General features: G+C 39.5%; 1 long non-coding RNA gene across 2 annotated transcripts; it reads left to right on the top strand.

Annotated features, from left to right (window-relative positions):
- The first annotated feature begins 12,919 nt into the window (after positions 1 to 12,919).
- LOC131922657 (uncharacterized) lies at positions 12,920 to 60,615 on the top strand. Of its 2 annotated transcripts, none has more exons than XR_009382353.1 (5): positions 12,920 to 12,986; positions 13,911 to 13,970; positions 19,421 to 19,600; positions 56,021 to 56,240; positions 60,389 to 60,615. It is a non-coding gene; the product is annotated as an uncharacterized LOC131922657 (long non-coding RNA). The 2 variants fall into 2 exon arrangements; XR_009382354.1 differs by lacking the exon at positions 60,389 to 60,615 and adding an exon at positions 58,838 to 58,950.
- The last annotated feature ends 11,474 nt before the right edge of the window (positions 60,616 to 72,089 follow it).

The raw sequence follows: 72,089 nt of genomic DNA, 5'->3' as shown, positions 1-72,089 counted from the left end.
GAGCCTGCTATTGGGGTGAGTGCTGAAAGATGAGAGAAACAGAACAAGCCACATCCAACCCTCACTTTGCCAATTCCTCAGCTGATCTTGTTTCCTCAGACTGAAAGCTTCTGAGTCCTCATTCGAATGGATCTCAGTTGAACTGCTGCTAAAAGCTAAAAGCTTAAAAAGGCTCTAGTTCCTGGTCCTCATGCCTTATATACCTTTCTGCTTCCTGCCATCATTTCCTGGGATTAAAAGCTTTTGTCATCATGCCTGACTGTTTCCAGTGTAGCTTTGAACTCATAGACATCCAGATGGATCTCTGCCTCCAGAATGCTAAGATTAAAGGCGTGTACTACCACTGCCTAAACCTATGTTTAATATAGTGGCTGTTCTGTTCTCTGACACCCAGATAAGTTTATTGGGGTGCACAATATATCAATCACACATTATTAAGAGAATTAATCTAAAAGGTGACAGACTTGGATAAATACTCATAAAATACACAGCTGGTAAAAGCTTTGTATCCAAAATATAGATTCTAATTGTAATACATAACAATAAGGAAAGAACGAAAATTCACAAAAGACTTGACCAATATTTCTTCAGTGATGATCAAGAGACAGAAAATATGCATATGAAAAGAGGCTCAACATCATGTATCACTTGAGAATTATAAATTTAAACAATAAAGAGGAACCCTTATTTACTTATTTGAATAAAACCCAAACACAACACCATGGTAGCAAGGATGTAGAGAAAGAAACATGAATCATTGCTGAAGGGAAAATAAGTGGTCCAGCCTCTTTGGTAGTTTTTTAAGAGTTTTGTAATTTTGGTAAGTTACTCTTACCATAAGACCCAGCAATTACATCCTTACATATTTACCTAACTGATCTGAAAACTTATATTCACATAGGTGTATATATCAACTTTATTCCTAAGTTCCAAAGAACAGGAGTAAGCAAGGTGTCTTTCAAGTGATGAATTAACAAAAAAGAAAACAACGATACAGTTATACAATGGAATATTATGTAGCAATAAAAACAAGCAATATACAACGATACCGAAATATCTGCATGAACCTTAAATGCATATGACTAACTGAAGACAGGCAGTTTGAGAATGTTGCATACTTCACAATTCTACACATATCATTGTGGGAAAGGCAAAAATAATACGCAGGAGAAACATTGTTGACTAATAGACGTTTGGGCAAAGGGGAAAAGATTGACTGGGTAAAGCAAAGACATTTACAGAAATTAAATTATCCTATATAACAAACACTATGTGTTTTCTGAAAACCCATGTAACTTTACAAAATAGAGTGATTATTTTGAAAAGTTTAAAACTATTCAGAAAAATTGTAGTCTCCCATAAAGGAAGGCTGACTATGACAGGAGCACTTATCTGCAAAATAAGTGTGTAAGGACCTACTAAAGGGCTGAGGAGAGAGCAGCGTACAGAAGCAGAGATAGAGATCATGTACGGTACATTTGAAAAAGCAAGAAGAAAGGGTTTTGAAAGATTTTACCATAAAGGCAAGGTGAATGTTTACAGAGACAGTTGAGTTTAATCTGGTCAAAACATGACACAATGTATACATGTATTGAAACATCATGTTATCCTATTAATATATGAATTTTTTTATATATCAGTGAAAATAGTTTAAAAAATATTTTTAAAAAGTTCTAAAGGAATTAAAAGGTAATTGATGTGACGCCTTCTTGACTAAAGGCAAAAGGAACTACACAGAAGTCCTGTTTTCACAGGTATCTCGATTAACAATTCAGAAAACATTGTATATATAGCAGATGGCAGTTGGTAGGAACCAGGTGTTTTACTATTGGAGTGTGAATTTACAGATGCACAGAAGGAGGAAGCAAGAATGATTCACATAGTAATAAATCAGAATCACAGACATTGGTATGAACTCTGTGCAGCTTAATAAAGACATAGATCTTCACAGTATAGAAACATTTATTGATATGTGCATACTTGTGAGTACATATATATGTACTTCTTTGCTATGTCAGTGAACAGAGACTAGAAACAACAGCATCCTGGTAGCAATGAGTAACAGTACTCACATAGACCTTAGTACCATTTCTATTAAGAAACACAAGGGCTATTTGGAGAAAAGGTTGTCTTGTCCTGAGGCACAAAATATACAACATAAGTCTTAGATTATCTTACAGTATTAAGAAAGTGTATTAAAAGATTAAGGAAGTGACTTTTTAAAAAAATCCGTTAAAACCAATTAAATAAAATAATTCTTCTATCAATAAGTTGTTTCAAAAAAGATTCGGTAACCAAGTCAAAGGTCAACATCCAAAGGCAGAGCAATCTGAGGACAAAATCAAGGTTGTTTGAAACGTAACACAAAATATCAAGCAAATACCTGTAATTCTATACTTAGGACAACATTTGAATAAAAGATAAATGACATCAAATAAGCTAACATTTGCAGAAGAATTCCTAGTTATTTATGTTGCTCCTATGTCCCCAAGGAGGGGAACTACTAATCCTTGCTATCTAGGCATGAGTCCTGGTGACATCATCACAAATAGCACAGGCTGACAGGAAGCAGGGGAGGGACTTGATGACAGACAAACCTGGAAACACTCCTCTGGGTAAGGTGAGGATCAGCCATGATTGATCTCTTTTCTATAGATACCTTTGATATGATGTGATCAAAATGGGATTCTTCGGGTTAGCATTTTCTCTTAAAGAAACTCTGTCTAACCAAGAAAACCCAAAATTCCAGTAGCGGAGAATCTTGTCGAACACTTGTTTGATTTTTCAGACCTGTCAAGGTGATCAGAAACAAGAGAGATTGTCACAGTCAGCGGGAGTCTAGGGAGTCATGAGGACTGATGTGATGTTATGGAGGAGATCATGGGATAGAAAAAGACATTTGGTAAAAATCTAAGGACAGATGAGTAAAGGTGGATTTCAGTGAATAGCCATATATCAATATCTGCTAGCTGATTTGACAAATGTGCATCATACTAATGACATGTAATGCTAATAGCAGAGACCAAGTGCAGGCTGTGTAGGAATTCACTGTTCTATCTTATTAATTCCTCTGTATAACTAAAGCTATTCTTTAAAGTCCATTTTCATAACCTGGCTTTGGAACTACATCTATTCCAACATGATGACATAAGTGAATTAAATTAGTTAAACACTTCTATGAGAAGGGAACTAACTGAGTTTTTACATAAAGGTATTTATTACTGCTAAGAAAATCTATTAGACAATAGAACAAGATGGTTCTGTATACAGAGGGTAGAAAACAGCCCAAAATACATGAAGCAGGGACACAATGATGTTTCCTTTTAGTTATCAGTTTAAGTGGATTAAAAAATGCCTAGAAGACAGACACAGCATCTTTGGGTGTTCCCAAAAGTGATAACTTACACCAGGAACTCCCAGATCTTCAGATCTCTGGTCTTGACCTGAGAGTGACATCATCAATTCTTCTTGTTCTGAGGCTCCAGCCTTGTACTGAGCCATGCTAATGTCATCCACAGCCTCCATGCAGCAGATGGAAACTTTGGGGTAATTCTTAGCTTCCATAATCATCCAAACCAACTTCTCTAATAAATCTTTCATTCATCTATGTCTGTTGGTTCTCCTCAGGAGAATCTGGACTAATACAAAAGGTTAATGATTAGCAGGAAAGAAGACATTTCAAATGGAAGAAAACACAGAAAATTGGACAAGAGACCAATTTGTCTGCTGCTGTGTGGTAGAAACAGAAATAGATTTGAGTGTCTACTTAAAAGTTTGGTAATTTATCAAAAATTGTTGCTTTTGTACTCCTCATAAACCTTTTAATATCAATAGTTTATAGAGTTTTTTTTTTTCAAGTAAGCTTGGAACAACCTATAAAAAATAATATTGAACAGAGAGTGTAATACTTTGATGTTGGTTATAAAGATTTTTTTCCACCTCCAAAGCTATGGGGAAAAGTGTTTGTTTTAAAAATAGAAATTTTCAGGATAATATTAAGTCAATATTTAATTTGTTTAGTCATGAATGCTTCCTATTTATCTCACTTCTTTTGTAAGATACCTTTTTAATTTGTATGTGTGTGGTGTACGCATATGTATTCATTTGTGTTTGTGCACATTTGTGGGAGGTGCATGGGCACGTATGCACTTGTGTGTGGAAGCCAGAGATTAGCATTAAGTATCTTATTCTATCATTCTCCATCTTATTATTTTAAAAAAACAGGGTCTCCAATCAAACCTGGAGCTCACCAGTTCGGCTAGACTGGTCAACCAGGGAGCTCTGGGGATCCTCTTGTCTCTTTCTCTGGAACTGGGACTACAGATGTGTGAAGCTGCACCCACCTTTTTATGTAAGTGTGAGATATCTGAACACAGATTGTCGAACGTCCATGTAAAGGACTTTGGTCCCCGAGCCATGTCCCTGGCCGCTGTAGTACCTTTTGAGTGAAAGATCAAATGTGGCCAGGTGTTATGCAGGTTTCTTTTACAGTAGCAAAATCAGAAGATGAAAGTGCAAACAACTTTGAGGTTCCATATATCTTTTTTAAAAAATCATAGACATGACTGCATGGTGACTCACATCTTCTAACCATTCAAGCCTACTAACTCAGATTTTTCAAAACTACACTTGGTTAAAGCACCAGCATAAACCACAGAAGACACAGGTTTTAAATCCCCCATTTGAGGCTATTACTTCACTTGCTTAAATATAATTTTTCTCTTCTCTAACTTGGCACAAACAGCTTTTCAGTTTTATTATAAAACTTAAGAGATAAACAATACTTTAATATATCTGAACTCCTGTACCATAGTAAGCCCTAAAAAATATCTGGTATTGTTATTTAAATAATAATTAGAAAGGTGCTTTCTTAGTGGTCTAAAACAGTATGCATCCTTTTGTAGCACGCCCTCTTATGTATGAGTATAAATAACCTTCTTATAGCAGGCCTTGTTAAAGACATGTCTAAACTTTATGTCTCTCTTGGCAAAGCTTACCTTCTATAATCTTTAAGTGGAATTCTTGGATGGTATTTTTTTTTTAAGTTGGCCACTAATGATTAAAGAACTCAATATTATTGTTCCATTTCATCCTGAAACAAATATGCTACCATTGCCTCTGCCTTATATTATACAGAGTGTTTTAACTAATGGAAGTGTTTACAAGCATATTGATTCCAAAAAATGTAAGGTGGTAATTCAAGTCCAAACTTGCTTTCAAAATACAGCACCTCAAAAAGAGTGGAACCATGAGTAGTGTGAATGAAAGAGCTATCATACCAGATGATGCCCACAGTCCTTGCCATTTTTATCTCCAATAAAAGCTTGGTTTCCAGAACCTATAAGCAGTATAAGATAATAAAAAAGATCATATGTAGGCCCAGAAGTTACCTTGGCCTCCTCATCCTATCTCTGCATTTGGAGAGTATTTGACATTCAGATCCTGTACCTCACGCACTCAGAAGAAGCTTCAACATTCAATAATGACAAAGTCTGTACATGCATTCCTAGAAGGAATTTTACATATGCAATTGCAGCCTAATGTCCATTTTACATGTTTATAATGGAATGGCTACGTTGGTAAGTACTGCAGAACAGAACAGAATAGGAGGAAGCTTACATACAGTGAAAGAATGGTTACTATGTTCACTAAAGGAGTGCTAGAGAAACAGGGAAAGAAATAGAAGTGCCAGTGAAAAAGATGTCATTAAAGAATTACAATCCAAATTAGAGTCTGAAGCAAAGTCTTGACAATATCTACGGGAGCATATTCACATGTACTTTTGCTTGGGTCATAAGATACCGGAGGAGAGGGAGAGAGAGAGAGAGAGGAAAGAGCATGCATGGAGGGAGGCTACATTTTTTAAATTGAAGCAATAAATTATACCTAGGATCTCCCCACAGACCTGTAAAGAGGAAAGTGAAAGCATTCCCTTCTATTTATTTTATAAGTACAATAAACTTTATCAGCTTTTAGTATTGGGAGCTTGTGCAATATTTATAGTCTGCTTACTTTTAATGTTATTCAGAAGATAGTATCAGGAGGCTAATGAAAAAGAAAATTGGGGTAGGGTTAGGGGTCTCTTTCCCTTCTGTCCAACGATCAGGACTCATCATAAAGATTTATCATGCTGCTTCCTGGACTTCCCACCAGAGCTAATATGAGTTGCCCTGTCTAGCCTGTGGTATAATTGCTTGGCCACAGGAGCACACTTCCTGCTTCTACAGAAGGTCATTACAGGCTGATTTCTTGCACAGTCATGGGAACAGCTATCTTCCAAACCCCCAAAGAGAAGGCATTAATAGAGGAAGGACTGAGCAGCTGCAGAGAGACTTGGGGTAGCTAGCTGTCACTCACTCCTGGCAGTGGGGAGACAAAGCAAAACAAACAAAACAGACACAGATACACAGACAGACAGACAGACACACACACACACATACACACACACACACATGCACACACACACACGAAAAAAAAAAAAAACCTCTTTGCAAAGCCCCATCCAACAGAAAGCTTTGCCTGTCGAGGGTAACAGCTGAGTGATGCTCTGGGCCTTGAGGGCAGGGAGAGTTTTGACTGAGGAGTGGTAATACTGTTAATCCATCTACAATTTAAATGTCTGCAGCAAGCATATTTCAAGTTGTGGATCAGGATAATGGTTATACTATACATAAAAATTTGGACATTCCCACCCTTTACAAATTCTTTCCAGTGTCCCCATAGTCCCAGTGTGTCAAAAATCTTCTTGCCAGGTAACTCTAATTTATGGGGTTATCATAGAGTCCCCCATGTCTTTAGAAGTTACTTGAGTCACGGCTGACCCACCCCTGCATCTTTGTAGACAGTTACGTAGATTCATCAGCTGTTAATCACTGGCTTTATCTTGTCATCACTATCCATGGAGCAAAATTGCTCACGATTTCATCTCAAGCTGTTTCTAATCTTTCTCAGTATGTCAGTTTTCATATTTACTGGAGATCAGTGCTATAGTAAATGTAAGATATTCAGAACAAAAGGAAACTTTTGCCTTAAAGTTTATGTAACTTTCAGGTGTTTCTAAGAGACAATTTTAAATCACTTTAAAATCTCAATCCTTTGACAATCTGCTCTGCTGAATATTAAAATCAAACAAAATTTTAAAGGAAATCTCTTCTATCAATATAAATAATGAAGATGGTCTACAAATTGAATTTAGAGTTATTGTTGGAGGACTCTAGACCAAAGCCCTACTCCATTTTTACATAGAAACACCTGGCAAGTCCCATTTACCAGAGGCCTTCAACCGATGGTCAGCTCTAGGGCAGAGACTGAACAAAGAAATTGTGCTAGGTCACAGTGATTCCTACTTAGATCTCTTTCTAGTTTTCCAAGTCTCACAGCCTGAGTAGAATTGGGCCATGCTAAGAGCCAAAATCAGTGGTTTCTAGAATCATAGATGGTAAAGACAAAAATCTTAGCAGGATCCTCGTATTATACTGAGAACTAACTAGAAAGAGAATGGTTGTTTTGCTCTTGGTTTTGCTGTTTTGTTGCTCTTTATCTTATGTGGGATGAGCAACCTCACAGCAAGATACACTCAACTGAAATTGCATGAGTAACAAAGAACAGGAAATTGTACTTCGTCCTCCACAATGAAGCCTCATCATAAGACAAGCTTCCCAACCTCTAGACAACCCCACACTCCAGGAAAACAAGTTCTAAACTGGAATTTGGATCAGCTGTTTTGTAGTTTATTGAACTTGGGTGAGAATCCTGAGTGGGCCCACTGCATGTTCCAGTCAGTTCTGGGAAGTCCATAAAAGCCAATTTCATTCGAATTCCTGCTGGAGTGGATGTTCAAGGAAGGCAGGGAACCCTAAACTTGGTTCAGCAGGGTATGCTCAGGGGCCCATGCTCAATAATGTTGGTTTAATAAATGAAAAAGCCCAAGAACTTTCTAGGAGATAACAATAAGATTAAATTACATTTCATGTGTCCTGGGAATCCTGAAATGTTCTCCAGGCCATGGACATGGTAGAGTTGGAAAGGAATTGTTGGCTAGTGTCCCATTATTTGATAGGATCAGCCACAGGTACTATTTTAAAAATTAATCACATTACACAACCCTGGTAGTAATAAACTTCTAATTTACAACACTATACAAATTTGACATATTTAATATATTTTGACTTTTGGCAAGGCTCCCAAACAAAAGTGTTAAATTAGCAGGTAGTAAGAATTACTGAATCATGAAAATGAGTTCAAGAATTTTTGTTTGGTTTTGTTTTGTTTTTAGAAGCTAGGTATTAGTAAGCACAAAAACTGGATAGCTTCATTGAAGTTATCTTTTATGTGCTTTCTCAAACTTCAATTGTAAAGTTTTTTTCTTAAGCCCCTGTTGGAGCTGGAGAGATAGCTCAGCTGTTAAGAGCACTAGCTGTTTTTTCCAGGGGACCTGGGTTTAACTTGCAGCACCCATATGGTAGCTCACCATCATCTGAAACTCCAGTTCCAGGAAATCCAATGCCTTCTTCTAGCCTATGTGGGCACCAGCCATAAAAACGGTACACAGACATACGTGAATGCAAAACATCCCCACACACACATACATAAAACTTTTAAAAACTGGAATAGTTTGAGTCAAATTCAAACAAAGTAAATTCAACCAAATGTCACTAACACAGACTGCACAGCTGTGTAACTGAACAGAGAAAATTGTTTGGGACTGATTTTTGCCAAATGCAACTATTGCTATAACTCCTTATCCATTGCATCCCTGTAATGGGCCGTTTCTATTGATGTGGAAGCTATTAACTGAACTCTTCTTGTTTACCTGATGGCTGTTCTCAACCTAAGAAGCTATCACACTTGTTTTTATTTGGGAATGATTGCACTATTCCACTGTGAATCCTCAATTACCCATAAACTGAACGAGAATATCAAAGCATCCAGGGAACATACCAGCCTATAGTCATCCAGCAGCATGAGGTTAAAGCATAAACAATCCCAAGTTTGGAGCACATCCTGTGTTGAAGACTGATCTTTCACATATTTGCTTTTTCTACTCTAATCTGTAGCTCATAAGTACTCCATAAACAGCTCACATCATAAAGTAAACACTTAGTAACACACAGGTAGCAAGTGTGTGCTCTTGATCCAACTTCAAATGTTGCACAGAAAGTCTATTATTGCCAGTATTCTAAATATTGTCTCACTATACCTACATTCACAAAGTTCTATGGCATTATTGCTGTATGTCTGTGGATCTAAGTTCTATTCACTTTACACAAATTCTGTCTATAAACTAGAAATAATAGAGTAAGATTATAACTTTAGCTTCCTAAATCAATATAGATTACCTCAAATCTGAATGTGATTTGATCTAATTTGTAAAATAAATTTTATCTATTTATAGTATTTATGTGTTCATTTATTTAGTCAAATTATGGGGGATACTGTACAGATGTAAGCATACATGGAGTTTAGATGATAAGTATAGTCAAATATCCAGAAATAGAAAAAAAATTCAAGGAAGAATTCCAGTGTAAACGATGCTTATTGGAATGAGGCTGGCTGAATAAAATGAATTAGAGAAAAAATTGAAAGTTAAATGATGTTTGAATGTTTGATGCCAAACATTCATTTAGAAACAAATGAGTATGTGTCTAACGTATTTTATAACTTAAATTTTATTTCTATAAATCTGAACACTTAGTTTTCTGAGTATGTATCTGTTGTAGCAGTCAACTTGTTGTTGCTGCAACAAATACCCGAGGTGAAGGATCTAGTTGGTTAAATTATGAGACTGAATAAATATAAGCATTATGGAGTTTAGATTGTAAGTACTCAGGTACCCAGAAAAAGGGAAAACATAGAAGGAAGAATTCTAGTGTAAATAAAAAGAGAAAAAGAGGACATTCTGGGGTCATGATATCCTCTTCAAGGACGTGTCCCCAATGTCCTAACTTATTTCCAGTAAGATTCCTGTAATCTCCCAAGAAGCAAGCCTTAGATGTAAGTCTGTGAGACCTATTTAAGCTTTAAATGTGGGGTCTAGAGATGTCACTCAGTGGTTAAGAGTGCTTGCTGCTCTTCCAGAGGACCAAGTTCAGTTCTTAGCTCCATGGTACACAGCTCACAACCACCAGTTACTCCAGCTCCAGAGAATTTGACAGCCTCTCCTGGCCCCATGGATACCCATACACATGGCATAAACACACACACACACACACACACACACACACACACACACACACACACACAAATTAAAATAAATCTTTCCCAAACAAGCTAAAGTGTATATTGTGCTATTATCTCAGAATCCAGTTATAGCCTTATATAATACTCTAATCAATAATGAAGAACTCATAGTGAATTAAAAATAACATCAAAGCCAATGCATATGATGATCAGAGTGTATGTTGAGCCTTGCTCAGACTATCTTGTGAGATCTTGGTGCAGTTCCTATTGTCAGAGTGCCAGGCCACAGGGGACTCAGCCATGAGCCCTGTAGTACTTTAGCATTTTCATTTCAGTATCAGAGAAATAAATTAGTTGAGCTTCTCATAGGAATTGGAAGTCTGATGCCATTTTTGGCTGAGAGAAATCACAAGTGTTTCTCCCTAGTCACATTCAGAGAGAGATCTGCCTCAGAGCCAACTGTGTATGACTCAGTCCATTTTATTAGCTGAATTATTATTAGATGAAAATTTCCTTTCATCCATATTTGATTGAATAAGGATCCGAACAGCTGCACTGTCCTTTAGCCTGCATAAAATGTTGTGTTTTTCTGTCTCTCCAGGCCCAGGAAATTGCATCGTCTAATTATTGATTCTATCCACTCTTAATCAACCTTTAAAAAAAAAAGTTGGTTAGAAACTGCCACACTAACTTTTTCAATTACTCTGACAAATACTCGCCATTTTTCTCCAGGAGGCAAAAATGAAAGGCATGTTTTAGAATCCAGTGGGTAGACTATGAACACTCAAGCAGTCACCACCAATTTGTATGTATTATTTGTGAAGTAGCAGGTACTTAGTGCAGAGACAGACCCAGAACAAGGCATAGATCTTAGTCAGGAAGCTAATGAACTATGCCAGACAGACAGAGCAATTTGGTTATAAAATACTCCTGCAAGAAAGGAGATTGTAAGCAAGGTTGGAATCATGCTTTAGGTTATTTTAAATTTGGAAAGGTAGCATAGGAAAAACTTTAATGATGAGGAGCCAATGAGGCTATTCACAAGGAAATGGGGAATAGAGTTATCCAGAGAGATCAGTAATGACTTTGTGTCCATGCTATTACTTGTTTCAAGGAACTGACAACATCTTGCCTGATGATATGATTGTTACACCATTTTTTCTGTTAATTTGGGGTATTGAATTATATGTTTGTTTCTCTTAAAATTAGACACCAATGGGCTATCCAGCTTCCAGTTTCTGGACATCCAGGTAGTGTCAGGCATGGGCACCTAGGGTAAAAGCAATGATTCCTAATGATACTCCGTTATTATGATCAGTACATTGCCCAATCGTCATCAGAGGGGCTTCCTCTGGCAACTGATGGGAGCAGATGCAGAGACCCACAAACAAACATTAGTTGGAGCTCCAGGAACCATGTGAAAGATGGGGAGAAAGAATTGTAGGAGCCAGAGGGTTTGAGGATACCAGGAGAACACAGCCCACAGAATCAACTAAGCAGAGCTCATAGGGGCTCACAGAGACTGAGGGGGCAATCTCCTAGCCTGCATAGATCTGCACTAGGTCCTCTGCATACATGCTGTGGTTGTTTAGTTTGAGGTTCTTGTGGGACTCCTGACAGTAGGAATGGGGGGGGGTGTCTCTGACTCCTTTGTCTTCTCTTAGGACCCCTTTCCTCCTACTGGGTTGCCTCATCCAGCCTTGATATGAGGGTTTGTGCCTAATCTTACTGCACTGAGGTATGCTGAGTTCAGGTGATACCCTGGGAAGCCTGCACTTTTCTGAAAAGAAATGAAGGAGAGATAGATATGGGGGAGAAGAGAGATGGGAGAGGACATTGGGAGGAATGGAGGAAGGGAAACCAGTTATCATTCCTAGCAGAGTATATGACACATAACATATGCTTAAAATATCTTGAGGGGCATGTAAGTGAATGAAAGCTTTATCTCAAGGTTAACATGTACTGAAAAACATTTGGGCCAACAGAGTTAGCCTGCAGAGGGAAGCTAGAAAACAGAGAGTATAAGGCATAGGGAATGTATATATTGCTGTAGGACCTAAAATGTAATTCTCCATGACATATTTTGAAAAGATTACAACAAAAGCAAAATAGCATTTTGCAGATTATGTTGACCCTGACTTTGAGTGTCTTATAGAGGTGGCATTGTGCATAAAAGATTCCTCTAATTTGCATCATACATATGCAAATTAATTTGCATTCTGCAATATTCCTTATTCTAAAGATTATATAGAGATACCTGCATAGTTACAGGAGTGCTTCTACATTTTCATAATTCAATAAAGACACAGCTGCATATGGTTTGCACTGGGCAGATTATGAGTAATAGAAGCCTGATTAGAGACAAATGGAATAAATATCAGACAGGATCACAGAAGGGACACAAAAAGAATATGGATGGGAATAAAAATTTTGTCCTCTTAGTGATTCTCTAGGCATGTAGAAATTGAGCATATGGAGTAAGGCATGTTTCTAAGTTATGTGGCTAGCTGCTTTGGGCTGTAGCTCAGCCAGTTCCTGAGGTTCTCATTGAATAGCAATCATTAGGTAGAGTTCATTTGTTTCCTGGGGTGAACTCACAAATTAGACTGGAGAAGTATATTCATCTGGAATTGTATTTCTGCTCCCAGAATAAAACAGGAAGAACAAGCAGCATACAGAATCTACAGAATGATTAGTTGTAACAATGAGGGCATGGTGACACTTAGAATGTCAGGGCCCCCTTAGTGGCAGGCAAAGAAAAATTGGATTGATTTCACTGGGACCATCACTGCCAAACAAACATATTGGTAACTCATTTTATTTATTTCCTGTGGTGCATTTTTTTTTTAGAACTCTGGAGTTGAACCTCAAAGATGTCTTCCAATCCATCTCCCCAACTAATTTACTGAATAAAGCTGGAAGCTGACTTGTGGAAATTCATTGGTATCTTTATAGGATGTCAAGGGAATCTTGACTTCCTGAGATACCAAATTCAGGTTTCTCCTCAACAGGATTCTGACTAGAAATAACATGGTAACCATAGAAACACCCGTTCAATGAATGGCCATGGGAGAAATGACAGCACAATTCCATTCAAGAAAGAAAAAAGCAGACAGAATTCCTTGCCAAATTTGATATAGAAAAGGATTTTTTTTCCCTCAACACAAAAGCATTGTATAACACTCAGAGGAGGGGTATGGAAGCTTTTTGTTGTTGTTGTTGTTGTTGTTGTTTGCTTGTTTTTTACTTTCACAGAAGTAGACACTATTTACCTTTCATCCATTCAACAAATATTTTTGAATTCCAATCGCATCTTAGGTAGTGTTTTAAGCACTGCAGCAAACAGCTCTCTGGTTGAATGGGTGAACACGATAGTAAGTAAATGCTTTCTGTACAAGGAAGCGATGGGGCAAAGGAGAAGAGAGCAGGGAAAGGAGACATGGCACAATGATAAATAAATAGCAAGAGGATGCTGATTAAGGAATGAGCAAAAAGACTCCAGTGAGAAGGTGATAACTGAACTGTGGCATGAAAGCAGTAGGGAAATGGAGTAAATTTTGTTTTTTCTCGAAAATTGTATTTACTTATTTACTTATTTTGGAGGGGTGTGTGTGTGTGTGTGTGTGTGTGTGTGTGTGTGTGTGTGTGTGTGTGTAGAGGGTGGGTGAGCTGTAGCATGTGCAGCATGGTCAGAAAAATGACTTGACGAATTTCACTCTTTTTTCCCACAGTGTAGATCCCAGAAATCAGTCTTGGAAGCAAGCACCTTTCCATGATGAGTCATCTCACCCGTAATTTCTTTTATTATTATTATTATTATTATTATTATTATTATTATTATTATTATTTTATTTTACAATATAATTTAGTTCTACATATCAGCCACGGATTCCCTTGTTCTCCCCGCTCCCGCCACCCTCCCCTTTCCTCCAGCCCACCCCCCATTCCCACTAATTTCTTTTTATATTAGACACACAGAGTAACTTATGCCAAAAACCCTGTAAGGAGTAGGCTTTGATAACGGAGCAAATGTGAGGAAGCCTCTGATACCAAAAGAGGGCAAAGGAGAATGGCAGGGGTGATGGACACAGCTCTGGTCATGGACAAATGCACAATTTATAGAAAAAGAACTTAGATTTTACCTTTATGAATAAGAAAACTCTTAATCGGATGAAGAATATGATCTCTCTTGAGTTGTAGAAAGATGGCAATAGCTGAAATGTGGAGACTGGCTTGTACTGGATACTGAAGGATACACACAGAGCAGTCAGTTAAGGGCTACTACAGTCGTTCACAAGACAAGATATGTATGTGCAGCAGGATAACAAAAGTAGAAAAACTAAGCAACAGCAGGCTCTCAGCACATTCTGAAGGCAAAATCGTAGTATTTACCAATGAAATGAATGCAAGTGGCTAGCACGGTGTGTGATTGGCATAAGAAAAAAATAAACATCCATCAAATTATAAAATTATCCAAATTCCATCTGCCTACTTCTCCCAGAGAAAACTGAAACTTAGAGAAATAAAATTAATTGCTATTGCTTTTCATAACTCCATTCTGGATTTGTATAGTAGCCCTCTTCCACGGTGCTTTGGTTGATCTTTCGATGTGTCAAATTGTCTAGGCCATAGTCCCTCATTATCCATTTTAACACTAACAGAACCTTGCTTATATGATTGAAACATATAAGTTTACTGCAGAAATATTATAATGGATATTTTCTTATACATTCAGGGTAGATGGAAGATCATAAGCTAGACCAAAGCACTGAGATAAAGCTTCTCTGATACAGACATTCTACCAGTGAACAACAACTTCTGTCTTGCTATGGTAAAATGGGTCTCCAGTGTCCCATGTACTAAAACCTTGGCATCAGCCATGGCACTACTTGATAATGATAGATGCTTTAGAGGTGGGACCTAGTAAGAGGGATTTAGGTCATTGGAATGTGCCTTGAAGTAGATGTTGAGACTCTATCCCCTCTGTATCTCTGCTTTCTGGCCACCATGAGGTGAGTAGCTCTGCTCCTCCACATATTCCTGCCATAATACAGGAGGGTTTTAGAGGTATAGAAAAGAAGGGAAAAATGATGTAATAACATTATAATCTCAAAAATTTTTTAATGTTTTTTAAAAAGAAAACATAAGTTTTATGTGGTGAGCTTATGTTTCATGTATTCTTCTGTTTGCTAAACATCTCATTCTGTTTACATAAAGAAGAGGACTATTTACTCTAATAACTAAGACATTGCCTGGGTCTTGGAGAGAGCAGCTTCATGGAACCTCTCTCCTGCTGCTGACTTTCTCATCTACTGTACAAATGAATCTCACACTGGACCACCGAACTGCCTTTCCTATTCAGTCTTCTTTCCAAACCACTTGCTTCACTTTAGTCTTACATATAATAGTCATTTTGTTATTTATCGTAGTGAATTTAAATCAGTCACAGCCCCTGCTCTCCCTGCCTAGGCTCAACTTGCTGGGTGACTGTGTAGTCTCAGACCCCTTCCAATAGTTAACTCTCCCTTTCTCATGTTTTCCAACTCACAGTCTCAAGAGAAGGAAAAGAACCTAGGTGTCCCAATATTCAACAGAGTTGTTTTAAATATATATAAAGTTAAAAGGCCACATACTCTTTCAAAAAGACAGTTGATGTGATAAAAGAAGAGAACTCCACAGTGAAACATATTACTACCCGAGATGCCTGGGCAGCTTGACATCCCCTCCTGCTTGAAGGAATAGTTTCTCATCTCTGGCCCATCTTTCTCTCTGTCTTTGCAATTCCTCCCTTTTTCATATGGCGCTTCTGTATTTATGTTCCACCATTTCCATCTTGGTTTCTAATCTTCCTTTAGAGTGATTCCTGGGGCTATCTCTATGAAGTCATATAGATACTAAGCACTGTCAGAAACAAACGTTTGTGCACATATTGAATTGTTTCGAGCGTATGGTATCAGTAGATGTTCTGTGAAACCTTCTGATGGTGGTGATGGATGAGACCCAGCAGCAAGGAAAAGGAAATTGATACAAGAATATGTGTTTTTCCCAGCCAAGGTAAATCACTACCATTTCTAGGATAAATAGGTTCCAAAATAATCAGCTTCCCTCTAGCTGGCTGTTTGGTGTCCTTGAAGGATGAAATTGTATCCAAGACTCAGTAATTATTTGTGGTGTTGTCAGATGGAAAGGTCTGTGTGTCTATAAGGCATTTCTAGAGGGGACAGATGTGTGGGATAGTGACAAGTCCTGGGGGATTGGGGGGAAACTGGACCCATCTGAATGTAGGTGGCATCAATAGCTGGTTAGTGAGGACCAATGCCATTGAGTCATCTTTGGCAAGGTTTTAATGTAATGTATCCATTACGCCAACACTGTGGTGACTGATGACAGAAGCTGGGTGACATCAGCTGGCTGAGTCATTTTGTCTACTTAGCTATTTAGTGTCCCTTCCTTGATGAACAATCTCCAGTGGGCATTATCATGAGCTACAAAGACATTTAAACCTCATCTGGACTGTAGGAAACTTCCTGTATTTCCTTTTTTCTTTTTTCCTTACCTCCAACAAGTCCTTGTTATTTTGCAAAGAGGAGAAACAGCTGTGGTCTCCTGACACTATTCATTCGGAGTGTATGGGACTAGAGAGTCATAACAGTGCTTTCTCGGCTTACAGCCATGTACAGAGACAACTCATGTATGAACCAGTCTTGTCCTCTGTCTTTTTTGTCATCTGATAAGAAGGTTCCTTATGTGGCCCTAAGAATGAGCTGAGGGAGAGGAGCCATGTAACATGACAGCTATCATGGAGGCCTGGAACAACTGCCACCCATGTGTGCCTTCCTGCTCTGCTCATCCACAAGCCCACATATAGCCCTTCCATTTCACCATGAATTGCTATTGGTTCAACCCAACCTTATAACTTGATGTATCAGATGACTCACATGGATCATTTTTTTAATGCATGGTCAATTGATCATGATATTTTTCTCTGTCAGTTCCCAGTAACACAGCCAGAATACTTACCAATAATATGTTGGACTCTAACTCTCTCCTACAGATGACACTGCCTTGCTTGAGAATCTTACGAGTTCACATTGTAATTTGCCTACTGAGGTTTTCCAAAACCTGCAGACATCTTTTTACATCATACATACATAACATTCATTCTTCAAGACCATATGCCCCAGACATACTGCAGAACCTTTTCTTATTCTGAGTTTTAATTAAAGTTAGTCATCTTCTCTGTTGCTTGGGGCATGGGTTGCAGCCTGTGCCAAGCATGAAATATGCTGTCCTCAGAAACCACGAAGGCCCTAAAAGTGGTAAATGTGAAATGCAATAATCTCTTCTTTTCTTCAGAAAGAATGTCCAGACATGTTCAAAATAACTATATTCTTTAGAACTACATGTCACAGCCCTGAATGATCATGACATTTATCTTCCATTCATTGAAGTATGTATATTTCACCAAGGCCCCCAAAGTACTTCTCATTTCTTCCTTATCCAGTTTAGTTAACCATCACAATCTTCTTCTTCAGAAGGAAAAAAAAAAACAAGAAAGAGATAGAGGTTGGAGGGGTCCCTCAGTGATAGAGTACTGCCTATCTTCTACAAGGCCCTGGTTTCACTTCCCCCATATGCAAAAAGGAAGAAAAATATTCTAAACAAGCGTCTATGCTCTTTGGGACTATATTGTGACAACGGGCAGGAAAGTTAAAAACAGTTCAAGGCAAGAACATGCTGCTCTATGTCTCAGAGTGTATTCACTGATACAGATACATCTTGAAAATGATGGGGGAAGATCTGAGTTTCCAGGTTAATGAATCTGGAGCTGTTAATCAGCTCTAACAGTGCTGGAGCAGCACAGCAGTTGTAAATAGGTTCGTTGCTTCACTGTCTGGAGCCGAGCACTACCACTTGTTCTAGAAGCCATGTTGGCGATAGAAGTGAATGATTCAGTGAACACCCCAGTGGATCCATCGGGTCTCTCTAAGGGACTGAGAGCAGTCTCATCATTCAGTCAGAAGAGGGACCTGCTGGTTCAGTGACTAGTGAGCAAATATAAGAGTCTACCAAGTACTAAATAGACTCACTCTGATTTTGTATCTGATGACTAGTAAAGGGTCACCTACTGACTCCATGAATGTGGGGAACCCCCTGTGAAAGGGAGTGGTTCCAGTTACTGATTGGCTCTCATAGATGTCCACTGCATGTCCCTAGGATTCATTGTCAATTTAGACTATTTGAACAGTAGTCAAAATGATTATGTATTCTCTCTTACCCATGTTATAATCACTAGTTACAGGTTCCTTGGGGAAGAACCAAGGGCCTGTACTTAATGAACACTTAACATGAAGTTATATGTTTCTTTTACTTGGATACCTAACTTAGCTAACAAGCAGTGAAATCTAAAATTAACAACTGACTCCACTTCTTGAAACTGGATAAGGGATTTTGACCTCAAGATAAACACTCTTAAAATTCTGATTATCTTATCTTTAACTGATTTGAATGGACTGATCAAGAATATCTTTGATGGTTCCCTTTAGATTCCCTCTTATTTCATCTCCATGGACCAGTGTGAGTCAGACCTTTCTGGCTATTACTCAGATTAGTCACTGTATTAGTTACTTTCCTGTTGCTGTGATAACATACCATGGCCAAAAGCAACTTAGAGGAGACAAGTGTTTATTTAGTTTACAGTCCCTCATATCAGAAACAGCATGGCAGCAGGAATGGAGGAGGCCAGCCACAGTCAGGAAACAGAGATCTGCTTACAGGATAAATGTCTGTATAGAGGAAGCAGAGGTCTGTACCAGGAAGCAGAGGTCTATATCAGGAAGCAGAAGTCTGTATATAGGAAGTAGAGGTCTGCATACAGGAAGTAGAGGTCTACATATAGGAAATAGAGGTCTGCATACAGGAAGCAGAGGTCTGCACACAGGAAGCTGAGGTCTGAATACAGGAAGCAAACAGAAAGAACAGTAAATGAGGCCAGGTTATAAAATCTCAAAGTTTGACCCCAGTAGCTCACTTCCTCCAGCAAGGCTCTACCTCCTGAAGGTTCTGTATCCATCCCAAAAAGTACAACCAGTTCACAGGCAGGCATTCCTGTTCAAAAGCCTATAGGGGACATTTCTCATTCAAACCAGCAGACCACTTATAATTGTGACCACTTTGCCTTCAATAGTAAAAAACTACCACTGGGTACTCATTGTTTTGGCTTCTTCTTTGTTTCCGTCAGGATTTGCTGTTCTGTAAGAGTGTCTTGCTGCTGTTCCTGGCCTACAGAGGACAGCCAACACTTACTTCCTCATGTATGCCCTTCCTCCTCGCATCAGTACCTTCTGTATCAGCCAGTAAATGAATACCTGTGGATCCTTGTGTGAAACGTGGCTAGGAGGAAAGTATTCTGCTTTACATGGTATGTCTCTTCCAGTATGAGTATTTCTGTGAACTTTTTGAGCCATTAATTTGGTCAGGGGGAAAGTGGAAATCAGAAGGGGGTGGAGAAAATAAAAGAAGAGAGGGTCCATATTATATCAGAATATTGTAATCCAAGGGGAAATGATAGCTTTCAGCAGGAAGGAACAGGGCCCTTCTGTGACTCAGAGGAAATCAAGGGTTCAAGATTTTCAAGTATTATAGCATAATGCCTATAATCCACTGCACTTTGGAAAGGTAAGCTTGGGCTACATAATAAGTTTCAAGATAACCTGGCCTAGTGTGTGATACTGCCTCAAAAAACATGTTTGTTTCCAAATGCATCAACCTAGATGAAGTACTCCAAGCACTAGAACCTCATGCTTTCCCAGTTAAAGCCAGATCTCAGTAAAGCAGATTTATTGGGGTTTGCATATCCATCACCTATGAAACTCTGCTACACTTAAAATTGTGTTCTAGGTTTAGTCCTGAGCCTCTCTATCCACAAGCTCTTTGGGTCTCACAGCTTGTCCTAAATGTTAGGTTAATTATTCTCACTCTCATTATTTTTCTCAAAGGACTTAACAGCAGACAGCCAAAGCCATCTGAACCCACAATCTTCATACCACCTACTTTTCTACAACCTCTCAACGGTTAGTACAATCCCTGTGCTCCTGATGAGAGATGTGACTTGTGCCATGCAGCAGTACACCCACTGGCCATAAAAATCTCATCTAGCACCTGTAAGCAAGTTCTGACTGCCAGGTAGCTAAGGAATGATTCCACATCACCTGCCAGAACTGCTTCCTAGGACAACTCTGGTGTTAATGCTCTTAGAACGGGCTTCTCAACAAAACAGACTGTGAGGTAAAGACTTGAATGTATATTTATGGAAAGGATTTTAAACTGAGTCATGGATATAAGAAAATACTTGTCAGAGTGTAAGGGAGCAGGAGAGGCAAAGGGAGAAGCTGAAGAGCAATGCACTTCTGACAGGTCATTAAGCCAACCAACCTACGAGAGAAGCTCTGAAGCCAGAGGTAACTAGGTCTGAATCATTGCAGTATTCAGCCATAGGATACAGGTAGCTTGTGGAGTAGAAGCGCATCTCTGTTGTGTGGTACCTCCCTTTGGTAAAAGGAAAAGCTTTCAAACAGTGAACAGTCCTTGCAATTGTGTATATGTGTATTGATCTCAAAGATTGAACTATGTGAGATACCGTGAGATCTGGCCCAGACCAGAAGGTTGTTCTTCAATGTCGGACTCCTGAAAAAGAAGAAGAAGAAGAAGAAGAAGAAGAAGAAGAAGAAGAAGAAGAAGAAGAAGAAGAAGAAGAAGAAGAAGAAGAAGAAGAAGAAGGGTTTGCACAAGCTATGTCTTATGCCAAACAAGTTTATTACGAATCTTATATATTATTTGCCAGAGAGAAAAATGGGACAGAGTAAGCAAAACATCATCATACGACAGGACAAAGTCAGCAGGAAGCTGATCAAACAGTGTTGCACAAGGGGAACATGGGATGTCACAAGCGTGTCATAGCAACTGAGTGCTTATCAGCCTTGGTGCTGATAACTCCGGTCTCTCCAGGAGGAAAAGCCAAGTTCACTGGGACTCAAACTTCAGCTCTTTTGAGGTCCTGGCCCAAGCTCCAGACCAGATTTTGCCAAGATTACCCCTGAGCAAGGATATAAAACTGGGTTCCCTTTGTTCTTTCATCAGGATCTCTGAGAAAGTCTTAGATCAACCTGGCTCTCAACAAATCCATTAAGCTTGGGTTTTTGCTTAGTTGTAGGAAGTTCAATACCCTCAAATGTAGAATGTAAGAGGGATATGAATGTAGAACCAGATGTCTGAGGAGTTATCAGATCAAAAAGGGGTTTTGATGATAAAGGTAACTAACCTCCAAAGGTAGCAATACCCAATAAGAACCATGATTTATAAATCTGGATTTCAGAGAAAAGATATTGATACAGAATTATTTAATGCATGAAATCAAGTTGAGAGTCACCAGGAAGTTGGATCATTTGAGTTTGAGTTGAGGGTGTTTGAGCTTCACATACAGTAGAGAAAAGGTCTTGGCCCAATTACTTAGTACTCTGAACCCAGATTTCTACATCTGGTATACCTTCCCATGACTGTTACAAGGAAGGAATATGAAGATTCATACAAAGTAGTTAAATAGAGCTTGTCACACTATAAGCTTTCAATAGATTCTACTTATTATTACCATTAGTATATGAATGGAAACTTAAAAGTGAATGGATAAAGGAGAATTTGAAGAAGAAAAGGGGAAAGATAATTGGATATTGCAGATGGCATGTGAGGGAATGAAAGTAGACTGGAAATCAGACTTCTGACTCATTGCATAAACTCTTTCCTGATTACACCCACCTAGATGCTGAATGGGCACCCCAGCTTCACTGACTATAAATTCAAATTCATTAGCTTTCCCTAAGTTTCCATTGCTTCCACAGCCTTCTATTTTAGTGAATGACATTTCACTTTCCTCCAAGGCACTATGGCCAGCTCCAAACTCCCATTTCAATGCTGATTTTCTAAAACTTGAGGATTAGCCTCATTATTCCCTTCTAAGAAAAATATCTTCTCAACACTAACATGCTACCCACCTCCAAAATGTCTCACAAATATTTTTCTGTGACCTGAGCATGGGGGTTTCCTTGCTCCCACCTTTATCTTGTATAGTCTTGTCAGTGTGTGTGTGTGTGTGTGTGTGTGTGTGTGTGTGTGTGTGTGTGTGACCATATAATGTTCATGATCTACAGTGGCTTTCTATAAAGTCCAAATTCCTCTGTAGCTAACAAAGTCCTTAGATATCTGTCACACATGAGCTTATGAAATATTACTCCTGTAATCACTTTACACTCTCTCAATTTTCTGGACATGTATAACTATCACATGTTCCCCAAACTAGCTCTACTCCACCACTGCCCCCAAGTATCTTGATCTGTTCTCCATAGGCTGGAAGAAACCATCTCTTAGATTTGCCACTCTTTTTATCTTGTGTCTTCTCATCAAAACATATTCATCTTTCAAGCTCTGCGTCAGCTAATTTCTAAACAGCTGTCCAAACAAATATTACCTCTCTTCCTACTACATACATGATGCACCTGTCATTTTGTTTGCCCTTTGCATCCCCAACAGATTTCTTGGCTTTTAATTTCTGTGTGTTTTTCTCACAAGAGAAAGAATGAAACCTCATCACAGAATATACAAAATCTCTATTGCAATATGGTAGAGAAGTCGTTGGGCATTTGAAGTTACTGAGCCCCTACAATGTACCTTGTGGGCTGCTACACAGAGCGCTTGCCTAGCATACCTGCACTGGGTTCATTTCTCCAGCATTACCAAGGTGGAGGCAGAAAAAACAAAGAATTGGGGAGAAGATGGCTCAGTGAATAAGAGAACTTGCTGGACAAGTATGAGGACATGACTTTAAATCCCCAGGATCCTCATAAAAAATAAGACATGGACGTATATGCCAATAACTTCAGTGTTGGCATGCAGAGACAGAAAACCCCTGGACCTTAATGGCCAGCCAGCTGAGCAAAATAGCAAGCTTCAAGTTCGATGAGTCTTAAGAGACTGGGGCAGAACATGATAGAGCAGAGCATTCAACATATTCCTGTGTTCATAGGCATGTATACCCACATGCACACCACACACACACATACACACACACACACACACACACACACACACACACAAAATGCAGCTTCTCTGAATTAAAAATATACTTACTTAAAAATGTGCACCTTAATTTAAAGGCCTAGTATTGAAATATAATGTAAATATCTCATTAACAAAAGTTATGTTGCTTATATGCTGCCCTAGTTAGCTTTGTTAAGTTGATACAGCCTAGAGATATCTAAGAGGAAAGCCTCCATTGAGGAATTGCCTTAATCAAATTGGCCTGTAGGCATGTTTGGGGGGCATCACATTATCAACTAAATGTAGGAGGGTGATATTCCTAGGCTAAAAGGTATCTAAACAGGAGCCCAATGAGAGAGCCTGAGAGCAGCATTCTTCCATGGCTTCTGCTTCACTTCCTTGTCTGTGAGTGAGCTCCTGTTGAGTTCCTGCCCTGACTTCCCTCAATGGTGGACTGCAGCCTGGATGTGTAAAATGAAATAAACCCTTTGTTCCTTCAAGGTGCCCTTGTGTTTTATCATGGCAACTGGATGAAATCAAAACATATGCCACGATAATGCATTGGATATATTGAGTCAAATAAAATATAGCAATTAATTTCTCCTTTTTACTTTACAAAATGTAACTTCTAGAAAAAGTTATCTAGCACCTACCTTGCATTCTATTCCTATTGGCCATCACTGATTGAGAGAAGAAACCTTTCCAAAATGAGGAAAATTGAATCTTATTTATAATTCTAATACTTAGTAGTAATTACTATTCATGTTGTGACATATTTATTTCCAGTGGATTTATAGCTGTTGTTATGCAGTATATTTTGTTTCATATTTCTTCATGCTGTATATCCTTAATATGTCTTTGTGCCATCAAAAAATATACCTTTAATGACACATAATTGTATGCTTAGTATTTAATTAATTACTAAAGTTTCTAAAAATATTTCCAGTTGGCCATATACTGAATATTTATCCCAATGTATGAAGCTCCTTTTCCCTTTCTAACCAAGCTACAAGCAGACAGAATCTAACTTGTTTACTTGTGTACTTGATGCATACTTCAGTAAATATACAATCAATGAATGAACCAACAAATCAATGACTATATTATAAAAACATCAAATGATTGTAGTTAGACCATACATAAAATGGACTATTTCAATTGTTGCCATAAAAAAGCTCCTCAACCCATTTTTCTTTAAAGAATATCATTGCTTCGCAAGGTATTGCTGTCATGTGAAAGTGTATGTATCACAACTGAGCCAATAGTTTTCTAACAAACAATGGCAACTTCTCAGAATATAAATTGAGAGATGCTGAGCTCCAAACAACATATATTTTCCTCAATTTGACTGAACAGTGGTATGAAATTAGGAGAAAAGCAATTCTGCTGTGAGTTGGGTTCCAAGGGAGTTGGAAACTTAAAAAATCCTAGGGAGTGCAAACAAAAAACCGATCAGTTCTGGGAGAGGTAGAGTAAAGTTTAAATAAGACGTCAAGAATCTCCACCTGGAATTTGTCGAGCACCATTTCCCAATGACTCAGTTTTGTGACACCTGTGTGTGCCTGAGAGCCTCAACTCAGGGAGTGATGTGTGAATATTCATTCCTGGGATGAGCAAAAATAGCACTCAAGGAACTCAAGTGTTATGTGATGGGGATGGATTCGGCCCTGCTCAGTGCAGAGCCAAGCACTTTGCTTGGTGCCTAATGCAAAATAGGCACTGCTGAATATAAATATTGGCATAAATGAACGAACAAATGAAACAAAGGAAGGAGAAAGAAAGAGAGAGGGAGAAGAGAGACAGGCAATCTTAGATTAATCTAGGACATCATGGATTAAAGTATAGATATGAATCTATATTTTAATTATTCATATTCTGTTTTGACCCTGGAGTTATCTCACACTGTGGTACAGCTCTTTGTACTCTAGAGACCTGAGTGAATGGGTATGCCAGCTGGTTCTACCTGGGAAAGATGGGTGGAGCAGCGTGGATAATATTAGACAATATCAAGCTTGTATAATCTGAAAACTAGTTGGGATAATCTTCATGTAAGATGATTAGCTTGTGACTGGATGTTTCCTTTTAAGACAGTCTTTGAGAAGTTTTGCGTTTACAACAAAATAGAAAGGAAGACATGGAGATACTCCATGCACCCCCTGCCCCAACATACATACCACGTCCCCATTGCCAACATGAATATTCTCTTACTAACTGCTTTACTTGGTGTGGTTAAGCCCATAATTCCCTGCATGCTAAGACTCTCTGGAGCACCACAGGAAACTCACATCAATATTGAAGGGCATTTTATACTTTCAATGATGTCATAAAGTCCAAAGCTGTCCAAAGCTGTGATGAAAAGCAAGCTTCCTATGACAATCAGTGTGAACAGGACGTGGGTTGTTAATATTGAACCTGAATCCCAGAATTACACAGTTGTACCACTGTCCACCATGACCACACATCTCATTGGTAAGTAACTACATCTGACTAAGGTTGAAATTTATAAAGTAGCAATTTAGGACTGGAGAGATGGCTCAGTGGTTAAAAACACTGGGTGTATTTGCAGAGGACCTAAGTTCAGTTTCTAGCATCCACATGGTGGCTCACAACCACCTGCAACTCCAGGCCCAGGGTATTCAGTGTCCTCTCCTAGCCTCCTTGGAAACAAGGCCAACACATGGTGCACATACATACATAGAGGGAAAACACTCATACACAAAAAAATAAGTAAATAGAATTTTAATTTGCAGTCTATATGTTTCACTTTCTAAAACAGCCACTAAAATCTTAGGTGATAAATGATTTTAAGTTGTTTGGATCTAGTAAACAGAATTATTTCGTATTATTTTGGCCAAGAGGCCTATGAAAAAATATACTGAAATGCTAGGAGAACTCTGTGCTTAAGAGTTATTTATTCATATTTTATTCAAAGCTGTCTTCAGCAATAAGGAGACAATTTGAAAGGGGTTAGTGGGGGAAATACCTTAATGATTTCTTTTTGTTTGTTTGTTTTTTATTCCCGTTTGTCTTTTTTATCTGCCTGTTTATTTTCTTAAGAGAGAAAAAGAAGGTATGGTGTTAGAAGGTGAGGAGGTGGGGAGGTGGGAGGTGGAGAGGTGGGAGGTGGAGAAGTAGAAGGTGAGAAGTTGGGGAGGTAGGGAGAATCTGGGAGCAGAAGAGGGAGGGAAAACCATGGTCAGAATATATTGTAGTACAAAAATAACTTTATTTATCAAAACAACTTCCTTACTGCTGTAGTGCTGGTGAAGATTTTGCTTCTCTGGCATTTTTAAAACAGCATGAGTGCTCTCTGGGCTACAGAGAATGAAAAGACCAGGTGTACCATCTAAGCTCTAGAACTCAAAAACCTTTATGTGGAATACTAAACAATCTCAGTATTGTTCCCAGGCAAACCAAAAAATTAGTTCAGAAATGACAACCCCAATATAGTTACTATCCTTTAAAAATACCCACAAAATAAGTGTTCATGTGTACTGAGAGGGAGTGTGCATTGGGTTGCTATTTGTCGTTCATGTCTGAAAAATTGAAGGGCGACCTATAAGATCATTGGCTAAGGTCCCACAGCAGGGTGAGCCAGGACATTCAATTCAGACCAGACCCGTAAACTCTTTACGTCATTGGGCTCTGTGAACATAAAACTCATTGCCTCCTGGGAAAAGAAAGGGACACTTGACATATAAGGATAATCTTGTAACAGATAAAAGGAACTCCAGGACTGTCTTTCTGAGATCATTGCTCAGGGACGAGCCCCAGGTGTGGAGAAAAAAGTTGACATTATAAGGTTTACAGTGGAGACTATGACAGATGCAGTCATGACAGAATGATGAGGTGCTGTAGGCCTGCACCTGGGCTCCGAGGTCAGCCTTGGGGTGAAGGAAGCCATGTGCTTGCCTGCCTCTGTGGAGGCAGTGGATTATTGTCGGTTTCATCTCCACACGAGCTAATGAGCTGTCAGTGTTAAACAGCAGCCTCCCTCTCCCGGGTTGGAACAGTCCCGTTTCCTGATTTCTTCCAGCCTATTCTATATAAATACCGTCAGAGGAAGGGCAGATGGAGAAGCAGCTCTGGAAATCCCAAATATACAATACATGTTCAAAATGAAGCTGCAGCTACAGCCTAGATTGGAAAGAGGACATATTTGATTTTGGAAAGAGGATATTTGATACTATTGGGTGGAGGGAGGGACCAAAAAGATGTTAGTTGGCCAAGGGAGAAGGGGAGAAAGAGAGGTATGAGCTTTGCAGCTATCAAACTGAAAGACTCATCTATTTGCTAAAACAAAGGTCCCATATTGAAAGCAAAGCTGACTAAATATAAACGTTACCTGCAAGCTTGAACAAAAGTAAAAATAATCCTTAATAAAAAGGAAGTCACCACACTGCCCCTTAGCACTCAGGTTTTTTTTATCCTACTTTCTCTGTTTGCAGTAGATCAGGACAAATTAGTAACATTGTAAGGTGAGATTCCCTCCATCTCAAAAGCCCAGCATTGAAGACAACATAACTGATCATAATTTTCTAGAAAGATTATTGAATGTTCAAATTTTGAGTTCATCTAAAAATATTCTAATCCAGTGGATCTGGGGAGGGACCCAAGAGGTGAATTTTTGGCTAAGCAATTCTTTATATCATGCTGATGTGAGGGGGCAAAAACTCAGGCTTTGAGAAACACCACACATGGGTACCGCTCCTCTCACCTTTAACGCAGCTCTCAGAGGGCATCAAGGATTGATAGACATGTGTTTACCTGGCTGACCCAAATGAGAAACTAGCAAGCAGAGTAAGAATAAACAATTCCCCACTCAAGAGTTTCCTCTAACTAGGAAGCCACAGAGGATGGTAAAGTCATGGGGAGTCACAAGAGACTACGAAGTTAACGAAACTGGCTGTTCACTTAAGTATAAATATCAATTGCAAGTGATACATGAAGGTCAGCTTCAATATAGTTCATACATTCACTGTCTCGGTCCGACCTAAGGATTCCTGAATCCTTCAAGAGAGGTGGCTAGAGTAATTTTCTCTCCAGTTCTTCTTATGGAATCATTTTTAATCTTACAAGTCCTGCCTCTGACTTTGTTGAACTCTGAGACAGTATGAGCAGGGAGCAAAGAATAAGGAGCCAGACCAGCACGATTTGAAATCCCACTTTCTCAGTTAGATGAACCTTTGTAAAAGATTCCTAATGTCCATCAAAACCTGTTTCTTCTGAAGATGGTAACATTTTTGTAGAGATAATCTGAAGTTAAATGTCTAGCCCAGCATGTAAGTACTCAGCAAGCTGTAGTTACTATTCTGACCCCTGTAGCAGAGCTGAGAGACTTTCTGCAGGGAGCTCACAGTCTGTCCAGGGAACAGTTTCTCAAAACTGAGTCTTTATTGCACACACTTATGCAAAGTGAAATAATCATTTGCATTGCATTTATTACTTCAATTTCTATTCTTCATTCCTATCACACAAATCCAAACAATATGGGGACTTCAGGAGACATCTTAACCATGGCCTCTTTCCTGTTGGTGTTGAGTACCCATTCAGAATCTTAGGGCCATCAGTCAATGGGCCCAGGTTACCACACTGAGACGTTTATCTCCTTTTTCTCTAGTATTCTCTGAAAGAGGTAGTTCCTATTTGTATAGCAGTAGACTAGAAGGACAATGAGGCCAAAATCATTTCAGTGATCAATATGGTGTGACTTCGATTTATTTCTCTAAGTATATTGACTAATAGCAACTATCATCGATTGCTATTACAGTTACATAAAATAAAGAACATGCTAGCATTAAGAAAGTGAAGAAGAGAGAGATCATAACACACACATACACATAGACACACACATACAAACATATACCTCATTACTGTCAATGGATGTTTGTTCCATGTTGAAGTAAAAGGGGTTTACTCTGAATCAAGTATTTTGTAGGTCAGATGTTTCCTAGACTGTGTATTCTTATCACTAGAAAGCTTTTTTTTTCCTGACTGGTCTTATCTTCAGGTTTCTCCACTGCAAAGGACATGCCGGTGTTAGTGATTGAAGGTAGACTACTGAAGACCATCTGCTCTAAGTTAATAACCACCTGGAGATCACACTCCCTTTCCCCATAGCCAGATTTATTCATATTCATTTTCATAACACTATATTGAGCATCTAGTATGTGAAAGGAGGCTACTGTTGCTGATGGAAGCAGATAAGAAGAGCATTAACACTAATGAGTGAACCGGTTTGAAGGTGAAGAGAAATAGAATGAATGTGGGCTGAAAAATGGAAGAATGGTATAAAGCCAGACTTCATCTAGTTTATTACAAAATGTATGCAGTGGCATCCTGGCTCTCCCGTATTCCCTCCAGTCCACTTTCCACTGCTCGGCCAATTGTCCTTCTAAAACCTAAGTTAGGTTATGTCACTTGGTAAAATAGCCCTCCCATCTTGATCAGGGAACACCTGCCAGAAGCCTTCATGATGCCCTAAGAGGCTGACCTGTCTTACAAGTCTGTACTTTTCTTGGTTTTTGTTTTTTTCAACTCTTTAAATTTTTTTCTTTATTTCTTGTTTTTAATGTGTATGAGTGTTTTTGCCTGCATGTATGTATATGTATATACCATATGTGTACAGTGCCCAAGGTGGGCAGAAGAGGGTGCAGGTCTCTTGGGAGTTAGATATAGTTGTGAGCTACCCTGAAGATGCTGAGACTCGAACTGAGCTGTCAGTACTCTTAACTGATCAGCCATTTTTCTATGCCACTTCTTTTCAACTCTTTGATATTCCTCAAACACAGGGCTATGGCTTAATGTATATGTCATTCCAAAATTCATAGGTTAGAACTTAGAATCCCACTATAAAGGCATAAAGAGGTAAGGCCTTTAGAAACTGAATAAACCATTACAGTGTAGAACCCTTATAAATGATGTTAATGAATTCATGAAAGGATCCAGGGGACACAGTCAAGCACTTTAGTTTCCATGTTTGGATGTGATATCTATCTTCTCTGGAGGACTCACCAGTATGGTGCCATCCGGGAAAAGAGAGGTTCCCCAGACATTGATGCTGCCAGTTCTTCAACTTAAGACTTTCAGGCTCAAAATTAGGAAAAATACATTTCTTTATCTTCAAAGCAAATGTAGTATTTTGTATAATCACAAACCAAGACATGAATGATAATGGCCTTATTTCAGGGTCACAGCAATTGTTCCTCCCTCACTCTACCTGGAATGTTTTCCATGAGAGAGTAACATGGCTGGATTTCTCATTTCCTCTAGATCTCTGGGTTAAGGTCATGTTTTAAAGGCCATTTACTCAAACTCTCTCACCCCATTCTACTTAATTTTTACAGTACTTAGCTTATGGAGCATGGGCTCTAAGAAATGAAATTATTTAATAGATTGAATGAGTGAATGAATGAATGAATGAATAATCAAAGAAGTAATGTGCATGTAAGGTGATGGCAATGGACTTTGCTAATTGTTTCTTAGGAGAATTCCACAAACAGTAGCTACTCAGAACCTTTTTTAAAACAAAAGATAACTTTCTTCTACTGCTTCCCTACCATATTTTTCCCTGAAGCGGAGCTGAGACCAGGTTGTAAGTCTTAATAAGACCTGGTGGAAAGCCTTGAAGATCCTAGGGAGGCCAGAACTTGTTGCATATACGATTGATGCTGGAGCCTAACACCTATACCCAGCACAGTGTGTCTCTACCCAACATCTGGTTAAATCTGTATGGCTGGGCCAGCTAACTGCCTCCCTAGAATTTTCATCTCGCCAGTTTATGGTCAAGTGATTCCTTAGAAATAGGAGAAAACTGGTTTCTCATGTAATTTCACAGCCTCCTTTCTACATCCTCACTCCAATTTTAGATTTGCTTTTTCCTTACGATGGCTGAAAAAAAGTGTATGTCCATTCTTTTTGGCAGGGGGTCAGGGGGATTATTCTTTTAATTTTAAGAATAAAATCCAACTCCATTTCCCAAAATAGAAAGTATCACCAATCTAACAATATGTTTCTTGTCTGGGATTTCGTCTTAGACAAAATCATAGAGGAAGCTGCAATAGAGTAGGCCATGCCTTATTGCAAAACACAATCTATATTGTCCATTTTTCAGATCATAAATACCTCTAGTCCTCCTGTTCTCCCAAGCAACTATTGAAGGGAAAGTACATGCAATCCTCTGAGAAAATCTAATAAGGTGTAGGCACGGAGAAGTCTAAAGTTGGATTTAGAAAAGCAACAGAAAGCATTTCTCCAAGGGAAATCATCCATAGAGTTCACTAAAGCATGCTCTACAGAATTCTTAACCACTTCAATCTGAGGCACGGCTCCAGTCAGATCTTCCCCTGACAAATAAAATGTTCACATTCTCCTAAACACCAGCCGCAGCAGCAAAACAAGTTAAACAATTCAAAAAAATTGATAATCTACCTCAAAGTTAATTCTCATTTCTACTGTATAGGGAAAAAAATCGCTCATAATCAATAAAATGTTTTATTCTTTTAGCCTTCAAAACTATTAAAACTTAGTCTATATCCTTTTACAAGTATTATATTTAGTCCTAGCCTGAGACCAATTTTTATCAGTTTTTTTAAAGTGCCTAAAGCGTCCAACTCCTTAATAAAAAGAAAGGTCAATTCTTTTTCTTCTAAAGTAATGGTAAATGAGAAGGGGAAATAGATGGACTGCTTCAGCAGGGCTATCTTGGTTTGGGTCATCCTTCTTTTCTGTTTTGTTTTTCTACTTGCAGCAGGATTAGAATAAATTTAATTTTGCCTTGTTTGTTTGTTTGTTGTTTTGAAATCACCCAGGGAAGCTTCCTCCTTTTAGTAGTCACTGAAGCTTGTACTGCATCAGCAGCTTTATAGAGACAACGCAACTGAGAGCTGAATTCTTTAGAACCAAATTTTGCCAGCGTTTGGCAGGAACTGACCAAAATGTCATGACTTACTTGACCACACTCTTGAGATTCAGATCTTAGGACTCGAACGTTGTTTGCAGACAGTCCCTAACTACTTTTGTGTACTCAAGCCCTTCAAGTCATTAGGAGAACCGTCATTAGAAGGCTCAGGCTAAGTCATTCCATTTCACATTCAGAACTGGTTGAGACACCTCCAATCCAACGCATCAAGAGGACTGGTTGAATCCCAACCCTCTTCCAAAAGCTGTATCATTTTTTTCTTCCTTCAGTAGAAAACCTTCTTGAAATACCTGCCTTTGTCTGCTTTTCCTCTGCGTTCACCCTTTTACTCTCCCCTCCGTCCAGCCTGCTCTCTCATCCACCTCTCTACAGACACTGTCCTTGCTGTAGTCACAGGTGCCTAACAGCACCCTAGACATCCAACTGACCCCCGAGCCACATTCAGTACAGCTTACTTTTCTCTCTTCTGACTGACAGAACAGTGACTAGTTTCTCCAGTCTATGGGTTTGCTTGACACTACACTTATATACACAAACACAACAATGGAAGAAAACAGTATCTCTCTTGCAAATGAAAATCAAGAATAAACACAAGAAGTTATCCATAGCCAAACTTACTGGTGTCCTACAAATGTGTGAGAGTTTTAGGTAGGGTTCAACCAGGATCTAGGAATTGAGACATATGATGGTTAAATGAGAAATGCTCCCCCCCTACACACACACACACACAGACACACACACACACACACACACACACACACATACACACACAGCTTACATATTTGAATACTTAGTCCCCAGTTGGAGGTGCTGTCTGAGGAGATTATAGAATTTTTAGCCTTGCTGGAAGGAGGATGTCACTGGGGCAAGTTTTGAGGGTTCACAATCTTTTCTCATTTCCAGTTGGCTCTCTGTTTCCCAGATATGGATGGAAATGTGATCTCTCAGCTTCCTGTTCTGGTCATCTGCTACTCTGCTTTCTCTGCTGTGTAATTGGCCCCCAGTGGCACTATTAGGAGGTGTGGCCTTGTTGGAGGAAGTATGTCACTGTGGGAGTGGGCTTTGAGGTTCCCTATACTACCCAGTGTCACAATCCACTTCCTATTGCCTTCTGATCAAGATGTAATGAGCATCATGTCTGCCTGCACACTGCTTTGCTCCCTGCCATGATGATAATGGACTGAACCTCTGAAACTATAAGAAGCCACCTCAATGAAATATTTTCCTTATGGGAGTTGCCATGGTCATTGTATCTCTTCACAACTAGAAATTCTAACTAAGATACCTATCATTGTGGACTCTCTCTGTAGAACCATAAAGCCAAAATAAACTGTTTTTTTCTATATGTCTGTTTTGGTCATGGTGTTTTATCATAGCAAAAATATAACTAATACAGGACAGATCATTTATTGCTAACATCCTATGGCTTTGGCTATACTGTTTGCTTTGTATAATCACCTAAAGAGACATAGTTTAATATTTTTATGCCTCTAATTTCTGTCAGGCACACACCTATTTTAGTTACTACCTTCATATACACTAAAAGACTGAATATGTTAAGTGATATAGTTGGAAAAGGGAGTCGATACATCATAGATAAATAAGATTTCATGGGGCTGGGGATTTAGCTCAGTGGTAGAGTGCTTGCCTAGCAAGCACAAGGCCCTGGGTTCAGTCCTCAGCTCTGGAAAATTAAAAAAAAAAAAGGTTTCAATCAATAATATAAGCAACATAAAAAACAAAACAAAACAAGGTAATATGGCAAAGGGTCTCTGGAATGCTCAAAGCCCTCCTGAACTAAGGTGGCTAAAGGAACCCTTTCAGAAGAAGTAATAAATGAGTGAGAATCTAAATGATGAGATTGTTCTAATCCTGTAAACAGACAGGTGGGGTTATGTGAAAACTTTGTTTTAGGTTTGATAATCCCACAAAAGGAATGAAGTTGAAATTCTAAAGAAAATTGGAAAACACCAATGTCACTGAAGCCAAAAAAGGGCAAGGTCTCTCATTTGAACTAGAACTCAGTGATTAAGATACTCTATCTAGCCAGTTTGCTCCAGAGACCTGCCACTTCTGCCCCGCATCATCTGGGATCTGAAGACCATCACATCCACCAGGCATTTACGTGGATGCTTGGGATCTGAACCCTTGCCCTCATGCTTATTCTTCAAGCACTTTGCCCAATAGATCATCTCCCCAGCCCAGCAGAAGAGATTTTCTTAGAAACAAACATTGGGCAAAATATCCAGAGTTCAGAAGCAGATATGTGGGTGAGAAATAATGGTGGACTAGAAGGAAGGCTCTCCCTCAGTCAAATCTCTAGCATTCAGGCCAAGTCTATACAGATGGAATCTACCAGAAGAAGCAAACATAGATGAGGTTTGATTGGTTGATTGGTTAGTTAGTTAGTTAGTTAGTTAGTTAGTTAGTTAGTTAATTTTTCGTAAACTTGGTAAGGAGAAACACAGAAGCAATTTCCAGGTAGAAAAAGGATAACTCATATTCTGTACCAGGAAAGGGGCATCTCCAAATATCTGTGTACCTGGGCCTCCAGTACAGTATGGAGTGTGGGTAATGAAGGTCCCTCTTGTCCTTAAATTTATTTGTCCCAAATTTTGTGACTTTGAAGGGTCTTGGGCATAGTCATTGGGAAAGAAAGTTAAGAGTTCTCCTTTCTCTGTTCTACTTCATTAGAATTAATTTATCCTTAGGCTGCCATGCTCATAAATGGCTACAAAAAGAAAAAACCAAACAAAAAAATTACTCACTCACATCCAATGGGAAGAAAGTGAGAAAATGAGAAATTTCTTGCCTGAAATTAGTTTTACCAGTTTGACTCTGTCCTACTTATCCTTGAATCCATCACTCTAGTGAAAAGAGAATGCTCTGATAATGAAACAAGCCTTTAGGGCTATGAGCTAGGCACCTGTTAACACTAGGGTTAGAAATAGTGAGGTAACTATGGTCCAGAAAGGTAGAGTAGGTTGTTTTGTTTTTCTCCCCACCCCCATCCATCCATCAACACTGAGTACCCACCATGCTCTCAGTGTTCTAGGTGCTAGAGAAACCATGGCAAACAAGCACACAAAATCTCATAAACTGTGGCAAGTTGTTTAGTATTCTCAAAACCACACCTTGCTTTAGAACTCTGTCTTGGGGAACACATTTTTTTTTCTGGAAATAGGGGGCATGCTCAGATTTATTCCCATCCACACCCCTGATGAGAGAGTATGTTCCACAGAGCTGCCAATTCTTATGATTTGTTAGTCTTGCATGGTATGACTCTCCTGCCAAACAAAAGCTACCATTGTCCAAAGCAATCATAACCTTTCTCCTGAACTCAGAGAATGTCAGCTGCTTAAACGATTCATCTTTACCCAATATCCAGGCATCTGCATGGATGGGGGAAAAAGAGTGTGAGGGCAGAAGTGTGGATGACAGGGTCATGACTTCTCCTAGACACCAGGGAAACTCCTCCTGTGCCCTTCTGACAGAGGAACAGTCGCAGAATTTTAATATAGTGCTAGTCTCTGCAGATATGCTATTTTCTGGCTATAGTGGAAAAAATGAGGCAAGAGAAGAAAGAGCACTGATGGGGATTGAGAGTTGATTAAAAATAAGGGAAAGAAAGCTAATGAACATTTCCTTTCCAAGGCAGTGTGAAGATACATTAAAGATAAGTAGCTTACTTGAGAAAACTCAAAATCAAAATGAAGTATGAATTATTAATTTTTAGTAAGCTAGAAATTAACAGTCTGCTTCTACTCCCACCCCCATGCTAACTAACTTTTACAACACAGCAGCCTTGTACCAGTAAGTCTGCCCTTCTTGGACCACTTATTGTTTCCACTTCACATTCCTTCCTTATTCTTTCAAGACTTCTGATTTCTTTGTTCATTCTCTCAACCCTCATTCTCTTTCTCTCAATCTTTTTTCCCTATTTTTTTTGTATGTTAGACTGTATCCTAGCAACAGCTGTTTCAATTAAAAGAAGGTGGGAAGGGCTACCAGTGTTGCCAAGGTTACCAGCATTTCCTGCTGCCACTGGAAGTAACTGGAGTTGATCACAATGGAGTCATATGCTAAGACAGGCACTTCCCTGGGATACCCTGACAGATGTTATCATCACATGAAGAGCTTCTCTACAGTCCAGATGTCAAGAGAAATGTTGAAGAACACACCAAACGGCAATGATAAGACTTAGATTTTTAAATCATTTCAGAAGGCTGCAACTGTATTTTATTCGATAGCTCGTAGGTTTCAAATAGCACTGGTTAACCATAAAGTCGCTGGCCAACAGAACCCACACTGTCACAGAGATTCAAATGTCATACATATTGGCTTTTTAAAAAATATAGTAGCCATAGTAATTTGTACCTAATATGTCATCATTTGGGTGCTATATCTAGTTTAAAGTACAAGAATATTTCTTAATTTCTCTATTATCTTTATCATACAAAATTAATAATTAGGATGATATTTTTTCTTCATCTGAAAAAACATAGCAAATAGTGTCTAGGAATTGGTTCAGAGTCTGACATTAGGATAGAAAATCAACCTAGACTCCAGAGGAACTAACACCAGTCTCCATATGTGACCTCAGTTCTGAATTCATTTCCCACACAATCAGATTTAACATGTTATAATGTCCCTAGGGCTCTTACCTTAGATTTGCATACCATGTCACAAATCCTACACTTTCTTATCTCTACTCTACCTCCTTAAGCATGTCCTTCCCACTCTTCATCAATGACCAAGATGAAAATCAGGTAGTGTGAGTGACAGGTATCTGAGGGCTGGTACCATGCTTCTGACTCCTGCTCACTCCTAGCACATCACAAAGCATGGTTCTCCCACCAGGCATGAAGTGGTGGTACATATGCATTGTTCTTTTCCCTCCCTTGTTTCTCTTATTCCTTAGTTTCATGAATTAAATCCTCAGAGTTTAGTTCTGATACTAAGAAAAACTATAGCTCCTATCGGGGTCCTCTCTTCATATAGCCCCTCTTGTCATTATTTCTTAATCCTCCAAGACCAAAACTGCTTCCCAGTTGCCTTAGTAGAATTCATGAGTCCTTTATCTCTGTGCACATTTACTTTGTAGATAGTTTCTCAACTAAATTCTTACAAGATAACTCAGCCACTTTCCTTTTTGTTTACATATGATGACTAGTAGTCATTTGCCCAATTTTAGCATGGCTTCTCTTCAATCTGTTATTCATATAGTGGGTAGGCTGATATTTAAAATGAATCAATGGCGTCAGATCACTCTTACTTAAAAATCTCAGTGGATCCTCACCATTCACAGATAAGTTCTACCTTCTTTATACTAACATGGAAGGTCTTGCTGGCTCCCACTGGTGTCTCTGTTCTCTGCTCTGATCACTTCCTAGGGGACAGTGCTGCAGCAACATCAAGTGAGAATAGCTCCTAGCTCACACCAGACTGACTTCACATCTGTGCCTTAGTTCAACTTACACTGCTTCCCGAGTGCACATACACTCTGCTCCCCCAAATATCACCAGTTAGGCTTCTGGCTCAAGAGAGCATATCTCTACAGGGAACCCATGAATTCCTGGAGGATGGGGGTTGTTCATTTTTATTGCCAGCATTCTCAGCTTTAACTTGACACAATACAGAGAATGTGTTGAATAGACAGCTTTGGAAAGAGTGGAAATAGTTACAGTATTGCTAAAACACTTTGACAAATCCTTTATTGAAAATATCTAAAATCATTAACTAATGATATTAATAACTGCTATCCATCTGTGCGTGACCCTGGGGGGGGTGTCAGATACTTAGAACTTAATATATGTTGTTAGGTAATCTTCATAATAAATATTAGGTATTAATATATAGTTTTAAAGATAAAAAATTAGATAGCAAAGATTAAAATGTTCCTAAGATACACAAGTAATAAGAAATTTGGATTTGAATTCTCTGTATCTATCTTTGCCCAAATGGTACTGCTGTCTTCCTGACAGAGGAGCAGTTGGTCCCTAACAGTTACTTATCACCTCATAAAAGCCAAAACCTTACTCAACTTAAATTCCATCTGGTCACTATAAACAGAGGGATAAAAATTGATTGGACATTGCATCCCAAAACTTCAGCTGCATAATTAATAGGTTATACTTCCATTTCCAGCTTTCTATAGTAAAGGGAATTCGGTTTGGGAGAACCTCATCTAAATAGACAGTAGAACTAAAAGACAGCTAGATATTTACACAAGAAAAATGTGTTCTTAATATATACCATATACATTAAAATACTCATGGAACATTGCTTCCCTGCAAGAGCTTGTACTACAGCCTGCCTTCTTGTGACTGTGTCTCACCATTTCTCTCTAGGACGCAGCAAGGCCCTGGTTGCATGCTGATCACACACATAGAGCCAGATTCAGACAATTAATGTCGTGATTTGTTTTTGCTACTATCAGAACTTGGTAACTCAATGAGAGCAGTAGTTAATGTGGCATTTTATAAGCAACAATGAATTACTCATGGTTAGTGATTAGCAATAAATTAGTATGGTTATCCTCACCATGAGAAAAAGGTCTACAACTGAGAGGCCCTGCCATAGCAAGGAAATGAGAAAATTTGAGCCAGGTCACACAAAACCACGGACTAGTCCACTAAGGAATGCAGATCTGCCTCCTCATCACTTCTGCTCAGACATGCAGATTGGCCTCAGGGTCTCTCAACGCCGCATGATGTGACCTGCATCACAGTGGTGTCACTCTTCTCTGTACCCTGCTCTCCAATTAAGGGACGACCTTGTCCTGGTTTTACCCAAGACTTTTCTGCTTTTCATACTGAAGGTCCTGCATTCCAGCCTTCCATTTATGCTGTTGTAGGCAGAGTAAATGCTGTCCAAGATGTCTGTATCCTAAGTCCAAGGTTTCGGAAATATGGTTCTTTAAATGGAGAAAAGAGACTTTGAAAAATCTACTAAGTTCAGGATCTATGGTCCTAACAATTGAAGAGCTCTCTTTGGCTATGATCAGAGGAGCTGTGACTACAGAATAGTCACTGAGATGTACTGTCACTAGCTTTAAGGGCTCTAGCTTTAAAGTGGGCTCTGCAAAATGTGAAAATCCAAGAAATAGATTCTCCCCAAGACCCTATAAAGAAACACATGCCTGCCTCCCTGCCTACTCTGATTTTAACTTAGTGACATCTGTATTGACCAATAGTTTACTTTTTATACAAGCAATATAAAAATATGGCAATAACCAATGCATTCTGGTTTGCTAATATTATCATATATTTAAAAATCTGTAGAGTTAATAAATTCTGGGAATCCCCTCAGTGCAGCAAGTGATAACAGATTACCATCAGTCATCCAATCTCTAATTCTTAAGAGTAGGGGGCTCTAATTCCCCAGGGGGATCTCCTTACCTTGCAGCTGAAACCACTTGGCTATGCAAATGTCCTAAAGCTGTGGCTCTGGGTCACAGAGTCAACTGGATGCATTGTCTACAAATTACTGAGCCTGCTTCAGATTTTCTAACTTGAAAGAACAGAAAGGGAGCATTTAAAAAAATGTCATATCTAGATGTTCTTGGGAGAAACTGATGTGCTGATCTATACATTTAAAAAACTAGTTTTGTTTAATCTTTGAGAGTTCCATACAATGTATTTTAAGCCTATTCATCCCCTCCACCAACCCCTGCCAGATCCTTCCAGACCCCACTACCCACTCATCTCCAAATTAGCTCTATAAAAACAAATGGATAAATAAATTAATTTAAAAAACATAATGTCCAGTTTGTGTTAGCTGACTATCCCTAGGCATTGGTTCTGCCCTGGAGTATAGTCAATATACCAAGCATCATTCCACTGAATAAAATTGACTTTCCTTTTACTGGCTCCAAACAAAAGCCTTCAGGTAGCTGTAGGACTTCATGTCTACCGACCCTACCCTCCATCATACAGGGATTTGGTATGGCTTGAGCTTGTGTGGGTTATGTGTATGCTGTCACGTCTGTGAATTCATATGTGCCTCTGCCCTATAGTGTCTACACTGTTTCCTAATAGTCATCTGTTTTAGTTAGGGAGTTTTATTGCTGTGAAGAGACATGCCCATGACCACGGCAACTCTTATAAATAAAAACATTTAATTGAGGTGGCTTGCTTGCAGTTTTTGAGATTCCATCCCTTATCATTAGGATGGGGAGCATGGTAGGGTGCAGGCAGATGTGGTGCTGGAGCTGAGAGTCCAACATCTTGACTCAGAGGTAACAGGAAATTGACTGACTGTCACACTGAATGAAGTTTGAGAAAAAGATCTCAGTGCCCGCCCCCACAGTGACACACTTCCAACAGAAGGTGTGGCCTAGATTAATGGTGTGCCCTCCAGCCTCAAGGTCTGGATTGAACGCTCATGTCATCCAGCCTCCTTCAACAAGGCCATTTCTCCCTATGAGCTTATGGGGGGTCAAATACATTCAAACCACCACATTATCCATCTTACATCCTTCTTTTATATTCTTTCTGTTCCCTCTTCTGCATAGATCTCTGAGCATTGAAGGGAGGGGTGTGATATAAACATCTCATTTATGAGCAAGCATTCTCAAGTCTCTTATTCTCTGTACATTGACTGGTTGTACGTTTCTGTGCTAATTGCCACCTATAGCAAAAAGAAGCTTTTCTGATGAGAGATGAGGGATGCACTGATCTGTGGATATAGCAATGTCATGAGGAGTCATTTTATCTCTTTGTTTATTTATCAGAATAGTGGTAGGTTTTCTCCTAGGGCTCATGATTCATCTAGTCTCAGGTTCTTGACCACATTGACAGTCTTGGGTATGGGTTCCATCTTATGGAATAGGCATTAAATCCAATCAAAAAATGATCAGTTACTTCATGCCATTATTGTGCTACTGATTATATCTTGCTAGTCGGGTCATTATCATAATTACCATAGTTCATAGCGGAATAAGATAGAAGATTACTTTTCTCCCTCAGTAATATGCATAGGATCTTCCAGCACAAGGAATGCTAACCAACAGCAATGAAGCTTCCATTTTAGTATCAGATAGATTTCTCCATGTTCTATGACTCAAGTATATGATAGCTTCAGTGACAGGGTCTTCCCATCAAGTTCTACAAGGAAATCAATGGTATTAATAATAGCCTGCAATGTTTGGATGGGGTGTATGGGACCCCACTGACCTAACAATTCCAAAATATTTAACCAATTACTAGTAATAGTGTTTTAATTTAGTAGCCTATGACATTTAGTGGGATAATTCTCTCCCCTTTATAAAGCAACTCTATTTAAGCTATCACTCATTCACTGACGTGTGTGTGTGTGTGTGTGTGTGTGTGTGTGTGTGTATGTAAGCTTCTATAGGAATAAGTTTCCATATGAACTTTTCAAAAGGTGCTAATGTTAGTTATTCTTCCTTGTATTCCCTACTCTACCTCCCCCTCCCCTCCCCTATTCTATCTAATCCGTACCTGACATTGTTAAAGTGACCAGGAACCTAAGACTAGATAGGTCATTCACTGACCTAAAGAAAAATATAATACTATTATTCTGCTAAAAGAACACATCAATAAAATTACTCCAGTGACATATTGCTATACCCATAGATTAGTATCTTGCTTCACCAACATCAGAAAAGCTGCTTCTTGCAGTAGACAGTAATTAACACAGGGACCTACTAGACAACATGTAGAGAATGAGAGACTTGGGAGTACTCAGTCCTACATAGGATTTATTCATCAAACCCCTCCTCTCAAGGCTCATGGATCTTTGCAGAAGAGAAGATAGAAAGATTGTAAAACTCAGAGGTGATGGATGACAGCAAGTAAACAGTATGTTCCAAACACAATAGGACCAATGCACACATGAACTCAAAAGACTGTGGTAGCACACAAAAGACCTGCACAGGTCCAAGCCAGACAGGATCCCAGCACTGAGAGTGGGAAGTTGATACCTGTTGCCAATGGGAAAATTAGTTTTCTCCAATGGAATATCACTGGTTATATCAACCACATTCCAGGGCAGGCCTCATGCCCAGGAATAGATGGACCAACACAAAATGAACTCAATAGTATTTTTTTTTTTTACTATTTATTTCATTCTGCTTTGCTTTGTTTTTTTGTCCTATTGGTCTTTTTTTTGTTTGTTTTGATTTTCATTTGTGTGGTTTGTGTGAGGGAGGTGGTTCTTGTTCATGTTGTTTTTATTTTGTTTCTTTTTTATGGATTTTTTTTTCTTTTGAGAGAGAACATAAAGTTGGGAAGGTAAGGAGGTAGGTGGGATCAGGGAGACATTGGAGAAGGGAAAGCATGACCAAAATGTATTATATGAAAATAACTTAAATTAAAACCAATAGCAAACAGATAAACAAACAAACAAAAATAACCATAGGAAGGATAGTTTATTTGGACAACAAGAAGCAATAGGAAGAACATACAGTTGAAGAATTCTTGGTTCTATAATTTCATAGATCTTGGGTTGGCTTGCCTTAGCTTTTGGCCCAGCAGGAAGTCATATAATAAAAAAAATAAATAAAATAAAACACCCTACTTGAAGGTACACTTTTCATGCATAGTATGTTTCTCATATCTGTTGTTCTGATGATCAATCATGTAGCTGGAAAGGTTTCTCTGGTCCTACCAGGCCCCCGCAGTCCTGTGGCCCATTTATAAAATAATCACTCAGAAGCTTATATTAATTATAACTGCTTAGACATTAGCTCAGGCTTATTACTAACTCTTATACTTAAATTAACTCATAATTCTTATTTATGTTTAGTCATGTGGCTTGGTACCTTTTCTCAGTTCTGCCTTGTCATCTTGCTTCCTCTGTGACTGGCTGGCATCTCCTGACTCTGCTCTTCCTCTTCCCAGAATTCTCCTCATCTGCTTGCCCACCTATACTTCCTGTCTGGCTACTGGCCAATCAGCTTTATTTATCAACCAATCAGAACAACATATATTCACAGCATACAGAAAGACATCCCACAGCACAATCCAGTTTCTGGTTTGTAATTATTGATGGTTCAACTTACATCTGTCCTTTTTCCCAGGAAAGGAAACAATTCTCTCCCTACCATTATTTGGTACATTGGGGTGATGTTCCAATCAATGCATTCTTGCACCAAGGTCAATAAAATACATAGAACATAAGGCTGGAGATGTAGCTCTATGGCAGGAGGTTTGCTGAGGTCATTCATTTGATCCCCAGGGCTATAACAAAAAAAAAATCAAAGAACAAAATATGAGCAAAATCAACCATAAGATTCTACCTGGGATGTTCAACTGAGATTTATGAAGAACTTTATGCTTTCTCTTACCAATGATAAAACTGTGAGATAGTTAATAGTCAAGAGATTAATGGGAAGAGTTGGTCTCATTAGAGGGCAAAGAGAGAGAGAACCCCAGAGCTAAATGGTGGGGAAAGCAAGGCAGATACCCTAAAGAAGTCTTCAGGTGTCCTTAGACCAAGACTGCTTAGATTATCTACGCTGCCCCCAAGATCTGGTTTCTGATTACCTGAGTTAGACTTCTGTCACATCACACACAAGGCACAGCTTCATCTTAAACCTTGGTGCTCCTCCACTCCTGTCTTTTTTCTTGGTTATTGTCCAGTCTCCTCAGACATCCAGCCTCGATCTCCATGTGGCTTCCTTAAAGCTCTTTCAGTCTTATGAAGAACAAAGGCAGAGCTGTTAAGGACATGAGCTTCAGAAAACAATCTGTGGCTGAACTCCAGCTCATTACAGTCTCACTACCCTGTCCAAGTCACATCTGAGTCCCAAATCCTCTAACTATAAGGAAACTTGAGTGATAAAGTGCTACCCAGAAGGAAGTACAACCTTTCTAGGTTGTGAAGGTATCAAATGAGAGTATAAGTTACCAAACAAATAGGTAAATAAAATCTGAGGGTCAGGCAATCAGCACCATGCCTGCACGGTCAGTCTTCATATAACTCAACATTCCAAAAGTCCCCAAATTTGCCTTTATGATTTTTTTCCTGCTGATCGAGTGGGATAAATATTGTTTCATTTTTTTCTTTCCCATTGCTGGCCCAGTGACTAGATTATCAATACATAGTCTGTAAATGAAAAGTTGGGGTGTGTGCTCAGAAAGATCTAAATAAAAATAAGGTGTGTGACTCCAGTGCTGGTACCATGTACTTTAGATGATCAACCTGAATTTCAATGCCTTGTGCCAATGAAGGCATGAGAGAGCATGTGGAACTGGCTGCACATGCTACAAGATGATGGGTTTTTATAATTCAAATATGAGGCTTTTCTGCTTTGGAGAGTGTTTACAAGGTAATATATGCAGGGCATTTGGTTTCCTTGGAAGACAGGTAGAAGCAAAATACAAAGTAGGATTAATTATTGATTATCTGTGGAAATGAGAAATGGGGAAGCCAAGATGCCTACTTCCCTTTTGGCACATTTTCCGCTGTGCTTTTTATCACAGTTATTTCCCCAAACAAGCTATAAGCTCCTCAAGAACAGAACTTGGCCTTCTGAGTTGTTGCATCTCTTGTAATTCCTGGCAAGTAGATGAATGTTGAATGGATAATTAGAATGGATGCTGAATGGGTAATTAGAATGCATGGTTAATAACAAAACAACATTGATCTGTGTATGGAATAAAAAGTGAGCCAAAAAAAAGGAGACAGTACAATTATATGAAACAAGAGATGTATCTTTGTAGAAAAGGAAGAACATTTCAGAAATCCACGACTGGTTAAAATGCAGTGAACAACTGACCATGTGGTGTCCTGCCCTAATGGCTAAATGTACAACTTAACCCATTCACCTAAAGCTCAGGGAACCTCATGGAAGAGAGGGTGGGAAAAGGTTAAGAGCCAGAGAACCAGGAAATCTGATATGAGATAGTATCTTCTATATATGACAGGAAAGCCACACAATAAGGTTGCCCAGACAAGTCTTGAACAAGGACAATTTCAATTAACACGTCAAGGTGGATGAGGACATATCTTACACAGCCCGCCCCTTGATGAAAAGCTGAAGGCAGACCATGGCTGCTGAGACAAAGAGAATCCATCTTCTGCAGGGATGAGCCCCCTGATAGAATCTCCAAAGTGGTCAGTCCTCCCTTAACACGTATATGTAAGAGCAATACTAAAGGGAATTGGCAGACTGTATCTATAAATGTGTGTGTGTGTGTGTGCGTGTGTGTGTGTGTGTGTGTGTGTGTATGTGTGGTGTGTATGTATGTGTGTGTTAACAATAATAATTAAAGCATAAGAAGTCATGAATTTGAGAGAACTGGGGTACATGGAAGGACTTGGAAGGAGAAGAGGAAAGAGAGAAACAATGTAAATACAGTATACTCATGTAAATATACATACTCATACATGAAATTCTCAAATAAATGAATGAATGAAATAACAGCCTAAAGAACAAAGGAGGAAATAGATGTACGCAGAGTACAGTCTTTGTGCCCTTGAAACCAAATTAGTACTTTATATTTTACGTCATTTTAGTCTTATTTTACTTCCTTCTTTAAGGTTAAATACATATTTTCTTGTGAGCCAGTTTTTAAGAAAAGAATAGGCTTTGAGCTCAAATATGAGCTTTCTCACTTGTAATATTTAGATCAACGCTCTATGTATTACACATATTTTTAATATAAATAAAGGAACCTCCATACACACTTGGTAATAGAGTGGCAAGAATTAAGTATAAAAATACCTCTAATTGCTCAGTAAATGAAAGTATAAATTGTTAGCAAAATCCTAATATTTCCAATTATGCTTTCACTGCTTCTATTTGCTTGTCTAGCGGACAATTTATGTCTCTGAGCTCCTTGATCAGATACTTTTTTACAAATGCCTTTTCCCCTTAATTACATGTGATGGACACTGTTTTTAAGCCATTGCCCCCCCTCATTAAAAATAGAATTAAATCAATGTCGTAATCCAAATAAGAATAATAAGAACAGCAACAAGAAAACTCCACACAGCTGTACTGCAGCTGGACATTGCTCCTGCTGTGTTCAGGGTTTCCAGGAGACCCTTGCATCCCTCTGAGTGTTTTTGGTGTTTCTTCTGAAACTGAGTTATCGTTTTTTAATTTTTTTAATCTCTTAATATTTGGGACATCAAAGATGAGGCAACACAGCAGGTGTTATAACTTCCTGTTTAGTTTCGTGCGTGGGTTAATTTATTTGCAGGTCCAATTCAAGCAGGAACTAGAGTTCCAGCACAAGAAATTCACCCATGAATTGTTCACTGGGACCCAAAACTGCAAAGAATCCTGATATGTTTACTTTGACTTACAGGAGGGATGAGGGACAGCAGGAATTTCTGTAGCCAGTCTCTAGGATGAATCCCACACACAGCCATTAAACCACAAGCATCTTTACTTAAGGTAATCTCTGAGAAGTTTGAATGGTCTTTAGTTGGAATCTTCACAGCTTTAGTAGGTGAATGGATGGGGACAGAGGGCTTCAAGCAATCAAGGTATGGTTACTAAAACACAACCATGTAGCCACAGAGGATCAACATTTCCAGTAAGATGGCTTTCTTCTACCTCATTATGGAAAGGGAAAAAAAGCCAGGGGGTGGTGGGAGCAACTCAAGGAAAGAAGGAGGATTCATATTAGCTCTTAGATTGAAAATACAGTGCATTATGCTGGGGAAGACACAACAGGGTAAGGGTCAGGGTGAAGCAAGTGTTCATACTGTGTCCACAGTTAGGAAGCAGCAAGAGATGAATGCCGGTGCTTTCTTCTTTCCTTAGTCCAGAGCCCTGGACCAGGATGATGACTCTGTTATTTAGGGTAATATCTCCTCAGTTACATCTCTCTGGAAACATACTCACAGGTGTGTCTCCTAGGTGACTCCATAGCCGGACATTTTTTACTCTCAAGATTAACCATCACAAGAGCAAACAAAACCCCAAACATTTCACTTTCTTCAATCTTGACTTGGGATGCAAAGGTTTGTAGCTAGAGTTTTCCTGCCTGGCTCACGGTCAGGGCAAATCTCTCTCACCCGCCAGTCCCACTGCCACTCAGACCCAAACAAGTAAACACGGAGACTTATATTACTTACAAACTGTATGGCCGTGGCAGGCTTCTTGCTAACTGTTGTTACAGCTTAAATTAATCCATTTCCATTAATCTATACCTTGCCACATGGATCGTGGCTTACCGGGATCTTCACATGCGGCTTGTCATGGTGGCAGCTGGCAGTGTCTCTCCCTCAGCCTTCCACTTCCCAGAATTCTTCTCCTTGTCCCGCCTATACTTCCTGCCTAGCCAATGGCCAATCAGTGATTTATCTACTGACCAATCAGCAACACACTTGACATACAGACCATCCCACAGCAAAGGTTTCCTGAGATAATCTTACGTCCCAGATGCTACATAGGTTTCAAAGAAGGAGGAAACCTAACTATTCTATAGATAAACATATAATAGTGGCTTGATCAGAATGAAACAGAAAAAGAGGGATTTGAAGCTGGCTCAATATTAAACCTACCAAAGTCAGTCTCCCACAAATGAACAACAGGCTAACAAACTAGAAGATCATACTTAGTCCTTTGTTTTGATTTTTGTCTTGACAACCTTATTTTATAAAATGGCCAACATCTCTCTAACCTAAGCCCCTTTTGCTGTAGCTTGAGGCATGAGACACACAGAAGTATTTAGATGCCTTCATGAAGTGCTGTAGGGACGAAGGTTCACTCCATAGGTGGGAGCTCTGAGACTTCAGCTGTAATAGTCCTCGGCACTAAGATCACAGGCATAACTGATCCAGTCTTAGTAAATGACATCTATTTCCACTGCAGTCTGTGGGTTTCATCACCCCCTTTCAGTGTGGTCACTGCTCATCAGGCTTCCCCAGCTACTTTGCTGCCTTCTGCCTACCTTTCTGCAAGTCTCTACCTAGACTGGACCTACCTGCTCCTCCTATCTCTTTCCCAAGTCCTCCTCTCCCAACTTCCTTTCTTCGTTTTCCAAGTCCTTGGACCCTAACTTTCCCATGCCAAAAACTGGTTAAGCTGATAAATCCAGGGCATTATCCTCTTAGGAGGGAAGCATCTAAACATTTTAGTAAGAAATTCATGGAGAAATAGCCTCCAAATGCTAAATTGATTAACAACCCCACATATTGTACATCCAACATATACAAGGCTGTAAGAAATACTTTAGATCCATAAATTTTGTTGTTCATTACAATCATATACATTGTGTAATATATTTGCATTTTAAAATATGAGGAAATTGAAATATATCCTAAGATCCTAGATCAGGTAACAGACAAAGTTAGTATATGATTATAGATTCATCTGGTTCACACTATTTTTAATTTAGGACCTTAGATCCCAATAATGACAAACAATAACCACAAGGCACCTTCAACTGCATATCTGGAAACCTATTTCTGTGTAAAATAGGCTCTAAACAGCCTTCACATAGCACTTTGCCATAAGCCCCCTCTCCACCAGTGTATCTAGGTGGATATGACCATTAGAAAAACCAGCATACTAATAATGTCACAGCCAGGCAATCTTCGGGTGCCTTATGATCTCAATTCTTAGCATATTCTAACCATAGAGCCTCTTTGTTTTCTCCGGTTAAGAAATGAGATTCTCAAAGGACAGTTTATAAAAGATGAGAGAGTTCTTTAGAAAGAATTTGAAAAAGAGAGTTCTAGTGAAACTAATAATAAAGCCTTCCAGGCCAATGGTACATCAGTTTATGACCATGGAAATGGCCAGAGAATCCCCTGAATTCAAGGTTAGTCTAATAAGAAAAATAGGATGAAACTAGTAAGAATGTAGACTCAATGAATAATCAATAGAAGGAGATGGACTGAGAATTTCAGAGCAGTTTGTTTAAAAAAAAAAGATAGTTTGAATTTAATCTTCAGAGATAAAGGAGCTATCAATTAAAATGACTGTTTCTCTTTTATTGTGGGTATAGATTCTCACATCTCTAGTAAGCCAGTTTATTATAACCAATATCATGATCATGAGTGTATTAGTTACTTGTCTATGTTATGATAAGGTACCATCACCATGGCAACTTGGATGAGAAGGAGTTTGTTTTGGCTTACAGTCTCAGAGGGATGAGGCATAGCAACTACTGGCAGGCATGGTGACAGGAACAGGAAGTTGAGAACTCACATCCTTGGCTGAAAACATGAAACAAAGAAAGTGAAGAAAAGTGGTGCAAGATTTTTCATTTCAAAGCCCATTCCCAGTGATGTACTTCCTCTAGCAAAGTCACAGCATCTAAACCTCCCCAAACAGCACCACCAACTGGAGACCAACTGTTCAAATGTCCACGACTGTGGGTGACATTTTTCATTTAAACCACAACAATGAGAGTTGGAAAGTATACCGGAGACAATGTCACTCAGCAAAAGTCTAGGGAAAGAAGAGAATTGTTTTCCAAAGGCAAAGCTCTAAAGAAGGACCCCAAAGACCTTGGGTTGGTCAAAGAAAGAGCACATCTTCATCTCCTCATCTTCTACATATATATACACATACCCTCCTGCCATCTTACCATGGGCAAGTAGCATCTAGAGAACTATGTCCCCATGTAAAGCCTTGCAGATAATAACTGTGAATACTAGAAACATAGCTTTGACCTTGAAGAGGCTTACAGTTTTGTGGGATTTCCTAGCCCTAGAGAATCCCAGCGCTGGAATTTTAGTTGAGTTACACTAAATTTACTTTGAATTTTGCAAGTCATTCAAAGTCAAACTTTCTTTCAAAGGTCTTACTGTAAATAAAGAAGAACATTCATTCAACATTATAGAACTGGACACACTATGGACTTACTTTACAAGGATTCCTTAACCCTCACAGTGACTGAGAGGTATTAGTATCCCTGTTGAAGAATGGGTAAAATGAAGTCTCAACAGATTAACTAATCCCTAGTAAGGCCAGAGTATTATTGCAGTGTGACTAATTATCATGCTAATTATCTACTCTTTTCTATTGCCTCCCACTTGCTGGGTTCAGAATATGGTTCCTGGGATTGTCCTCAGAGCACCAGTACAAAGCAAATACCCCATGCTTGCCTAAAATCACAGTAGGTAGAAGGTTAGGCATGGTGACTTCTGGCTCTTTTATGCCCTCTCAGAATGAAATAGGGAAGTTCTGGTCTTGTTAAGTCAGAAAGGATATGATAGCCAAGGGTATGACCCCAAACTGCAAATGGGACTGAAGTCTATAGTCTACAGGTAATAGTAAAATAGGCCCAGAAGGAGGTACAGTGCAACAAGAAAGATAGCAATAGATCTGTTTTGAATTTCAGTGGAGGCACCTTTAATTGAGTTCCAAATCTGCAACTTATAAATTATGTGACCCTGGGATGGCCAGATTCTTTCATTCTCGGTCTTGAGGTCTTAACATACATGAAACAGCTATCGCAGTGCCTGGCTTAAGGCCTGCTGCAGAACTCAATAGAAAAACACATGCAAATCAGAAAAAAAAAAAAAAACTATGCATGCTCTTGCAAAACAGGCTATTCTAAATTTTAGTTATTTCTAGCTCCATGGAGATTTCCTGTAAGTGAAATCACACATCCCTAGTTCTTTCTAGTTCCCTGCTTCACGCTGTGCCATTTTCTCAGAAGGCTTGAATGTGATTCTATGTAATCAATCATTCAAACAAGTAGGGGAAAATTTCATGAAAAAAGAACCCGGATGCTCAAGTCAACAGCATTTGTGGCAGAGTCAGATGGCCGCTTCTCACAGGGGGGTTGTGGGCTGGGCTGGCAGGTGGATCCTGCTGTTCCCTCCTGGTTTTCATCACTGCAGGCTGGCATGTAGGTAAAGTAAACTCCTTCTCCATTTGCCTGAGGGGTGAGATGTCTAATTACCGTGCTTCTGATTTCCCTCTGGAAAGCTGGCGCCAGAGCCTGAACTCGGTTCTCCGCCCAAGTCTCCAGAGGCACGTGGTCTCAAAAAGGCTCAACCACTGCTCTTCTCTCTCTCTCTCTCTCTCTCTCTCTCTCTCTCTCTCTCTCTCTCTCTCTCTCTCTCACCACACACACACACACACACACACACACACACACACACACACACACACACAGAGAGAGAGACAATGGCTGCCGGCATCCACTCTGCCCACCTCAACTCTACCACCTGGAGACAGGAATAGAGACAACACATTCCCGAACAGAATACCTCACATGGCTTTGGTCCTACCTATTTAAGGTATTCCATTCACACGTGTGTTCCATCACCTCATTGGTGGCTCTCTAGTGAGCAGGGCCTGGTTTTCATATTTCTTTGCATTGCTTTCAAAGAACATGCTATGTAGGAAAAAGAACCCCCCACACCTCCTGTCCCTCTCAAGAATATTCCTGACTGAAGCTGATTCCTTGCTCCCTCCTTCTCCTGCTCAGAGAAATATTTCATCTCTCATAGAAGAAAGCAACTGGAATGTTTTAGCAGGGAAAACACTTCAAAAATCATGTTTCCAGCTACTCTTTCCACTAACTGGAGAAGCCAGGAAGTGAAGCCACATGCTACAGCACAGACACCATCAAGGAGGAAAGTGGCACCCTAGGGATGGCAGGGAGGGTATCTCCGCTGTGTAAATCCTCAGCCACTGTCCATTAGCCTGAGCTGGTTAACAGGACCACAAGGCTTTCCTCAGGGAAAAAAACTTCTAACCCCAAGGGTTCCCTTTCCTCTGGGTGACAGATAATCTGCAGCATCTTTCCCCCTGACGTCTGCAGGTTTCATCCATCTGACTTCCGCTCATTTACAAAATGGATGATATTTGACCCTGTGAAAAGTAAGAACAGGTTCCAAACCAGAATCCATCGTGTGTGACCAGTGCCTCATAAACCCACAGCAAGGTTTGTTCTGACCACACACCAAGACATTGCCTAGCAAGCTTTCTTTTTATCTTATTCCCCTCCCTTCCTCCCTGGTTTGTCACTATTTCTCCCTTACTTACATAGGATGAAAGTTGGGAAAAGGAAGAAGAGGAGAGAAACTGTCACTACATAGTGACCTGTTTCTTCCAACTTCTTTCTTTCAGATTGTTGGCTCCAACTAGCCTTCAGAGCTGGGACTAATCATGTGCTTCCTTTGTGAAAGATCAAGGGTTTCTCCCATGGGAGCAGTGGGGACCCGTTCACGAGAACACAGGATCCACATCATTTGGCCACTTATTGAAAATGGCAGTTCTCAGCACACACTCCAGGCCTGCTGAATCATTCCTTGTCTTAAACAGACCTCTAAAGGATAAAAGTGCAAATTAATGTTTAAGAAGCAGTGACCTATAGCACACTGACACATTGCATTCTTTTCCTGGGAATTTTTTTTTTCCTTTTCCCGTACATCCCCCAAAAGTATCTGTAATACACTCTATGCATAAAATTAAAAGTCCCATGGGTCAATTGATAGTACAGAGGCTTATGTGAGCCGTTGGGGTCTGAAAGACTATGAGAACAGCCGGGGCTCCCAGCCCCACCCAGTCAGTACTGCACTAACAAAGCCAACTGCCGGATGCCCGGGTCTTGTAAGCCATCAATCGCCCCTGAGATCCTGCTGGCTTGATACAACAGGACCAATCCTGGACTAGTAATCAACAGGACTGAATTCAAAGTCTGATGTTCATTTCATCATGCTGCCTCCATGACTTCAGACAAGTAACTGGCTTCCTGGTTCCACATACCTGTATGTAGATTGTAAAGTCCAAGTTAGTTGTGATGAGTAAATATTTAAAGACACCATAAACTGCACAGCAATATTCAATTTGTTGTTCACTATTGTTGGTAAATAATCAGAGCTTTGCAACAGCTTCAGATTGGGAGGTTCTTAATAAATTCAACCTACTTTAAAGAAGGACTTTTTATTTCTTGTAAGAGAGATGACAACTCAGTTCTATGACCTTTGAAAAGAAAAAAACAGTAATAAATGGATGGATGGGTGGGGGGTGCAGATGGGTGGATGAATGGATGGAAGAATGGATAGATTAGCTTTTACTGAGCATGGAAAGGTATTAGTTGTTCTCACACACATTTCTCTAGTACTCACAGTATGTGGAAGTTCATAGACACCCCGCCCCAAGAGGAGATACTCATAACCTACCTCAGGACTGAAAAACTTACTCTTTCAACTACCAGTGCGTTCTATTGGTAGCAAGTCCTCATTGTCAGCCTCCTGTGAGTATCACTGCAGCTAAAGAAAGCCACTCATCACAGCCTGTATGTATGCAGCGATGGTTGGACAGAAAGACACCAGGACGCTGTCCACTCTCCCAACTCAGCGCAGCTTGGAGAGATCTACTTTCCATTGATGTAGTCATAGATTCAATTGCCTTCTGATCATTCCTGCTTCATCTCCTTCCTTTGCTTATGTTCCAGTGTCTGAAACGTTCCCTTATAAATAATCCGCTTGATAAATCGTCTGCCAGAGGCGGCTGCCCAGAGAAGCCACCCCAGAACATACTCTCATACTTATTTTGATACTTTTAACCTCTCTTGCCAACCACCCTACACCCTTGGGGTGACTTACAGAGGAACAAAGACTCTTGGAGCCGAAAGAAAACTTAGGGAATATGTCATCCAGCTACATCATTTAATAGAAAATATTCTCAGTTTAAACAGTTTAGCTAACTAACTTCGTTAATGCCAGAGCTGAAACCAATTCTCAGGTATCTTGGCTAATGAAATATTCTTTTTCTATTATACAATCACACTATCCGAGATAATGTAGAGGCCTAGGGCTATACCTGGGGATGAATATAGAGCTCTCTTACCATCAGCAGAGATGAAGTCTACCCTGGCTTTTTGGCTTGTCTTCAAAAGAATGTGTGGTATTAATATTTTAAAATAGTGCTGGTTTCCTTTTCTTCATTAAGATATGTAACTAGATACATTGGTTTGGCTGAGTCCAACTACATTTTTGATGACATTTTGGATAGAGAAATATTCAAGGCAGATTCAACAGATTCTAATCTAGGACTCTACTGTTCTTAAACAGTAAAATAAAGTCTGGCAGTGGTGGCACACACCTGCAATCCCAGCACTCAGTAGGCAGACACAGGTGACTCTCTGTGAGTTCCAGGACAGCCAGGGCTGTTACACAGAGAAACCCCATCTTGAACAACAAAAACAAAAACAAAACAAACAAAAAACCAGGCAGTAAGTACTTCAAATAATTTCTATGAATTATCTACCTTATAGTTGGAAAAAATTACCCTAGTTCAAATCCTTGGTTAAGATGCAGAGCAAACAAAAGCCAAGGTGATTAGCAATGAAGATTCAGAAAGATAAAGAAAGTAGAGCTTAGCTTGTAGTAGTTTTTAGCATGTACACAGAGCATAGCCATCTTTTTCCTGAAATAGATCTACAAGTCTCTACTCTGTAAACCCATAATACTCTGTGTGGATGGATCTTGATTATGTTGTGACCACAGTGGATTACGATGAGCCATTATCTTCCCATGTGGATGAGCTTTTTGCCGTCAGCCACTGTCCTTACTCACCAGAGTGCCTACATCTAGTGAGCACTCTGAAAGTTTGCCAAATGCATGGAGAAGTCAATAAACATAGCCAATGCTGTGGTCTCCTCCCAACTCTTTCCTCAAGGTATCTTGTTCCACTGAAGGCTTCCAGGTCGTGGACTCCCAAGGGAGTCTGAACAGAGAGCAGCTTTCACAATTAGCCTGTCTTGGTGATAGAGAGATAGTTCAGAGGTCAAGGGCACTTGCTGTTCTTACAGAAGACCAGGTCCACATCCTAGCAACCATCTGTGGGGCACAACCTTCTGTAACCCACAGTTCCAGATCAGACGCCCTCCTCTGGCCTCTGCAGGTACTAGGTGTGCACATAGTGTACATACATATGTGTAGACAAGCACTCACACACATGAAATCAAATAAACCAATATTTTATTAAGTATTGTCTTTTCTTATCTTCACACTTTACATACTAGGAAAGGAAGCCAGAAGTCCTAAGACACAGAAAGAGTATAACCTTATGTCAAAAGAAATGTTTTGTTAGTGCTGAATACCTAATCCAAAAGTTTATAAATCCCTAACTCTGTCATCTCCTATAGGTAAGAATGCTCAGGTTTCTTCTTAGGTTTTAAGCCTGATTCACTGAAATCTGCAAAGATTCTTTCAGGCCAGAGAAACAGGTTCCAAAGTACCAGACATGGTCTCAACTCTTCCAAATAAGGGCCTTCCAGACCCATTGGTCCTTCGTTGAGCGAAACGGGATGGAGTGCAGCTGGTTGTTCACCACATGTCTCATTAAATATGGAGTTAATCTGATGAGAGGCGCAGCCTAGCTGAGGCTGACTGTATTTCCTTGGGGCTTTTGCTGTCCCTGAGGGGGAGGGGAGAGAAGATGCAGAAGAGAAATTGCAGTGCTTTCACTGAGGCTTGCCCAGATTTGCAATTCAATGGTAAGCTAGGGGAGGTGGGGGGGGGGGCTACTCAGCTGAAGCTAAATGCCACTAGGTCATTGGGGTTCTTTTTAGCAGCAGTGACTGTTTAAAGGGATAAGGGGTCAGGGATCTAGGGCATGGTAAGAAGCATCAAATGTATTCACTGTCATTATGGAGAGAGGGGCCTTCTGGGAAAAACTGAAGCTTGCATCACTGACTTGATTAGCAGAGTGGCTAGGAGAGCCGGGATAATCCTATGCACTGTGATTTTTTTTTTTCTTACAAACACCTCCACCTTCCACTGTTGTTGCTATTGCTGCCTTCATTAAACAGGATATCAAATCCAACTCAGGAAGAACTGAATAATCAGAAAAAATGTCATCAACCTCGTTATTTTGATTTTTTTTGTGATGTTTCCAGAAATGTGCTATGTATGAAAAGTATTTTTTATTGTTAGGATTAATAACCCAGCTCTGAGGAGCTCAAAAGATAATGGCAGAAGAGAATTAGCAATGGGCCCTGAAGGTGAAGATTGGAACACAGATGAGCTTAAAATATAGCAGAGGTAACAGAGGCCAGGCACCCTATGGGAATGTATCAACATTAGAAATGAGAAAATCAGAAAATAGAAGATGAGTGAGAAGTAATGGAAAATTATCAAGAAGCCTGCCTTTAAGGTGAAAAACAATTTAGAGATAATTTACACCTGAATTGTTGTTTGATAAAGAATTAAAGGGTATCACTTGATTATTAAGCTGGAGAGACTTTTTTTTTTTTTACATTAGATCAGATGTATATCTGATCATAATGGGAACATCCTGTGTTAAAGAGCTTCTCTCCAGGAGGTTTTAATACTGTAAGGTACACTGGAATTATACTGGCCCAATAGGGCCAAATGGCATAAACTACAGTAATCTCATTTGACTTAGGCAGAATACAATACCTGAATATCCACAACATCTATGTAAATACTACTAAGATGGTATAATACACTCAAGTATGCCTAACTTTTGAGTAGCCCTTTACATTCTTTCAAATGCTTCCAAGGACTTCAGAAGACTCCCTGTAGGAACTAAAATAAATATGGTAGTACTATTATGTCCATTTCCCCCCACTTTGTTTCCATTCTATCACATTAATGAGCGGGAAAAGCTAATTATGTAACCTTAGGATTCATAACTATTAATTAGTTTGAATGCATTGGTTTCCGTGTAGCAGAAATCTCAAAGTCTGATTGTAGACCTGTGCTTTAGGTTTCCAAACCAGAGTCTATGCATAATGGAGACTTTGACCACCAAGCCAGCCTGAGAAATTTGACCAACCTGAGAAATAAGGGCTCTCAGGGCATCTGCTTCCTGTCACCACTGACCTGTCCAAACATATCACTGCAATTAAATACAGTCATCCAAGCTAAAGAGGACCATTAGTGTTCCAGTCCAAGAGTCACAGTACAACTACCAGATAATTCCTAACATGCTGAATTGGTCAAAATAGAAAACATTGTACAATCAACTGACAGGTTCTGATGAAAAGACAGAGCGCAACAAAGAGGGGAAGTAAGAATGCCTGTTGGGGAATATTATTTTAAAGTGTGTTACTTTTGTTTATGTTGCCTTTGTTTAACTTATGAAGCTGTGTTGTTGTGCCTGTCTAAAACACCTAAATAAAGAACTAAATGGCCATAGCAAGGCAGGAGAAAGTATAGATGGGGCTGGCAAGCAGAGAGAAGAAATAGAAGGAGAAATCTGGGAGAAGAAAAAGTAGCCAGTAAACAAGGACATCAGGGGCCAGCTACCCAGCTACAACAATCAGCAATGGGAGTAAGAAAAAAAGGTATACAGAAATAGAGAAAGGCCAAGATAAATGGCATAATTTTAAGTTAAGAAAAGCTGGCTAGAAACAAGCCAAGCTAAGGCTGGGCATTTATAATTAAGAATAAGCCTCCTTGTGTTATTTATTTGGGAGCTGGGTGGGACCCCCCAAAAAAGTAAAAAACAACAACAATATTCACCCTCACAATATTTCAATTCATGTACTACTAAATAGAACAGATTCCCAGAAAAATCAATGTAAAGGGTCATCTGCCTCTGGAGCCCCCAGAATGCCTCCTGTTACTTTTAGAAAGATTGTGGAAACTCTTCTGTAAGGCAACTCTCTTTAGATCCTGTCTTAGTTAGGGTTTTTATAGCTGTGAAGAGACACCATGACTATGGCAACTCTTATAAAGTAAAACATTTAATTGGGGTGGCTCCCTTACAGTGTCCGAGGTTCAGTCCATTATCATTATGCCAGGGAGCATGGTGGTGTGCAGACCTGTGCTGGCTACATCTTGGCTTGCAAGCAATAGGAAGTTGACTAAGATACTGGGCAGTATCCTGACCATAGGAAACCTCAAAGCCCACCCCCACAGTGGCATGCTTCCTCCAACAAGGCCATACCTACTCCAATAAAGCCACACTTCTAACAGTACCATTCCCTATGAGAGTATGAGGACCAATTTCACTCAAACTATCACAGATCCTTGATGTACATATACACACAAAAACGTACTTAATGAAGTCCTAAATATATGGTGAGTATGTTGAATATTGCCTTTATCATTATTTTATACTTATGAGGGCAGTTTACCTTTATATGATAGAGTTCATAGTATTTCAATTTTTAAAGACTATAAGTATGTAATTAGAAAATAACATCAATCAACTAAAGAAAGAGAGAGGATATCTAGATTCCAGGTTAATGTTATAATTTTAGGACTAAATGCTCAAAAGTAGAGGCATAATTTGGTTCATTCAGTTTAGAGGGCCAGTTCTGGCAACACTAAAGTGTTTGGCTGATCAAAACTACTGCAGCTGTTCCTCAGCATCATGGGAGAGGTTCAAATGGTTCCAAAGAAACTTCTTGCTCTCACAGCACAGTTTTGAGAGATAGAAGGTACTTTGGAAACATTGCCTTTAGTATGGTGGTTCTGTTATTTGTTATCCAAATTAAAACATCTTTGTGGGGAAAATGGAATGCTACTGATAATCATTCTCAGACAGAGGTATAAATCAGAGGCTTAAGTGCTGTGTTACAGATGACCTTGTATTGGTTTGAATGAGAATAGTCCAATAGGCTCATATATTTGAATGTTTGTTTCCCAGTTGGTTGAACTTGTTTTTGAAGGATTAGAAGATGAGTTCTTGTTGGAGGAGGTGTGTCCCTAGGAGAGAACATTGAGGTTTCAAAAGCCCACCCCATTCTCAATCTCTCTTTTTCTGCCTCATGCCTGTAGATCAAATATAAACTCTCGGCTACTTCTCCAGCACCATGACTGCCCACCTGCTGCTGTGCTCCCCACCATGACAGTCATAAATTTACCCTCTGAATCTGTAAGCCCGCCCCCAACTCAGTGCTTTCTTTTATAAGGTGCCTTTGTCATGGTGTCTCATCACAGCAACAGGGAAGCAACGGGGACAACATTGCCCTTCAAAAACAACAGATGTCAGACTCTCACTGGAATCTCAAATTTTTAGTTTACAGTTCCTAACACCTCTGAGAGTAAGAAAGAGATGACCCAAAACAAAATGAGCTGAAGCCTGTGAGCACTGTTAACCTTCCAACAGCTTGTGAGAATATTTGAAAGGAGTACATTTTAACCAATTCAGTATTCCTGTTAAATGACTAAGACCAGGATTAAAGCATTAAAAGGACTTCAGAATATCATGAAACAAAACAAGATGTGGAGAAACAAAAAGAGTGCAAAAGAAAAACTCTGGGTACAAAGGGAAGAATGGAGAGCTTATCTATGAGAGTGTACTCTTTTGTCATGTGATCTCCTTAGAATTAGTATTTAAATGAATAGTGCCACAAAAATCAGAGTGCAGAAAACAGAACAAATAAATAAGATCGATATAATATTATCAAAGCAAGCATCATCCTTCTCTATGGCTAGATAAATGCTACAATATAAGGACCCTTATAAGATGTCACTTTCATATACCTGGCTTTGGATTGGTAAATTCCCGGCCATGATAATTCATATTTATAGGAAGCTGAAAGCTAAATAAATATAATGTGAGATAGACAATTCTCTGTGGTATGCTTTCTGCAATGAATAAAGAAGCTAACTAAAATAATTAGTCATTGCTGGGATGAGGCTTTGATCATAGAATAATAATAGGGTTAACTTCTGAATATCTCATACAGTGACACACTATATGAAAATAAAGATACATCATTTTGTCCTCTTAGCAGCTTGAGAAAAAAAGTATTTCATGCCGGGCAGTGGTGGCGCACGCCTTTAATCCCAGCACTCGGGAGGCAGAGGCAGGCGGATCTCTGTGAGTTCGAGGCCAGCCTGGGCTACCAAGTGAGTCCCAGGAAAGGCGCAAAGCTACACAGAGAAACCCTGTCTCGAAAAACCAAAAAAAAAAAAAAAAAAAAAAGTATTTCATTACTGTCCCAATCTTAAGAATAAGATAACTATGGTCCAGAGGAATTAAATAATTTTGTTATTAGTTCATATTTACTGGAGGAATTAGAACTAGAACCGACTACTCTTGATCTCCTACTTGTTTCTTAATGCACTATTCACTGTACTTGAATATCTAGAGAGAAGAGTTGACCTTGAGAAAGTTACAGTGTTAGTGACTTCTGAGCACTCCGTTATCCAAAGTCCATCTGTTCAGCTTTCATAATCCCCTTCCCAACTTAGGGACAATCTATCTCACTCATCCCCACCCCATTCACCAACTGACCTGCCATGCTCTCTGAAAATTGCTACTGTGTTTTACCTTTGGAGTAACCAAATTCAATTACAGGTTCTGCCTTTGTGTTTCCTCAGCCTTTTTTCCTGCACAAATTGATGGTGACAGCAGCGATACCAATTCAATTACATAACATCTTCTGGTTCCCAGTAATGATTCTGAGTAGGTCAACGAGGACCAGCTTGGAACAAGAATGACCATGAATTAAAAGGAAAGAATAAGCAATGAAAGTCTGAGTTACAATCCATTTTCACTTCCGGGGAAATTTTAAGCCATATTATCTTATAAAGTAGGCAGGATAAGTCAGGAAAAGGGTAAGAAAAATACTAGATTGGTGCATCTGTGAAGGAAGATGTACACACAAGAATAGAATGCTTTAAAATCATATGTCCGAGATGAGCAAAAACATGTTTAAAATCTAAAGGCTACCAATCAACTGAGTTTTATATGTCAGAAAAGAATAAAATACTTTTGACATTTTAATTCATTTAGCCAATATTTATGTAGGTGCTATCATCATGCAAAAATGCAGGTCAATCCTGGAAACACCATGAAGATGAAGTTAAAGAAGTGTTAGTAATATGAGAGGCATATGCTACTTAGGAGTAAGGGGGTGGCGAGACCTTCTAAAGGGATAACATTGAAAATAAGAATGACACAGGCACAGATACATGACACACACACACTACTAAATTCATCAAAGGCCAAACAAATGAAATGTGTATGTATATTTCTATCAGGGACCTCAAAGGTTTGTACTTTTGTAGCTTATCCAGTGTGATGCTTAGTGTTACATGTCAACAGACTCTAGAACTGTTTAGGAGGCAAGCCTTTGGAGAACCTGTGGAGCATTGTCTTCTTGATTACAGTTAATTGAGGTGAAGAGACTTACCCACTGTGGGTGGCTCCATTCCCTGGCTGGAATCCTGGACTATATAAAACAGGGGAACTGATGACCAGCATGCACTCATTGGTCTCTGGTTCTTGACTTGGACCAACTGTTTGAAGCTCTTGCTCCCCCGACTTCCCTGTGACTTAAATTGTGAGCCAGAATAAAGTTGCTTTTGTCAGAATACCTTATCCCAGTATCAGGAAAGGAAATTAGAAGGTCCAGGAAATGACTATAATGCTACAGCTTGCCAACTTAAGTTATGGTTTTATTATTTTTAAAATTTTGTTGCCATGACAATTCCTGTGGAAAATAAATCCCAAATATGTCCTCTCCATGTTCTACTGTGACTGTTGTCCACTCCTGGTCAGCTACTTAGCTTTTTGTTAATATAGATTGTTTTTAAGACTTCCCTATTAAAGGGTCTATATTGTACTCAACTATATTTATAGAGAAAAAGAAGTTGAACAAGTCATAATTTGTTTTTTCTTTGCTAAATCAAACTTCTTATTTGAATAGAAGTTTCTTAATGTTGGGATAGTTACTGATAAAAAAAAAAAGATTAGCTAAGGCTTGAAGTACAGTGAGACTTCAAGACAGGCAACACCAGAAGGCATTTCTGTCTAAAGGGACACCACAATGCCTTAAAGGAAGCAGAAAGGTGTGAAGCATGCTTTGGGAAGGACTCCAGCCTGGTTGAAATGCAACTCATTAGGAGGAAAGCAGTAATAAATAAAATAGTGATAAGTAGATCAGGACACCATTAACCCGTGATGCTGGGTGGCAATGCGAAGCAACAAGAGCTCTTGAGTTGGGAAATCTCTATGTGTAACTATTGTGAACTGGGAAGTAGGTGGGGAATGAGGAGCCATCTAGTAATGTATTTCTTTTTATAGGATTTTTTTTAATGGTGTGTATTGGGGTAAGCAGTATATGCCCATGAATGCAGAAGAGGTCACTAGGTCTCCTGGAACTGGAATCATGAACTTGAGTCTTCTGATGGAGCAACAAGCCTTCTTAAGTGCTGAGTTAACTCTCCAGCCCTCACAATGTGTATCTAAGGCACAGAGAGGATACATACAAATTCTGAAGTAAAGTGTTGTTATTGTGAACAATTTTAAAGAAAAATATAAACTTGTGATAGTAAAACTAGTGGGACTTAATAACTGATTATCTATGGAGTAAGTTCTTTAGAATATTTGAAAGATTATCTTGAAAAACAAATGATACATTTTTTAAAGAAATTATTAAAAATAAGAAATACAAAATGTATTTTAAAAATATTAAAATCTATCCAGGACATTATTTTGATTTGGATATTTTTTAAGATATTTTCTGCAGGTTTACTTTATAGAAGGCTTACTCTCTAACTGATGACTCCATAGAGAGGAGGTTGGATCATGAATTCTGAGTGCACACTTGAATGGACAATTAAAAGGGGGAATTCAGTTCAAGAAAGTAAGTCACGGGGAGCTTGCCTTTAAAATGGCATGTTGTGTTCCCAGCTGTTTCATATTCCAATTCTCTCTCTCTCTCTCTCTCTCTCTCTCTCTCTCTCTCTCTCTCTCTCCCTTCCTCTCTCCTCTTCAAGAAGTCATACATTAGCATCTTCCTCCACCTCATGTTCCCACCACCATAAAATTCCCCCCCCCCAACAAAGAAGCCCATACCAATGGAGCAATCAGCAATGGTGGGCCCATGGTGACCACGGACTGAGACACAAACTAACATCACAGAGACATAAAACTAACATAGGAAATTAGTCCTGTAAAGTAGGGTTATTGCTGTGATTTTAAGCAGCTCATGTGACTCAGAGCTTTTAGGACTAGGTTTCAGTAAGAGTCGAGAAAAGTTAAGAGAAGCTAGCTAGAGAAGACTGGACAATGATGCATGTGGAACTTAAAGAGTGACTGTGGGTTGGATCTCAGAAGGCTACAATACTAACAAAAGCAGTTAATAAAGACTGTACTCATGAAGTTTCAGTCAGAAATTAAGATTCTAGTGAAATTTGTCTATAGGTCACGTGTATCACATTCTGGCAGAATCTTATGTGTCTTATGTCCATAATTAGGGAGGTTCCCAGTAATCCACAAGGATGACTCCAGCATAGACCACTGGCAATAGTTGTGAGAGTGCCTGAGCTGGCCTACTCTGGTGATCGGATGGCTGAATACCCTAACTGTCATCATAGAACCCTCATCCAGTGACTGATGGAAGCAGATGCAGAGATCCAGGGCTGGGTCCCCAGCCAAGCTCCAGAAACACAATTGATGAGAGAGAGGAAGGATTCTGTGAGCAAGAGATATCAAGACCGTGATTGGAAAAAGTACAGAGACAGTTAGCCAAACTAGTGGAAACTCATGAACTATGGACCAATAGTTGAGGAGCCCCCATGGTACTGGATTAGTCCCTCTGGATAAGCAAGACAGTTGTTTAGCTTGAACTGTTTAGGGGGCTCCCAGACAGTGGGATCGAGACTTGTCCCTAGTGCATCAGCTGACTTTTTGGAGCCTAGTGCCTATGGTGAGACACTTTGTAGAGCCTTGGTGCAGGGAGGAGGGTCTTGGATCTACCTCAACTGAATGTACCAGGCTCTGCTGACTCCCCATGGGAGACCTTGCCTTGGAGGAGGTGGGAATGGGGGTGGGTGGGTTGCAGGGGAAGGCTCTGGGTGGGAGGAGGGAGGACAGGGGAATCTGTGGTTGGTATGTAAAATGAATAGAAAATCTCAATAAAAATAAATATATATGAAAAAATTAAGACTAATTCTAAAACAGAAAAAAAAGAATAAAGTAAAATGCTTGAAAAATCAATTTAACTACAGAGGTAGCAGACCCATGTACTATACACAGTAAAATATTGATGGAAGAAATGGAAGAAGAAGACACAGATAAATAAAAATATATCCTGGGTTCATGAATCCAAAAATTATTGTTAAAGAATGGGAGATGGGTTGGTGGGAAGGCTGGGGGGCATGAGAAGGGAGGAGAGGGGGATCTGTAATTGGTATGTAAAATGAATAGAAAATTTCTTAATAATAAAAAAGAAAAAAGTTTTCATAGTATACACACACACACACACACACACACACACACACACACACACACACACATATATATATATATATATATATATATATATATATATATATATATATAAAATCTCTGAAGTCTTGAGCCAAAATGAATTTCCTTCCTTAAGTTGATTTCTTAACTTCAAAAAAAAAAAAAAGATTTTATTTTTACTTTCAATTCGTGTGTAAGTGTGACTGTGCACGTGAGCACGGATGAAGCAGTTAGATTCCCAGAAGCTGGAGTTACAAGCTATTGTGTGCCTCCTGATACGGGTACTGTGAGACGAACTTGGGTCCTTTGCAAGAATAGTATGAGATCTTAACCTCTTAAAAGATGAGCCATCTCTCCAGCCCCCCTAAGCCAATTTCTTATTGGTAATTTTTCATAGGGACAACAACTTGACCAAGACACGCATGCAGATTAAAGCGAGTGCTGGAAACCTAGGGCTAGGTATTGGCAGCAGTTGAGTGAAAGAAACCATTTGAGAGGTGAGAGCAGTGGCCCGGAGGAGGAACAGAAAATTCAAAAGCCAAAATGTGTAGAAACAAAAAACCAGCAAGGAATGATCTAAAGGGGAAACAGAACCCACCTACTCCCCCCCAAAAAAGAAAAACATAAGAGCAATAAGAAGAGGGAGAGAAACTTTCTCACCAAAATTGAGAGAGGTGAAACTTTGCAATGAACAAGGACATTTATGGTATCAGATGCAATCTAGATACGTGTGAGGCCCCAAAGTAAGAAAGGCTATGAGATTTGTTACTTCACAGCGGAGGGAAGCTTGACTACGGCTTACAGGAGAGCATGTGTAAGCACATACATACACAAGGCCGCAGGAGCTGGACAGCCCACATGGAAGTGTGAAGTAGGGTGAGTGTTCTTAACATGACACTAGGAAAATACTTATTTACTATCTGCTTTATCACTGGACAAGATGCGCTTGTGTTTTACTTTGCTCTCATATCAACACTGTGGGAAGTATTTTTCTTTCCCATGGACAGTGAAAGTCCAAGGTACAGGGAGCTTAAACACATGGCTATGGGGCTAGGTAGGAAGTTAATGAAAAAGCTAAGGTACAGGGAGCTTAAACAAGTTGCTGGGAGGCTGAGGAAGAAGCCAGTGCTTTCCCTGTGATACTGTGACAATATTCTGAGTCAAGAGTCTAGGACTAGGTTTTGACAAAGAAAAAGATCATACCTTCTACTCAAAAATAGAAATAATGGAAGTAGGGGATGGTACAATACATATTCAAGGTGACGATGTCTGTTGAAAGTGGTTGGTTGGTTAGAAAACAGAGTAAAGATAATTAGGTACAGTACAGAGGCAAGAACACAGAGATTTTATATGGTACATACTACATTACTGAGACCATCCACCATGCATTATAAAGATGAAAGGGAGGAGGCATATGAATAAGGCTAGAGTTTATAGTTAGGAGAAAAGTTGAAGGCCTGGAAATAATAGAGACAAAGAACAATTTATGAGAATGAAATCCAAAGAAGGATAGAATCAGAATTGGAAGCTGTGTATCAAGAGTCTAAGCATACAGCCATTTATTTCATAAGAAAACAACAGTTGAAGAAATTAAAGGACCAAGGTATTTATTATAAAAATCTCGATCACATGGATAGCAAAATCTTACAAAAAACTAAATCACAAGCAATATAATAACCTTCCTCCAACAAACAAAGAAAAAGATAACTAGAATCACTTCTCAGACTCATGGGTAGAAAGTAGATCTACTTTCCAGAGTAGATTTTATAATAAGGAAGGAAAGAAAATAACATAATCCAACTGAAGCACCTTAGTGTAGATGGTACCATGGGAGTGTGGACTGGAAGAGACCACAGGGAAGCAAAGATAAAATGACCTCTTTTACTGGCCCTGGAAGAGAAGGGGGTGAAAGTGACTTGTTTTCACTGGAAGCTTGAGAGAGAAATGGTATCCTGGAAGAAAATTCCAAATCACTCATGGAATTTTTGAAGGAAGTTTGAAGACAAAAGGAAATTTACAATCAAAAGAATGTTCTTCTTCAGGCATAGACAAAACACAGGATGGATGTTCAGAGGTCACAGCTGAACCAGATAAGGAGGCTGGCAGTATTTTATAGGAAGAAGATTTATATGCAGGGTTAAGTTGAACACAAAAATGAGAGGAGCAGGTACAGGAGGCACATAAGAAGTATTTCTTAGGCAACAGAGTACAGAAACTGACAAGCAAATGGTGATTCATGTAGGCAATTGCAGAACAAAATAGCCTGTGTTCTAATAGAAAAGTAAGGCAACAACAGGATAAGGAAGGAAAGCTGCTTCATAAACCTACCTACCCCTTCAAGAAGTTTATTGTATTAGTAAGGATTCCTAGCTACCGAGAAGAGAGTAGTAAGTGTGTGTGTGTGTGTGTGTGTGTGTGTGTGTGTGTGTGTGTGTGTACAGTCAATTTATGTGTGTATGTTTAGGTGCATACACAGATCCACACTGTTGTTTAATATATCAAAACATGTTAACATGCACAAGACCACTGTTAAGCTTGGGTCTGTTTCAAATTCTCTCAATTCAATATTTTCCTTCTTTTCTGGGTGTGATGACTCACTCCTATAACCCCAGAACCCCGAAGGACGATTGTCCTAAGTTAGAAGCCAACCAGGACTACATAGTGAGTTCCAGGCAGGGTGTTAAAAACTACCTCAAGACAGCAATAAAATACTGTCATTCATTGAACTTATCACACTTAACACTTTATTTACACTTTCTGTTTGTTCATCTTTTGTGTTTCTCCCTGCTATATAAACTACATCAAGGCAGGAACTTTGATAAATTCACTGCTCAGTCTTCAGGATCTTGAACAAGGCTAGTATATAACAGATTGAATCAGTGGCTATTTTAATAGTATTTAAACAGTAGGTGACAGTAATTTTAAAAGACACATTAGATATATACAAAGTTTATAGAGATTCTTATGGACTAGAAGGAGAAACACATAACAATATATTGTTATAGAGATAGTAATATAGTAAAAGGAGATAAAGATCAATCTTGCTTCAGTTGGGAACATCAAAGATGAAATTAGACTGGACAGATGGTCTCCCAAGCCCAGTACTCTTATCCAAAGAGATCCATCTATAAGAGTAAAAATAAAACTAAACTACGTATTTTTTTATTTTTAAAAATAGGCTTTTAAGTGTACATACAAATTGTATACAGAATAGTACAAGTATAAAATTCTAAATACCCAATTAACATACCTAAACTTGTGCTACATATTTTTAATTTCTGGTGCATGTATTATACAACCAAAATGATCTTTTAAAATTGGACTAATAGATTAAAACCTTCAGCTGTATCTTTTAAAAAATAGCCAAGAATGTGTCCACTAAACAGAAGCAATACAACACATTCCAAAACAAAGATAGCAATCTCAATCTGTGAAAAGTGAGAGATTAATCTGGAATTTAGAAGATGCTTTATCAGCCTGGGCAGTGTAATGAGCACAAGGAATCCTTAGGAAATGAACTAGAAAGCTGCACTTTGGGGAAAGAATTATAAGCAAAGGAGTTGCGGGAAGATGAAAGGCTTTTTGTTTGTTTGTTTTTAATTAGACTATTCATCTAGTAGAGGATGAACTCACAGGATATACAGCTAGAGACTTGAGCAGCAGTTAGGAAATACTTTCATGCTTTCAAAGACGACAAGGGTCTAAATTAGGGCTAGATCATAACGTGTGGAGGAGAGGAGACATACTTGGGACTGTTAAATGAGTTTCATTTGGTCCAGAGTTGCCTCCTTAGACAAATTTGTCCTAAATATTTCTCCATACGTAATGAACTATAAGCTAACTTTGTGTGTTCACAGACTGTGAGGTATTCTTGTACCAATTACCTGAAACTCAGCCAATCAAATTAGCCAACCTTCAGCCAACCACAGGCAGACAACTGTTCAAATCAGGTTCAAACAAGGCTAACATTCAACTTTAACCAATCACACTATCTCAGTACCTCACTTCCACTTTCCATATGTCATTTCCTCTTCTCTGGCTATAAATATAATCTGTCCATGTGGCAGGGTGGAGCATCTGAAACCATTTTTGGCCCAGACTGCTGCCCAATTTTAAAATTTCAATTAAAAGCCAATTAAGATGTGTAAAGCTAGACTTTTTTTTTTTTTCAGTTTTCTCTTTTAGCCAAACATATTTTGAGGTAAAATCAGTAAGTCTTCATGATAATTAGACATGGGTTTCATATCTTAGATTAAGTGCAACTGTGAGAACAGAAGACCTGAAATAATTATGAGAAGGAAGTTTTACTTCTTTCACACAACACAGGAGTCAGTGAAGCACTGGCTTTCCTCTCAGAGGGACACAACTCCTGCTATCTCTTCACTGTGCCACCCTGGTGTGGACTTCCAGCTCCTGAATTACATCACGCTAGAGTCAGGTCCATGCCCCTATGACACAGGCAGAAGGATAAAGGAAGGGAAGAATGGGGTATGCTCAGGATGTCAGAAAACCTTCCTTCAAGGCTTGCACCTACATTTCCCCAGTGTTGTCTGACACTGTTACTGAGGAGACACGAACAGATGTCTATTCACCCTAGAAAGAGAACTGATAACGAACTAAAGTTAAGGATACCACAAAAATCCAAGTTGGTGAGCCAGTGAATTGTATTGGGGTTCCTTACAGGAATATGGATGCGGAGTGATTCACAGGAATAGAAATGGCTCAAAGATGCTACAACACCAAAAGCTAGCATGGGTGACGAGCTCACGAAAGCTGGCAATCTGGAGCACACTGCACAGCCCGCAGGCAGCTCAACCCGTGTCTTTTCCAGGCAGCTAGCTCAGTTGGTCTGAGCCTCTTCCAGGCAGCCCAGCTGGTCTCTGCCTCTCCTAGGCAGCTTTGCTGGTCTCTGCCTCTTCCAGGCAGTTCAGCCTGTCTGAAAATCTCCCTGTAGTCCTTACTTTTATATAAGCTTGAAGAGGGAGGTGTCTAGCACATCTGGTCAGTTTTGTGGACTCCCTGAAGCTTTTAGACTGTTTACTTCCTGAGTCTTAGTGAACCCCTCTTTAGTACCGAGTCTTGTGCCAGGCATGGTGGTGCATGCCTTTAATCCCCAGCATTTGCTAGACAGAGGCGGATGGATGTCTGTAAGTCCAGGGCTAGCCTGGTCTACATAGTGAGTTCCAGAACAGCCAAAATGATATGGTGAGACACAGTCTCAAAAAGATTATCGTGAGTCTTAAGGAGCTCCCCTCCAAGACTGATTGTTTTATCTGAGAAGAAATTGCCACACAACGCCCAGATAGCTCTGGTCGTCAGGTAAATTGTGAAATGCAGGGTTTATCCTAAGGCCTAGAATACACATTTTGCCATCTTTTGAAGCAGGAAAGTAAGTCCTAGATGGCAACTAACATTCGCCATTGGGAATAAAGAAAGAATACTCTAAGCCCACAGAAATGACACAAGCTCTCAGAGGATGCTCCATGCGGCAGAGCCGGCAGTGACAGTAGATGAGCCCCACCAGGCAGCTCAAGGCTGGGCGCCGGGATTCTGGAGCCAGCTCTGGCCTAGCTTCGTGGAGCCCAGACCTGGCTCTGTGCTACGTGCCTGGCCATAGTGGAAAGAACTGTAAGCTCCATCATAGCGCCACACCAGGTGCCGCTGGAAACCCAAACTGAAGACTGAACCCTCCTTGGCAGAGCAGGTAACCAATGAGGGGTTTGAAAATTTGAAATTGAGACATTTCTGACACCCCAAATCGGTAGTAGCTGACCTCACGCTATGGAAATTCACCAGCAAAGGACAGCTCAGCAACCCATCATCACAGCTCCAAAGAAAGAACAAGGGACCCTAAGGTTAGGAAATGCACACTGTATGTGCTTCCACCCACGCTAGAGTCCTGTGGAGCAACGGACCTTTTAGAAACAGAAAGTGTGCTCTGCGGCGGACCAGGTACCATGCTGCTGCTTCCGGTTCAGAGCATCAGACCCCAAGCCACACAGACTGTGGAGACAGTGAAGTGAGTTAAGGAAGTCTGAGCCAGATCCAGAACACCAGGAACCCTGACATTAGCTGGCAGGGGCTATGTGGGTCGCAGGAGGTTTACTAGGTACAGTGTTCCAAGAACAGAACTGATCTAAACATGGTGTTGGTTCTCTGTCAGGAGGAAGCATTGGCTGAGAACATAATACCTGTTTTAGTTTATTGAGCATATCAATTTTAGTTTACTACTCATTTGTATTTACATAGTTTTTAATGATTATTTTTTGTTTTTTACTTTCTTTTGCATATTTTAATCTATTCTTTGAAAATATCAGATTCAATATCTTGAAAAAATACATGGGTATGCATGTGTATATGTTTTTAAATACCCACCCCTATGTCCTCCCTTCCAATTCCTCCCAACACCCTCCCACTATACACATGTCTCCTTCCCTACTTCATGAACTCTCTTTGAACCCATTGAGACTATTTAGTGTTGCCAATATGTGCAGAGTGTAGGGCCATTCACTGGATCATGGGCAATCTATCAGGGGCCACATCCCTGAGGAAAACTTGACTCACCTGCCCACATCAACCACCATCTTCTAATAGCTTCCTAAGTGGGAGTGGGGCTTTGTGAGCTCTGCACCATCAATGATGGAATTTTGACTAGCTTGATCTTGCGAATGTCATGTACAGGCAACAACAGCCGCTGAGCCCATGTGTACAATGGTCCTGCCATATCAGTGTTTCTCGGCAGTGCTCTGAAACCTCTGGCTCCTACAATCTTTCCTCTCCCTTCCCCACAATACTCCTTGATACTTGGGGAAAGGGACTATGATACAGATGTTCCATTCATGGATAAGCAATTCACAATCACTTCTTCTCTGCACTTTGACCAGATCTGATTCTCTGTCAATTTCTGACCACTGTGTCTTACTTAGGATTACTATTGCTGTGATGAAACGCCATGGCCAAACAACTGAAGGAGACACGGCAGGAGGTTTATTTGGCTTACACTTCCATACCACTGTTTAAGATTGAAGGAAGTCAGGACAGGAATTCAAACAGGGCAGGAACCTGGAGACAAGACCTGATGCAGAGGCCATGGAGGGGTGCTGCTTACTGGCTTGTTCCCCATGGCTTGCTCAGCCTGCTTTCTTCTAGAACCCAGGACCACCAGCCCCGGGATGGTCTTACCCACAATGGGCTGGGTCCTCCCCCATCAATCACTAATTAAGAAAATGCCCTAGCTGGGCAGTGGTGGCACATGCCTAGCACTCGGGAGGCAGAGGTAGGCGGATCTCTGTGAGTTTGAGGCCAACCTGGGATACAGATTGAGTTCCAGGCTCCAAAGCTACACACAGAAATCCTGTCTCAAAAAAAAAAAAAAAAAAAAAAAAAAAAAAAAAAAAGAAAGAAAGAAAGAAAGAAAGAAAGAAAGAAAGAAAGAGAAAAAGAAAATGCCCTACAACTGGTTCTTATGGTGGCATTTTCTCAACTGAGGTTCCCTCCTTTCAGATAACTCTAGCTTGTGTCAAGTTGACATAAAATTAGCCAGGACACACTGCAAGAAAAATGTTCTCTGATGAAGGTTGATAGTCACATTAATCTATGGGTATAAAAATAAGTATTTAGAGACATTTTGTTATTATGTTCATTAGGCAAAATAATGCTAGTAGACTCTTCCTTAGAGTCAGTGGACTCTCCTAGCCATGGGTTCATGTTGAGGTTTATAATATCAGATTTGAGTACTTCCTCCATAGTAAGCCTTAAATCTGAGTCACAGGACGTAGAGAAATCAATCTAGTACTGACCTGGAAGCTTCCTCCCTACTGGCTA

Source organism: Peromyscus eremicus, chromosome 12 (genome assembly GCF_949786415.1).
Source record: "Peromyscus eremicus chromosome 12, PerEre_H2_v1, whole genome shotgun sequence".
NCBI lineage: Eukaryota > Metazoa > Chordata > Mammalia > Rodentia > Cricetidae > Peromyscus > Peromyscus eremicus.
The sequence above is the reverse complement of the archived record's forward strand: the minus strand, read 5'-3'. Positions and strand labels throughout refer to the sequence as shown.